This window comes from Sturnus vulgaris, unplaced genomic scaffold, assembly GCF_052056855.1.
Source record: "Sturnus vulgaris isolate bStuVul1 unplaced genomic scaffold, bStuVul1.hap1 Scaffold_198, whole genome shotgun sequence".
Classification (NCBI taxonomy): Eukaryota; Metazoa; Chordata; class Aves; order Passeriformes; family Sturnidae; genus Sturnus; species Sturnus vulgaris.
The window spans coordinates 7,331,033-7,400,969 of record NW_028276185.1 but is presented as its reverse complement, the minus strand read 5'-3'; the positions used below and the strand labels follow the sequence as shown (position 1 = coordinate 7,400,969).

At 53.3% G+C, this 69,937-nt stretch overlaps 2 protein-coding genes across 5 annotated transcripts; both read right to left on the bottom strand.

Moving 5' to 3' along the window:
- Window positions 1-20,173: 20,173 nt before the first annotated feature.
- LOC148217948 (uncharacterized) lies at window positions 20,174-53,085 on the bottom strand. The gene is made up of 3 exons (XM_088158330.1): window positions 53,007-53,085; window positions 49,065-50,236; window positions 20,174-20,522 (listed from the first exon to the last, which is right to left on the bottom strand). Exons 2-3 carry the CDS (start codon window positions 50,207-50,209, stop codon window positions 20,174-20,176), a joined length of 1,494 nt encoding a protein of 497 aa, XP_088014456.1. The 5' UTR covers window positions 50,210-50,236; window positions 53,007-53,085.
- LOC148217949 (class I histocompatibility antigen, F10 alpha chain-like) lies at window positions 27,926-33,896 on the bottom strand. 4 transcript variants are annotated; one of them, XM_088158352.1, is made up of 8 exons: window positions 33,793-33,896; window positions 31,870-32,133; window positions 31,334-31,606; window positions 29,944-30,216; window positions 29,744-29,851; window positions 29,610-29,645; window positions 29,459-29,490; window positions 27,926-28,400 (listed from the first exon to the last, which is right to left on the bottom strand). In XM_088158352.1, the coding sequence occupies exons 1-7, from the start codon at window positions 33,866-33,868 to the stop codon at window positions 29,465-29,467; spliced, it is 1,056 nt and encodes a 351-aa protein (XP_088014478.1). In that variant the 5' UTR covers window positions 33,869-33,896; the 3' UTR covers window positions 27,926-28,400; window positions 29,459-29,464. The 4 variants fall into 4 exon arrangements, with proteins under 4 accessions (XP_088014478.1, XP_088014479.1, XP_088014476.1 ...); XM_088158353.1 differs by having other exon boundaries at window positions 27,926-28,386; XM_088158350.1 differs by having other exon boundaries at window positions 29,610-29,851.
- Window positions 53,086-69,937: the final 16,852 nt, after the last annotated feature.

Below are 69,937 nucleotides of genomic sequence, written 5' to 3'. Positions count from 1 at the left end.
CCTCTATTGTCTAAATCCATTGCGACTTCCCTTATTGCCCCCCTGGGTGTCCATGTCCGTGATTACCTCTGGGAGAATGTGCAAACTCCCTCCACATGCTGCCAAGGGACCCTTCAGAGATATTTTGGGATCATCATCCCTTTAGCCAGGAGCCCTTCCTGGCTTTCCCTTTCTACCCTCCATGGGTGCCCTGCCATGTTTAGTCCCCGAAGATCCCACTGTAGTCACTGCTGAGATTTTCAGTGCTCTCTGGCTGCCGACTCTTCCCAGCCCCCCTGATCTGTCACTCGTCTGTCTCCTGGCCCCAGCGCCCCCCGGCAGGGGAATTTGGGGAGGTGGGAGGGGGGGAGCGCCAAGGCCGGGCCCCCCCGCGCTGTGGTGGCGGCAGCGGCTGCAGTGGGGAGCGAGTGCGGGCGGGAGCGGCCGAGAGCCCAGCGCTGCCCCAGCCCGAGCTGCCCCAGCTCCATCGCTGCCCCTGCGCTGGGATGCTGTGGGTTTGGGGGGAAGAGGGAGCCGGCAGTGGGTGCTGGGCCTGGGGGCAGCAGGAGAAGGAAAGGAGAAGCAGAATTGAAGAACAAAATGGTCAAAGGATGCCTGTGGAAGGAGCAGGTGGGATTGTGCAGGAGAAAGATGAATAATGGGAGGAAGAGGCCTGTGAGGAAGAGTAGGGATACCAGAGGAGGAGCAGAAACGGGAAGCAGCACAATGTTCCACTCCTCCCTGTATCTGCAGCCTCTGCCCCAGCCCCAGGAGCGTTGCTCCCCCCACATGCAGCAGGTGACTGAAGAGGACCATCCATGATTTTCACAGGGCTGAATCTTGGTGTTTGTGAGCTTTATTGGGCTAAATGCTGGTGCTTTGATTTTTTGCTGGGGCTGAATCTTTACATTTTGGAAGGGATTTGGGCTGAAACTTGCTTTTTGGGGAGTTTTTGATCGGTGTCTTGATGTTTGGATAATTTTTGTGCTGAATCGTTGTGTTTTGGAGGTTCTTACAGACACAAGATGCCCAATGACTTCCTGAGTTGCACATTGAAAGGAGGAACCCCCAGCCCCAGGAGCATTGCCCTCGCCACATTCAGCAGGCGACCGGGGAGGGGGATCCACGATTTCCACAGGGGTGCATCTTGGTGTTTCTGGGCATTACTGGGTTAAATGTTGGTGCTTTGGATTTTTTGCAGGGGCTGAATGCTTATATTTTGGAGGAGGTTTTGGGTAAATCTTGCTGTTATGCGGAGTTTCTTATCTGTGTCATGATGTTTTGGAGGATTTTTAGGCTGAATCTTGGTATTTTGTAGGTTCTTGCAGGCATCATATGCCCAATAATTTCCTGGTTTACATTTGGGCAAGGAGGGACCCGCAACTCAAGGCACTCCCCTCTTGTTTTTTTCCCCAAACCAGAATTTTACGTTCCCAAGGTGTGAACAGATGAAGGAGGAAGAAAAGCCCCGGAGATCCCGTGGGACGAGGGGCTGCAAACCCAGCCTAGTGAGCTGTGAGGAGCAAAGACCCTCCTCGAGCCAGGAAGGAGGCTGGAGATGCAGGCGGAGCTCAGAGCTGGTGGAGAAGTCTCCTGGAGGAGAAAAGCCCCACAAGTGCTTGGAATGTGGGAAGGGTTTCAGCTGGAGCTCCGCGCTGATCCGGCACCAGAGGATCCACACTGGGGAACGGCCCTACAAATGTGGGGAATGTGAGAAGGGATTCATGACGATCTTTAATCTGATGCAGCATGTGCTGGTCCACACTGGGGAAAAGCCCTATGAATGTGGGGAATGCGGGAAGAGCTTCCGCCAGCGCTCCAGCCTGATCCGGCACCAGGTGAGCCACACTGGGGAACGGCCCTACACCTGCTTGGAATGTGGGAAGAGTTTTGGGTGGAGGTCCGACTTGAGACAACACCAGCACATCCACACTGGGGAGAGGCCCTACGAGTGTCCCAAGTGTGGGAAGAGGTTTCAGAGAAGCTCCACTCTCCTCAGACATGAGCGGATTCACACAGAGGAGAGGCCCTTCCGCTGCCCCGACTGCGGGAAGGGATTCAACCGCAACTCCCATCTCACTGTCCACCGGCGCATCCACACTGGGGAGAGGCCCTACGAGTGTCCTGAGTGTGGGAAGAGCTTCTCACAGAGCTCAACCTTGACCCATCACCAACGGAGGCTCCACTAAGGGAAGCCCTGTGAGGGCCCCGAGTGTGGGAAGAGCTTCGTGCTCTGCTCCAGCTCCATCCCCCATGGGAGGATCGGTGTTGGATGATCCCCAGTGACCCCCGTTGGGCAGAGCCCTGGTGATCCGTGGTCCTGGTGATCCCCATTGGGTGGGGGCAAGGGGTTGGAGAGATTTTTCTGCTCGGAGAGTGGACAGGGAATGGAATGGCTGTGGACTGAGAGGAAATGGGAGATACTCTGGTGACACGGACTGTAAGGACAGCAGGAGAGACTGGGATGAACTGGGAGAGCAACCGGAGTCACTTGGGGTGAGGGGCAGGAGGCCCGAGGGTGGGAACAAGAAGGGCTGACGTGTCTCAGGTGATTCCCAAGGAGGTTTTGAGGGGCTCCAGGGTCATTCCCAGGGCAGGGCCCGAGGGGACACGCTCTGCCCCACGCTCACCTCTGCGCTCCACGAGGAACGGGCTGGACAACTCGTAGTTGTGCCGGCAGTGCCTGTCCACCGCAGCCCGTCTGTACTCCATCCATTGCGGGTCGCTGTTCCAGTGCCTGGCAGCCTTGTCCCCAAAGGAGGTGTCCCCACGTGCAGCCCCACATCGCTGCCCAAGTGCAGGAACTGCTCCCGGTTGGAGATGTTCCTCTCCACGAACCTCAGCCGGTCGGTGCCGTGAATGAAGTGACACTCGGACTAAACCATCTCCTGGAACAGCGCTGTGTGTGCAGGACACAGGTCCGGGGGTGTCCCCCCAGCAGACCCCCAGCAGCCCACAGTAGCCAAGAGCTCCGGGCCCCCGCCACACGCCCCATGGCCAGCGCCGGGCAGGGTCTGACACCTCCCCCCTGCTGGAACCCTGGAAACTGAGGGGTTTGGGCTTTCTGTGCTGACAGGCACTGACCCCCAGGAAAACACTGCTTTTGACCTGAGGCTGTGAAGAAGGTTTCCAGAATTGTGTGATAGAACTGGGATCACTGGTGTGTAGTTTGAATAGACGTGTGTAATGTCCCATGGTGGAAAATTTAGAATTTGTGGTTTTAGACTATATTAATACATATAAAACAAGATGGAGGTTTTAGGGTGGAGTTTCCTTTCTTTTTCACCTTCTTCACGGGTCTTGCTGGTACTTTTGTAATTGGATAGAAAATTCCACAGTGCAGGTCACAGGTGATTGGTTGTTGGGTTAAACGTAAAAAGAATTTAGCTGTGTGTTCTTAAGTGGACAGATTGGCCCTTAAAAGGCCTTGTAGAGAGAGATACGTGTCCATTTTTGACCTGTTAGCTAGAAGTGCTGTAGAACTCACTGAAATATAGATAAGAATTAATAAATATCTGAGTCCGAACACGAAATTCCGTCTCTCGAGCATTTAATTCTGACTCTGGAACAACAAAAAAGAAGATAAAACGTGATACTCCCCTCCCCAAATTCTCCTAGCAAGAGGCACTGGGAGCGGGGCGCGGGTGGAGTCCAGGTGAGGAGCTCTGGGCGCTCTGGGACTGCCTGAGGAGTCATCAGCGCCGCGCGCTCTGATTGGCTCAATTATTTTGGTGCCTTCTCTGATTGGCTGAGGAGAGGCCCGGGAGTTGAGAGGAGGACCGGGAGAGATCCTGCCCCAGGCTAGCGGTGGAAGAACATCCAATTAACAAGACATGCAGATCATTTCCCAGCGGTGCCCACACTCCTGTAGGAACTAAATGCACCGAGGATCTCACGAGGGTCACCAACTCTCTGGCGGCCAAATCCAGCCCTGCGCTCCCTGCGGGTGCGGGCACTCTGGGAAGGGCTCAGCTGCGGGTCAGATGGCCGGAGAGTGGCTTGGTGGTCACCTCGTGTGTGAGGCAGTGATGGGCTGGGGAGATGCGTGGACACTGCACATAATCACTTCCAAGCAAAAATCATTCCAGGAAGGAGCAACAGCTTCTGACAGAGACCAAGTGTTGCCACCAGGTGCTCCTGCCAACAGCCGCCTGCAGAAAGGAGCACACACACCAATGCACGTGGGCTTTGGCTGTCCTCTGGCAGAGAAGTCCCCAGGGGACACAGGTCTCTGTGGCAGGAGCAGGCACCAGCATTGGCAGGCCTTGGGGGCGGCAGGTTTCCTTTGGCAGGGACTCTGCCACACCTGCTGATTTCACTGCTCCCAGGACTCAGAGCAGCATTCGTGCCCTGGGCCATACGTCCCGTGTCTGTGTCACACTCCTGTGTGTGTGACGGCCACCCAGCACCGGGTCTTGTCCCAAAGAGGCCCTGGCAGCTGCTCGGGAAGGCCCCGATGCCCTTCCTGCTGCAGCTGCATCGGCAACCGTGGGGGCTCCTTCTGCTGCCCTGAGCAGGCAGAGCAGAGGAGCATCTGCTTGTTGTTTGAGCCATTCCTAAAATTCCTGTTGGGCCGTCCTCGAACCTTGGGGGAACGTCTTCCTTGCAAGCTGGTCCACTTCGGGGGGGGGGGGGGGGGGGGGGGCGGGGGTGTCCCCAGGGCACGTGGAGGTGTGTCCTAGGGCTCTTTGTGACACAGTGCACCGTGGTCACCGTGCAATAGGAAAGGGACCGAGCGTACAAGGGTGACCCTTTGTGACACGTCGTGACATAGGTGCTGGCGGTGACACGGCCACACCACAGTGCTCGGTGCACTCGTCGGGACAGGACGGAGAGAGCGGTGCTGTGAGAAGCCCCCACACAGCCAGCTTGTTCCCTACTGACCCGGAGCTTTTCCAAAGCGTTTCCTCTGCAGGTGGCCTCGAGGACAGACTGCAGGACACGGTGTCATGTAGCCTTCCCAAGGCTTCTCTGTTGCAGCTGCCTACAAGGCACAACTGCAGCACCTGCTCATCTGGAGCTTTTCCAAGACATCTCTCCTGCAAGCAGTCCCAACTCCATACACTGACATGGAGCAGACACCACCCAGAGTGCCCAAGCTGGCCTGGGTGAAGGAGGAGGAGGAGGCTGCAGCTCCCTCAGCACAGCAGCCTGAAGAGCTGGAGCAGATCCAGCTGCTGCAGGAGGGTGAGTAGCAGATCTGGGCCACAGAGCTGGTGCCTGCAGCCAGCTTAACCCCATCCCATCCCATCCCATCCCATCCCATCCCATCCCATCCCATCCCATCCCATCCCATCCCATCCCATCCCATCCCATCCAACATGCCCATGGATAGGACAGAAGAGGGGCTGGGGCTGAACCCCCAGGCAGCCACACCCCATCCCTGGAGCATCCCAGGGCTGTCCCTGCCTGGGAATGCAGGGCTGGCCTGTGTTCTCCGGCCTCTCCCACAGCCCCTCAGCCCTGGCTGCGCTCGCTCTTTGCCAGGTGCCGCCATGGACCCGACACAAGAGCAGGACCCTGCCCGTGGCCGCTTCCGCAGAACAGCGCAGGTACTGCAGCCATCCCCACCTGGGCTGGGCCTGCTGTCACTGCTCAGCCCAGCACCGTGCTTGGAGCACTCCATGGATTCTCCCTCTCTTCCTGCCCTTCTCCTGCAGATGATCTATGAATTCATCATGTGCATTTGGCGGGAAGAGACCACCGGTGTGGGCACTGGGCTCTTGGCAAACTTTCCCCTCTTCACTGCTGAGACCGGGGCTGCCATGCTGGATTTGCTTGTGGAGAAGGGTGTCTCCAATCCAAAGCAAGTAAGCAGCCTCTGGCCAGGAATTGTGTGGCGCCTCAAGCCAGCTCTGCTGGGTTCCTTCAGTCTTTGAGGCCCAGACCAATAGGGTAGGAAGGGCAGCACTTCTCAGGGGAAGCTGGGGAACCTGCTGCTCGGGCAGGTGTCCAAGTCTCCCCGGGCCTTCTGCAGGTGCCAGCCATGGTGAGGTACATCCACAAGTGGCTCACGGCCAATGAGTCTGCTGGGCACAGGCTGGACAAGGCCCTTCTGGAGCTGACCAGGGAATACCCCTGAGATGTGCTGATGACTCTCTTGCGCTGGGCCCCATCGGGAGACAGGTACGGCAGCCCCACCTGCCTTGAGGGTTTAGGGTTCCCTGGCCCGTTACCCTGTAGAGCCTGTCCCTGGTGACTGCCAGACAGGGGGACAGTTCCAGGAGCCTCTGGCTCCTCCGTTTGCCAGTGCTGCCATGTCAGCCCCTGAGCGTGCTGCCACGCTCCCTCCCTGCCCCTCAAGATGCCTGCACCCCCGTGGGCTGGCTGGGTGCTGCCAGCGAGGGCCGGTGGGCAGAGGCAGGGCTGACGGCCAGCGCGGGCCCCTGCAGCAGCCCAGGCCACAGTGCTGTGGCCCAGACCCCCCTGACACAGAGCTCTGACCCCACAGAGCTGCTACGGCCATGTGGGGAGTGATCATGTCCTCCACTGGGACTGCGGAGCCGGCGCTGCAGATACTCCTCAATGTGCTGAACGCCTGGCCAGTGGACAGTGTGTACACCTCCGATGGGGACAGCACAGGAGTCTTTGCCCTGGCTGTGAGTTCCTGCAACTGACCTTGGCTTGTCCCTAGGCCACCTCTCCAGCAGCTAGCTCTCTGTCCTCCCCCCAGCTGCATCTCTCTGCCTCAGGCACTGGACTGAAACCTGCCTTAGGGGCAAGGTTCAGGGGCACCAGGCTGGGTCACCCCAAGGTGTCTCCCCCGGCCTCTCCCTGGCATGCTCGGGCCCTGCCACACGGATGTCTTGGCACTGAGTGTTGTCTCTGGGTGGTTCATTTTTTGCAGGCAACCGTGACACTGTGGAAGGTCTTCAACCTGACCTGGTGCCCACCTATAGTGTTGGAATATTTTCCCCGTCTCTTTCTGTGTCTGCTCTTCCAAGTTTACATCAGTGCACTGGATACGCCAGAGGAGGTTGATACCTTCTGGAAGGGATGCCAGGAGCAACTGGGCCTTGCCACCAACCCCCAAAGGTGCTCCATCCCAGTCCTCCCAGTCTCCCCATCCCTTCCAAGGCAGGAGCCAGGGCTGCCAGCATGACCTGGGCTTTGCTCTGCACACAGGTTTGCAGTGCAGACCCTGAAGGTCCTGCTCTGCCGAGTGCACTGTGAGCGTGTTGTGGTAGCCATGGAAGGCAAGGCTGGCTGGGACACGCTGCTCTGTACTGACACCCACCACTATGCAGTGGGACTCCTGGCCAGGTGAGACCCCCTTCTCCCTGCTGCCCCCGGCACTTGTGCCCAGGGTGCCCCACACAGTTCCCATGGGCATGGGTGAGAGGGCTTTGTCACAAAGAGACGGACGAGCAGACTGGAAAAGGCTGGCAGAGGAGGGTGCCCGGGAACAGCCGCCTCCCAAAGCGCCCACGGGGTCTTGGGAAAAGACCAGAGCTCCGTGGGTCACTCCTGGGAGAGCTTTGCCCTCTCGGCTCAGGGGCAATGATGCCTTTTCCCCCCCACCAGGGAGATGCGCTGTGTCTCCATGATCTGGTGTTGCAGCTTCATCTCCTGCCTCTTGGAGCTCCTCAGCCAAGACATTTCAGACTGGCAGCTGCCTGCCATGGCGTTCCTTGTGGAGGTGAGCCCCATGGGCAGCACAGCTGAGCTGCCTCCCACCTCTCTGCCCTCTCACAGCCGCAGCTGCCTGGGACGGTGCCCGTGCCCTGTGCTGCTGCCTTGGCTCAGCCCTGTGCAGTTCTGAGCTCCTGCCAGCTGGGCACCCCGGTCACTGCTTTGTGCCTTTCAGGTCCTGGACCTCCTGGACATCAAAGAATGGGGTGACAGCCTCCTGGAGATCATGGCAAGGCGCCTGCAGAGCACGTCCAGGGAGATGCGTCGCCTGGTGCTCAGAGGCCTCGTGCAGCTCAGCAAGGACCCCTCGATGGTGAGAAGACAGCAGCGGCTGAAGCTGTGCGGGCAGCGTGGGGCTGGGGAAAGCAGCCCCTTGGGCTTGGCTGGCCTTTGGGAGCTGTGGCAGCTGCTCCCAGCTCTCCTGCGTTGCTGTTCAGCTGCCCGAGTGCTTCAGGACAGCCCTTCGGCCCCTGGGCTCCACGGCAGCAGCAGCAGCGTGGGCTTGCCCTGCCTTGTCTTCCATGCAGCGCATTAGAATGTACAGCCTGACAGAAAGCCTTGTGGACCTGTTGCGGGATGCAGATGAAGACATCGTTGAGATGACCGTCGCGGTGCTCAGCTTTCTGCTCTCGCACAGACACCTCGCAATACCCAGCCCCATCGCCCTGCAGCTGGCTGGCGCGCTCTGGCCACTGCTGGACAACGTAAGGCTCTGTGCCCCCAGCCACGGCCACTGGGTGCTGCCCCCAAGTGTGGCGCCCCGTGGATTTTTGGGTCTGTGCACAGAGGGGTCTGGAGCAGCTGATGAGGAGGGCTTTTGCTTCCTTTCCAACAGGACAACCGCCATGTGCAGCTGCTCTCCATTCGCCTCTTCCAAGAGGTGATGAGGTTGGTAGCGGCCAAGGGTAAAAAGCCCCTCAAGATGCTTGTGAGCAAGAGCCTGCTGCCACTCTTCTTCAACTGCCACGATGAGAACATGCGTGTGGCAGAGGTGAGGACTCCTGGGCGCTGCTGTCCTCCTGGCAGGGGGCTCAGCTGTCTCCCTGCACCCGGGCACCTCATGGGCTCCAGCCTCCTCCTGGCCTTGGCACAGGGAGGCAGCTCCTGTGCCCTGGGCTGCGGTGCCATCTCTGGGTCTCTGCTGCTCTGCAGGCCTCTTGTGAAACGCTGCTTTCTGCACTAAGCTTCCTGAAGAGGAGAGATCTTGAGCACCTGCTGATGGCGGATCAGATGTGGAGGTTTGGCGAGTGCTTGGTAAGAACGCTGCTCCCTTCCCTGGGCTGCCCACGCGGGCTCTTCTCCAGGCTCCTCTGGCGCCAGGGCCGGAGCTGATGGAGCCCCGAGCTCCATCAAGCCCGCGCCTTGCCGGGCCCTCTGCCCCGCTCAGGGCTGTGCGGGCAGGGCAGGCCGGGGCCAAGGGACAGAGCCCGCGCCAACCCTTCCCTCCGTGCCCTGCCGCTCTCTCCAGCTGGCACAGGACAGGAGCCGAGCGGCCGAGCTGCTGCGCCAGGCGCTGCCGTACCTGCGGAGCCCACAGGAGCCCCTGCGAGAGGCGGCCCTCAGGTTTCTTGGTGAGCCACAAGCCCGGCTCCCTCCCCGCCCCGCCGCAGCTCGGCCCCAGCCCCGCCTGCTGCCCCGGCAGCGCCATCCGGGCCGGGGCTCTGGAGCCCCGCCTGCCCTCGGCGCCGCTGCCGCCCTCTCGCAGCCGTGTCCTTGGGCGTCAGGATGCGGCGAGGGCCGGGCCTGAGCCCTGCAGGGGAAGGCGCTGCTGTGGCCGCAGGGCTGGCAGCGCCGCTGCGGGGCAGCTGTGCGGCTGGGGCCGTGACAGGCTCTGTGTTGGCAGGGATGGCCGGGCGGTTCCTGAGAGAGCAGCAGCGAGAGTTGCAGCTCATGTGCAGGGGTGAGTGAGGCCAGCGGGCTGTCAGCGGGGGCTGGCGCTGGCAGCTGCGTTCCCTGCCCCGGCTGGGAGGGCTCTGCTCCCTGCGCGCACGAGGGGCGGCGTGGGCAGAGCACAGAGACCTTCCAGGGGCCTGCGGGAGGGACATTCGTGGCCAGCGCCTTCCAGCTGATCCTTGCTGTCTCCTGCTTCCTCCAGGCCATGGCAAGAGCTGCCGTGTGGGAGGGATGGGGCAGGAGGGTCTCCCCAGGTCCCTGCAGATTCAGGCTCTGACTGTGGCTCTGTTCCTCTCTCTTCCAGCCCTTCAGGACATGACAGATGACACCAGCCCTGCCATCTCATGCCTGGCTCTTCAGACTCTGTACATCAACAGAGTTGTACAGAGCATTCCCTCCTCCCGACTCCAGCAGATGCGAGATGGATTCCGCCGCCTCTGGAAGTCACGGCCTTCCCTGTGTCGCGGGGGCTGGTTGTCCTGCATGAGCACCATGGAGAACTGATCTGGGAGGCTGCGTCTGCTGGGGCCACCTGAGCCTGCAGGGAACACCTCTGCTCTGCAAGCACTTTGTTTCACCCCACTGTAGGATTAGTAAATTGCTGTTGTCATACACAGAGGTCCAGGAGCTTTCTTTTGGTGCCCAGAGTCTTCAGGCCAATGCGGAAGAGGGCAAAAAGGGTGCTTGTGCTCGGCAAGTTGGCCAAGCGTGCGGTGTGGAAGGGAAAGTGACCAAAAGGCCCTTGGCCTTTGGTGGTTCTGTGGAAGCCTTAAGGCTTCTGACAGAGCGGGCGGGCAGAGGCCGGAGCTGCGGCGGGGATCCCTGAGAGACCGGTCCCTGGAGATGGCCAGCACCCCTCTGCCAGCCTGGAAGCGCCATCTGTGTCCTGCCCGTGTGTTGCTGGCTGGATTGCTGAGGGCTCTGAGGTGCCTCTTGATGCGGCTCCTCTGGAGCTCCTTCAGCAGCCAGGCAGGCCTGGGGGAGGCGTGGAGGGCACGGGACAGTGGGAGGCCATGAAGGGCTGCGGTGCTGCCAAGGCCTGCCCGGAGAAGGCAGACCCCACTAAAAATTCTGTCCCTTCTTTTTTACAAGTCCCCTTAAGGTACTGAAAGGCAGCAATCAGAACTCCCTGGAGCCTTCTCTCTTCCAGCATGAACACCCCCAGCTTCCCAGCCTGTTTCCAAAGCAGAGAGGCTCCAGCCCTCAGATCATTTTGTCCCTCCTCTGGACTAGCTCCAACGGGACCATGTCCTTCCTGTGTTGGGACCCAGAGCTGGATGCAGTAGTCCAGGTGGGGTCTCATCAGACCAGAGGGGTGGAATCACCTCCTTCAACATTCACTCCTTTGGATGTGGCAGTGCTGGCTCATGTCCAGCCTCTCATCTAGCAGCACCCACAAGCCCTTCCCGGCAGAGCTGCTCTCCATCCCTTCATCCCCCAGGCTGTGAGATCAGCTGGGCTGGGACTGTGTCACAGCCCTTGGACAGAGCTGCTGGGCAGGATGAGCTCCCTCCCAAAGAACATAGATCCCACTCCCCACAAAATTCCACCCTGGCCGTGAGGTCACAGCAGGCTCTGAGGTCCCAGAGGTGCCAGAGCCCCGTGGTTGCACAGCACCACAGGCACCGAGCAGTCAGGCCTTGAGCACAACTGCTGCGGCAGCAGCGGCGGCGGCGGCAGTGGTGCTGACATTGGGACAGCGGTGTCAGGACAGCGGGGGCAGCAAGAGCTGCGGGACTGGCACAGGGCAAGGCACCATGGCCCTGGCTCTGCGCCTCTTCCTCCTGCTCCTCCTGGCACTGGCCCTGCCTGCCAGGGCTGCCCAGGCAGCTCCGTGGAGAGCACAGGGAGCAGGTGAGCTGGGGGCCTGGCTCCCCTTTCCTGGGACAGCGCTCCCTTCTCCCCAGGGAGCGTTGGGGATGGTTTTCCATAGGGCTTTAGGGAGGTTTTCCTCTGTGGGAGGCAGAGAGCCCAGACGGGCCCTCGGCTGGCCTGGTTTCCCCTCCAGGGATGTTGAACAGGGCATGGAAAGAGTGTGCAGAGTGACCAGAGCCACCATAGAGCTCCCCAGGCCCCTCTGCAGCTTTGGCCATGTCCATTCACATCTGGCTCCCACAGCCTCACCCTATGCATACACTTGAAGTGCAATATTTTGCTCTAAGGTCGTCCAAAAGCCAAGAGCCAAGACACAGGAGACCAGAAATCTCTGGAGGCAGCCAAACATCTGGACCAGATGCTAAGTGATCTGGAGAGACACCGTGGTGGGTGCATTTCCCTTCCTTGCACTGCCCAGTTCCCTAAGGCAGAAGGGGATCCCAGCACACCATGGAAAGGCTTCTGATCTGTGCACCCTTCTAGGTGAGGTTCCTGGGAAGGCTTCTCAAGGAAGTTGGGTGGAAGATGATTTGGAACTCGTGGGAGCTTCTGCAGGTAAGTTCTTAACTTCCCCTCACAGCATAATCATTGACAACCTGGCAGAAACCAGGTGACAGAAGCTTCTGTGGCTGTTGAGTTACAGGTGTGTCTGCAGGGAGCACTTTGGCAGCTCCAGGGCTGGTTGCTGTGTCCAAATCCAATTCCCATAGCAGGAGTGAGTAGTGTGTACCTGCTGACCCCACAAGCTGAGCACTGCTTTTGTGGAATCCATCCACATGAAGTTGAATTACTTTGCTCTAAGATCTACCAACAGGCAAGGCCCAAGAAACAGGAAACAAGAAATCCCTGGAGGCAGCCAAACTGCTGGACCAGATGCTGAGTGATCTGCAGAGACGCCGTGGTGGGTGCATTTCCCTCAGCCTTCTCCTGACACTCAGCAGCCGGGGGCTTTCTCTGCACATCTGGACACGCCGTGCCCGGCACAGCGGGAAGGGATCCATGGCAGCCTCGCTGTCCCACTGCTGCTGTCACAGCCTGCAGGGCTGTTTCCCAGCCTGGCCTGGCTGCAGCTTCTCCCCAGTCTCTGCAGGAAGGCAAGGGAGCCCAAAGTGTCCCACAGGCCATGCACACCCTGAGGATCCCTGAAATTTCCTCGTCTCAGGGTAGATCAGGAGGGGTGGCTGTTTGGAGGAGGGAGGGCCCCGTGGCAACCCCAAGAGCCTGGGCCTTTTCCTGATCCTTATCCATGTCTTGGACAAATATTACTTACTGAAGATGCCCCCTCCCCAATGGGGAATGGTTCCATCTGATCCAGCTGCGCCTCTTCCTTTCTCCAGAGGTGGACCAAAAGGCCTTGGTGAAGGCAGCGCTGCCTGGAGGAAGCAATGGCTCCGTGCCACCCCCTGGTACACAAAGGGAGGAGATGCCAGGCAGAGCCACAGAAGGTGATTGCTGTGCCAGGCTCAGCCAGGCTGAGCAATCCTGCTGGGATCCCTCCGTGGGAGACACCGCCCAAAACCTGGGAGGGGCTGCAAGGGGTGACCATGGTGGGGAAAGGGCAGAGGGGGAGAGCAGGGCTCCAGTGTGTCCTGACAGGGCCTGGCTCTGTCCCCTTGGGCTGGGGGAGCTGTCACGGGGCAGGGAGGGTCGGGGCTGGCAGTGGCTGCTCAGGGATGGGTTGGGCGCGGCTCCCTGGAAGCAGCGACTGCCCAAGCAGCTGCGCTGGCCCTGGGCTCTCCTCCCGGCCTCCTGGGCTTTGTTGGGTGGCACAGCCTGTGCCAAGGGGTGCCAAGGTGCCTGCAGGCCCCAGCTCTGGGGCAAACAGAGAACGTCCTGGCCGTATGCAGCGAGCTGCCAGCTCAGCAGTGGAGCCCAGCACGGGCTCACGCTCCCCATTGCTCCCACAGATGTTATCCCTGAAACAGGAATAGATGCTCAGGATCCAGAGCGCCTTCCAAGAATTGTCTGCCCCCAGGATGTGCGCTGGTCCTGCATGATCGGCACAGCAGTGACAATGTTCACTGTGCCACTTGTCCTGCTCTGCTGCTATTTTGGCATTCGGAAGCTCTATCAGATAGGACGGTAAGTTGCTGATTTTTCTCTGCAGTTTTATTAAAACTCTGCTCATTGCATTGGTAGCCTGGCTCATGGTCATGCTGCTGTGGAGCTGTGGCAAGTCCCTGTTGTCCCAATAACTCTGATAAGGGTTCTGCTGCTGCCCAGTGCTTTAATTGGCCTCTTAATTGCTGGGCCTTGTCCTGGGGAGCCCGCTGGGGCTGCAGCCAGTGCTGGCTCCCACTGAGGCTGCGTGGCCAAGAGCAGCCCCAGGAGCAGCGGCAGAGGCAGAGCAAGTTCACAACAATATTTGGGAATGCATTTCAGGATGGGAATGTGGTTATTTAGCAGCTCATGTAAAGTTTCATGGTAATAATGATATTACAGGATGAGCAAATTTTCTACAATTCAGTGTTTAAACAAATCCAACCCGATGGAGGTTTGGCTTTGGTCTTGAGACTTTGCTCTGTGTGTGAGCCCTGTTCTCGACTGATTTTGGATTCACTTTTGGGTGAAGGCTCATCCCAGCCCTGATCCTTGGCAGCTCTGGGCTCAAAGGGACAGCTGAGGCTGCACTGCACATGACTGGGGTGCAGGGCTCCATTATCAAAGGGCTTTGAGAAGTTTAAATTACTGTATTTTTACTACATGGTTTTGTTTATGAAATTAATCCACTTTTTTTAAACCTAGCTTTAAAAAAATTTCTTTTCTATTGCTTTTACCAGTTATTTGATCTAGTGAATTATGGCATAATTATCCCAAGGTTGAATTAGAAGACTGTAAGTACTAGAAAATGAACTAATTTTTACACTCTTCTGTCTTTCACAGACTTATGCTGGTTTGATGTGACCAACAGAAGAGGTTTTTGCTTGCTTTGAATTCAAACAAGGAGCAAAGCTGGAACCTGTTGAAATGAGTCTCTTGACTTCACAGCTAAAGCAAACTGTCAGGGTTCTTTTTTTTTCAGCTTTGGGTGGGGATATAAAAATATACCAGCAGCATATACTATAAATAAATATATACTAAATATATAGCAACAAATAGTCCAGTAAAGTAACTGATCTAAATGAGGGGTTTGGTGTGTTTGCTCACCAAGCCCTGAGTTCCTCAGAGCTGCAGCTCCCTGCTCTCTGTGCAGACAGAGGCTGGCTATGGGTGACAGTGCTGTGTCTGGCCTGGTGCACACCAGCTCCACACAGGAGCTAAGGGATTATCCTTGCACACTCCATCCTGGAAGAACCGAGTTCATTGATGAATCTGATACAATTTTATGGCATGGCAGCAAAAAAAAAAAAAAAGATTAGAATTGATTCAATTCCAAACACTTTACATTTTGGTGTGTGTAATGCAGGTAGGAACTACAAGTTTCCTATTCATGCACAATTTACTGTCTGAGAGCCCACAGTCCTCAAAGTCACAGGGCCTTGCAGAGCTGTGTGTGAGATGACTTTAAAAACAAAAACAACCTTTATGTGCAACACCTGTCTTCAAAACTTTACAATCCAAATCACAAGCTGATTCCTACTGCTAACTGGAAAAAACCCCAACCAAATAACAAAACCAAAACTGTGACCCAACAAAACAGGCAAACAAAACAACCACCAAGAAAAAATCAAAACCCATATAAAAATCCCCAAAAATCCAGATAAAAAATAAAAATCAGATAATTAGAAAGTACAGATAATTAGAAAGGACAGTTAATCAGTGGCTATGGCACCAAACTAGCCAGGGGATCTGAGATACAGTTCTCACCCTTCTGAATACAAAATGAACAGAAAATAAATGATGATGATTGTGAAATGGGACTCTGCATGTTTAGCTTTAATATATCCATTGTGTGTAAGTTCTGTTTGCCTTGTTAAGTCACATCCTCTGGCAAGGAAGTTTTTCTGTTCAAAGAACACTGCAGTGGAAGAGGAGGCCAGCGTGGAAAATATTATAATCAAGAGCTAAAAATAAAGTACTTGTTTTTAATATCTTGTTTGGTTGGTTGCTGTTTGTTCATGGGGTTTTTGTCGGCCTTTGAAAGCGACCCCTTGGATAATAATGCATGCAACAAGTCCTTTTTAAAGGGCAAAACACCTGCCAATTTTGTGATGCAAGACAGAAACAGCTGGAAGGGCTTGAAAATGTGTTCCAGGAACTCGTGATATGACAGCACTGGTGTTGCTTGGGAACTGTTCTTCCTCACCTCCTCCCTCATCTCCCTCATCTCCTCTTGGAGGCTCACAATTACAGCAGAGACATGAGCCTGCATCGGGCCATTGATCATACTCTCAAAATTTCTAAGCTTGTTGCTTGTTGGCAACAGAACCCACTGTCTCTGTTATTATCAGCATTAATTGTTGCAATGAAGGTGGTGTATTGAGATGGCCCCAGGTTTGCCAGATTCCACAACATCTGCCCTGTGCACCTGACCTTGTCAGGGTCATTGTCATGCTGTCCATCCCTCCCAAGGAGCACCTCCAGCACTGCCACTTCTCTCAGCTCTTGGATCCCTTCCTCAAGGGTCTTCCAGCACATTCTATGGTGGTGCTCCTGCATTCTCTCTCTGTGGACAAACCTCTCTCTCACACTCATTAAAAGCCACTTCCAGAGGGAAAGGAGGCCTGGCTCCCTTACAAATACCTGGTCCACACCTGAGTCCTGGGTCAAGGATCCCAAATTCCTGGCCTCAGGACCATCCAGTTGCACACCTGTACCCATAAGGTCTCACACCTGCAGTAACCAGGTGGTAAAAGCCTCACAGCCTCGTCACTCACTGTCTTTTTGCAGAGTATGGAGACTTTTGTACGACAGGGACTTGGTGATGATCTCAACCTCTGGCTCCCCTGCTGATTGTGAGGGCCCTCCTTTCTTATCCTTATTTTCTAGGTGCCTTGTTTTCATCTTAGACTTCTTTGTTTCCACAGGGGTGACTATTGCTCTCTGTGAGTGTCCTTGCAGTTCAGCTGGAACCTGGACAGATGTAATGTCTGTGGGTTCCACTGCTGCACCATCAGACTCTCCCTCTTTAAGGCAGGGGGAGTTTCTCACCAGCTGGGGCAAGGTACTCCTTCAGCATCTCACACATCTCACACATCTCCTTCACTAAAACACCCACCCAATCCAGGTGTTTAATTTCTGAAGTGGGCTGTGGGGCAGGGTCAGTCTCTGCAGCAGCATCCCAATTTCCTGGGGTAGGTATCAGGGTTGTTATCCAAATCAATCTCCCCTTATCTCTGAATGTTAAATAGAACAGGTTTAACAGGCATATCAGCAACACCAGCCACTGTAAATGCATTAGCATTTAGAGAAGATTTGAAGCCTTTGAAACCTTTGAAAACTGGTGGGGTGGACCTAAACGGTGGACTGGATGAAGGGAAGGGAGAAAATTTCCCCTGCTGTCACTTCCTCACAGTAAGTACCATTATTGAAGTAACCCCAAAAACACACAGTTAGAGTTCAATAGCTCTGAATCCATGTACTTACCTTCCAGAGAGACTTAAAAATCCATGAATTCCTCATCTTATCAACCCACAAAATGAACTGGATAATGGCCACAGTAGCATTTGTTATAGGACCCATTTTTAGATAAAGGGCTGCAAATGGGAGAGATGTAGCAGTGACCACGTGCAGCACAAACCATATGGTGCCACCTAAAACACAAAATCAGGTCACTCAAGAACTGTTATTGCTTTTCCAGCCTTTCCACTCAATGCCCACAGGTGGCACCATGGGTGCCAAAATCTGTCCTGGTTTGAATAAAAGACAGGTGTGTGCTAGGGAAAGCAGGGCCTTCCCTTGAAATGGAGAAAGCAAATCCCTCCCTCTGAATTAGTATAATTTTGAAATTAAGGGGCTCTCAGGCCAAGATATGGGGATAGGAATTACAGTTCTTTACTAGTATATCTAAGAAGGCAAACAGAAGAACAACTCTGGAATTAACAAGAAGCAGAACAGGAACCCAGTTCCAGTCCTTCTCGCCCTCAGGCACTTTTCCCCTGTGCTGCAGTCACCGTCACCGCTGGCAGTGAGCGCTGGCAGATTCCCGGTGGACGGGGCAGATGTGACGATCCCAGCACCTGCAGGGGCTGGGGGTGATGGCAGCTGTGTCCCAGATGGGAAGGGATGGAGGAGAGGCAGGATGCTGGGAAAACAGCAAGCTGAAGCAGGAGGGCGTCCAAGCAGGGCTGCGGGGTCCAAAACAGAGAGGCAGCTCCCGGCGTTGGGATGGTGGGGGGGTAGCAATGACCTTTCTGCTCCGAGAGCCAAAAGCGAGCGAGAGCCAGCAACTGCCCCCCACCCTCCTTTACCTGCTTCCAATCTCACCGTGTTCCCCCTTTCCCTCCCCCCACCCTCCGAGAGAAACTCCCAAAAAAACAGGGATGCTCTCCCTGGTGCTGGGACCTAACCATCAGTGCTTCTTAGCATGTCAATGGGAAAAAAATTCCACAGGCAGAGAGGAAAGGAAAAACCAACCCCCAACAGACGCTCATCCAGTTCTTCACTGATTTGAGGTTTATCAGCTGTTGCAGACACTGAGATGATGGTACAATGTTGTAGTGACTGGTAATCATCTAATTTCACATGTGTTATTAATTATATCTGTTATCGGAAATGATTTGGATTGTTGTATCAGAATTATTCCCAATTACTGTAAGTTTTTGGTTTTACTACATGTATGGTTTTGAACTTCCCTTCATGTTCATGGCAAGAGTAATGCATGCTGTTTTTAAATCAAAGAAGGAGGAATTAGCTCCTAAATATTTACATATTTATAAAAAAATTTTTTGCAATATTTATACCAAAAAAAAGTAAAATATTTTAATGTAAGGCTCTTGAATTGGATGTACAGTGACAGAGCCTAATTAATTCATTAATTTAAGGAGAAGGTATGCATGTGTTTTTATCATCAACAAGTTCAAAGTAGTCACCTGTTCATTCAGCCAAACATCAATTGCCTCCAAGAAAATGAAGTCCATTGAGAAAAAAAAGAACCTAATCACCATGCAGCCTTCGTGGCCAGAACAAAACCAGAAGTAGGACTGCCAAGACATGGCTGTGTCTGGAAATTTACAGGCAAATTGCCAACAAAAGCCTTGTGTCATCATCATGGTATATATAGTGTTCCTACTAACCTTCTTCAGTTATTCCCTGTTCCAGGATCCAAGAGCACATTCAGTGATGTCAAAGATCAACATTTCCAGCTAATGGACTATTTGGACTTTAAAACAATGGTCATTTATTCCCATTTGCCTAGGAGACATTGGACATTATTCTTTTGTTTTCTCATGCTCTGAAATTTGAATTTGCTAAATTTTGTTGATTGTAATCGGTCTTTTATGTATCTTGTCCCATATCTAACAGATAACCAGTGATAACCTTAATGAGATAACACCCTCACAAGAGAGAGCTATTTTATCATCAGAACATATGAACCTTCTTTGAATTAATGAAAAAGGGTGAGATGTTGCAGTCAGGTAGACAAATTATAAAAGAAAGGCCTCATAAAATCAGGTCTTGCTCTCTGCTAAATTAATAGCTAGCCTGTCACTTCTTCTATGTGCAGCTAAGTTACTTGCTTGTTCCCAGGTGAAAACAATCTTAAACCTGAAAACAATTAACACAACAAGCTATTCTGGTAAGAGAACCATTTGCACCTGCAAGAAATAAGAAATCTGTCCTGCTGGGGACAAGGACGTTCATTCCCTTCCAGGAGCCCAATGCCCGGCTGGGGCTCCAGGGCAGGGGGTCCTTGAGCAGCTGCCCCAGAACCTCCGCCAGGGTCTCCCAGCGCAGCCGGAGCCGCTCGGCCTGGGGTCCCCAAAGGCCTCAGCGAGCCCCAAGTCCCTGCCAGGAACCCTCAACTCCCTCCAAGCCAGCATCCCCCACAGCCCCTGCAAGTTCCCCCCATGGCACCGGCCGTGGCCGTGTCCCCACATGTCACTGGCCATGTCCCACCATGTCCTCACCCATGGCTGTGTCCCCACCATGTTTCCATCCCTGTCACTGTCCCCCACATCTCCATCCATGCCTGTGTCCCCCCATGTCCCCACGAATGGCCACATCCCCCTCCATGTCCATGTGTCCCCACCATGTCATTGTCCCCCTGTCCCCACCCATGTCTCAGTTCAGTGTCTTTATTTTCAAGCCAGTGTTGGATGTTTTAAAGGGATGAAGAGAAATGAAAAGCAAATCAAGGCCAAAAGAAAATTATTTCTGTGTCCATGCTGGCTGAGGATCCATGTGCTTGGGTGGGAGGGAAGAACCTTTTCTGGAGGTGTTTCCACTGCACTGTCTCCAAAATCTTGGTCTTTGCCCCAGTTCATCATGATTTGGCTGCAGAAGACACGCTTTAGTAATAAAAAATCAAAATTGCAAGATCATTTAGGTTGGAAAGGACCACCAAGACCATTCAGTATTCCTGAATGCCACCAGAAGATAGGATTGAACAAAGAAGATTTCCTAGGGTTGAAAGTCAACAAGTTCACTCTCCCCAAGAAATTCCCAATCTCAGTTTGGATCCTGATGGACGTTCCTGCCCCTGTGTTCATCCAGGTACCCACAGGAAGACAGGATGAGGCAGAGTCCCCTCAGCCAGGTGTCTTCCCAACAGGGATCACCAGGATCACGGATCACCAGGGCTCTGCCCAACGGGGGTCACTGGGGATCATCCAACACCGATCCTCCCATGGGGGATGGAGCTGGAGCAGAGCACGAAGCTCTTCCCACACTCGGGACACTCACAGGGCTTCCCTTAGTGGAGCCTCCGTTGGTGTTGGGTCAAGGCTGAGCTGTGTGAGAAGCTCTTCCCACACTCAGGACACTCGTAGGGCCTCTCCCCAGTGTGGATGCGCCGGTGCACAGTGAGTTTGTCGTTGCGGTTGAATCCCTTCCCGCAGTCGGGGCAGCGGAAGGGCCTCTCCTCTGTGTGAATCCGCTCATGTTTGAGGAGATTGGAGCTGGTCTGAAACCTCTTCCCACACTTGGGACACTCGTAGGGCCTCTCCCCAGTGTGGATGCGCTGGTGGTATCTCAGGTTGGTGCTCCACCCAAAGCTCTTCCCACATTGCAAGCAGGTGTAGGGCCGTTCCCCTGTGTGGATCACCTGGTGCTCCATCAGATGAGAAATAGTTCTGAAGCTCGTCCTGCATTTCCCACACTCATAGGGCCGTTCTCCAGTGTGCATCATCTGGTGCCGGATCAGCCTGGAGCTCCACCTGAAACCCTTCCCACATTCCAAGCACTCGTGAGGCTTCTCCCCTCCAGAAGGTTTCTCCACCAGCTCTGAGCTCTGCCTGCATCTCCGGCCGCCTTCCCGGCTCAGGGAGGGTCTTTCCTCCTCGCAGCTCCCTGGGCTGGGTTTGCAGCCCCTCCTCCTGAGGGATCTCTGGGGCTTTTCCTCCTCCTCCTCCATCTACCCACGGCATGGGAATGACAAATCCTGGTTTGAGGGGAAAAAAAAAAGAGCACCTTGAGCTGGGAGTTCCTCCTTCCAAAGTTCATCTCACGAAGTCATTTGGCATCTTGTGTCTTTAAGAACCTTGAAAACACCACGATTCAGCACAAAAATTATCCAAACATCAAGACATAGATCAAACACTCCCCAAAAAGTAAGTTTCAGCCCAAATCCCCTCCAAAATATAAAGATTCAGCCCCTGCAAAAAAACAAAGCACCAACATTTAGCCCTATAAAGCTCACAAACAGCAAGATTCAACCCTGTGAAAATCATGGATCATCCTCTTCGGTCACTTGCTGCATGTGGGGGGAGCAACGCTCCTGGGGCTGTGGGAGAGGCTACAGATACAGGGAGGAGTGGAACATTGTGCTGCTTCTCATTTCTGACCCTCCTGCGGTGTCCCTACTCTTCCTCACACTCCCGCCCATTATTCTTCTTTCTCCTGCACAATCCCACCTGCTCCTCCCACGTGCAGCGTTTGACCATTTTGTTCTCCAACCCTGCTTCTCCTTCCCTTCTCCTGCTGCCCCCAGGCCCAGCACCCACTGCCGGCTCCCTCTTCCCCCCAAACCCACAGCATCCCAGCGCAGGGGCAGCGATGGAGCTGGGGCAGCTCGGGCTGGGGCAGCGCTGGGCTCTCGGCCGCTCCCGCCCGCACTCGCTCCCCACTGCAGCCGCTGCCGCCACCACAGCGCGGGGGGGCCCGGCCTTGGCGCTCCCCCCCTCCCACCTCCCCAAATTCCCCTGCCGGGGGGCGCTGGGGCCAGGAGACAGACGAGTGACAGATCAGGGGGGCTGGGAAGAGTCGGCAGCCAGAGAGCACTGAAAATCTCAGCAGTGACTACAGTGGCATCTTCGGGGACTAAACATGGCAGGGCACCCATGGAGGGTAGAAAGGGAAAGCCAGGAAGGGCTCCTGGCTAAAGGGATGATGATCCCAAAATATCTCTGAAGGGTCCCAGGGGAGCATCTTGAGGAAGTTTGAACATTCTCCCAGAGGTAATCAAGGACAGGGACACCCAGGGGGGCAATAAGGGAATTCGAGAAGGGATTTAGACAACAAGGGATGGAGGTGTTGGTGTGCTGGGAAGGGATTGGGTGAAGGGGAGTGTGCAGGAATATGGTTCAGGCAAGAAGAAGCAGCAGGAGCAATCTATGTGGGAAGAGAAAGGATGATGGAAAAGAGGAGGAAGAGAAAAATACTGAGGATGGGGATGTGTTTCAGCAGGCTCTCATCCTCAAAAGTTGCCAGCTGCTGCAGATCCTTTGTATCCCCGGTTGCCAAGACAGGCACACAAGGAGGTCAGGATTGCAGGGGGTTTCTCTGTGCTGGGCAGCGGCAGGAGCGGGCGCAGAGGGGCGGCACCGGGAGCACGGGCTGGGGGCCTGTGGGGAGCTGCGGGGCCGGGCCGGGGCTGTGGGGCAGCCGGGGCTCAGCGCCGGGCGCTGCCTGAGCCCAGCACCCCCCGGCAATTGCAGGCCCGGCAGTGGCCCCCGGCCCCCAGGAGGCTGCGGGACGCCCCGGCCGCTGCCCGGCCCCGTGGAGCTGCCGGCCCTGCCCGCCGGGGGGGCCGCGTTTGGACACTGCGGCAGGACAGGCACCGGCTCTGGGATACGGGCTGGCCACGGCAGCCACAGCACAAGGAGCAGCACGAAGGAACAGCTGGGAAATGGGCATTGGACGGGCAAGGATCGAGATTAGCTTTTAAGCATTTTCCTTGGGTCACTGCAGAAAGGAATGATTTAGCAGAAAGCTCAGCAGCTGTCAGAGGATGAGCACCCCCAGGCACTGAGGGGGCTGCAGGAGGGGCAGAAGAAGCCCCTGGAGCACTTGGTCACAAAGGCACAGCAGGGGAATGCAAGAAGGGAGGAGGAAAAGGCCAAGGGGAAGGCAAAGGCCATGGCAGAGTTTCTACAGCCCCTGAGGGATGAACCCCAGGGCCCAAGGGGGCCCCAGCACCCAGGGGCTCTCACATCCTTACACCATCTTGAACCAGGTGCCCTCCTCACACTGCCACCATTCAGTCCTTGATGGCAAAGATGCTTTCTGGGGATGCCCACTGACACAGGATGGTAAACTGGATTTTGCCTTTGAGTGGGAACAAAAGTTAGAAGGGAAAATGGAAAAGACATGGACGGTCCTTCTGCAGGGATGCAGGGAAGCACCAGCCTTATTGGGGCAAGCCTTGCAGAAAATATCAGAAGAATTTACCCCACCCCCAGGGATTGGATTAATGCAGGATGTGGATGACTTGCTGCAATCAGGAGGACAAGAAGAGGTAGAAGAAGCCTCTGTGAAATGGCTGAATGTTCAGGATAAAAAGCATCTTTGAGTACTTGAAATAAAAGAGGAAATGGTGGAGAAAAGTGTTAAATATTCGGGATGTATTTTGAATGAAGGTTTGTGGTGTACTGGCCTAGAGAGGATCTGGAGAAGCTCAGAAATAATCCAGGATTGAAAAGGAGTTGCAAGAATTCTGAGGATTAATTGGAAATTGCAGGGCCTGGATTGAGGATTCCCTGTTCTACCCATAATATTGTATGACTTTTTAAACCCCAATAGCTTCAATGTTGTGCTATGGACAAGAGAAAAGAAAGAAAAGCTGAGAAAATGAAAAATAACAAAACAACTGGCGCCCTAGCTATGGTTCTTGAAGTCTCAGAAATGAAATTTGGATTGTATGTGTGTTTTAAGTTAGTATTATATTATATTATTGGCTTTTTGCAAATATTAAAAATAATGTTGTATGTTGGAAAACTTTGCTGTATGAATATAGTTTTAGTTCTGCGATTAACAGAACTTATAAGTAGTAGTGATAAATATTTTTTTTTTTACTATAACATTTTGATTTAAAAGGCTTTTGTTCATATAAATAACGCAGAGAATTGTAAAAACGATAATCAGGAAATTCTTCACATTCCTGGATTATGGGCCACCAAAACCCCAGGGAAGGAAAAATAATGATTTACAGATTGAGGGAGAATGATTGTGAATAATGCACGAGGGTCTATGAATATGCAACATGTTGCTGCATTTAGGAAGTGTTTTCTGAGTCAGTGTGTGCCCTTGGCTGAAGGCCAAGCATCCGGCCATTATAACCTTTGGCCAGAGCCAGGGCAGATATTCAATTATCTCCCTTGGAATTGATCTTTGCAATTCCTTACCCTGGGAATTCTCCACCTAGTGCGGGCTGGAGATAAGGGATGTATATTTCAAGCAGTCTGTGGCCAGAATCCTGTCTCTTGTGAAATCTCTGCCACAGGAAGCTGGGCTGGCACAGAGCCTGCCTTGGCACTTTGCTGTTCACAGCATCCACCCAGGACTCTGCCTCTCAATTACACTCACACACTGGGCTGCCTGCGATTCCATTGCTGGAAAGTACACCAACTCTAAATTTATTTAATATTCCATTTTACTAGTCAGGTTCGGTTTGCCTTTGTCTTAGGAAAGAAATTTTAAAAGGTATTTTTATGGACTGTCAGACCACTCAAGAGAGATGAGTTTAACATCTCAACAGACTGGGAAGAGCCCAAAAGATACCCACAAAGATAATAAACATCAAGAAAACATCAATGAAACATCAGCAACCATCAAGGAACACCCAGACACTGCCCCTGGCCCAGATGGAGACACCTGGTCTGGAAAAGGCTGAGAAGGAAATCCAGGAATGCGGATCTAATTAACGTCAGAAGAGGAGAAATCCGTGTGCAATAGGAAACCAAACACTAAGAACTACACAACTTGGAAGCAATGAACACAAAACCAATGGATTTCATTGGGTTCGGACAGTAAAAAGTTAAGGGAAAATCTAGTAAAATTCACATCTCATGGAATGATTTTCTCTGCACACCTGGGCTATGTGTGGATGAAATGATTTCTGTTGCTCATCCTGACCAGAATCAAGTAATGCTTTGACTCTAACACTAAAGACATTATTGAAGAGTTTTTGTTTTTCCTGCAGTTTCAGTGACAAGATTACACAATTAGAAAATTTTTTCATATTTATCCTACTTTTATTTTATCAGTTAGGTTTGGACCAGGGGTGTGACAAGCAATTTTTACTCCTAGGAGAAGATGTAGAAAAGACTTGCTTGCACTGGAATATTTTTCTATATATTTGTGGCTGACTCTTAATGATGGCAGAATTTCGGAATGGGTTTTTCAATGCTCACCTTTAAGTTGCATTTTGCAAACTTAGAAGAGTATTAATCGTAAGGCTTTAACACATAAATAGTTAATAAAAAATCGTTAAAATAAAAAAAAAAAGGAAAATAAAGCAGATTGTGAGGGTGGACGTATGAATCACCTAAAGGCTGCTCTGGAAGAAAATCCTAGTTCCAGGCAGCCAGGAGAGGAGTTTTAGAAATGCAAATTAACATTGCTCTGGAGAAATGTGGACAATGCCCCAGGGCCTTCTTGCCAGGGGGAGGAATTTCCCTGAGTCCATCTGCCCCTCACCCCCAGCTCTGCCTGCTTGTACAGATGGAATTTGCACAACTAAAGGCAGAGCCCATAGTGAGGATATCTGACTGCAACAGAAACTGGTTAAGCTGCAAAGGGAAACAGCAAATGGAGAATATTGAGCAAATTTCATGAAAAAAAAAAGTGTGTGTGCGGGGATCATCCCTCTCCCCAAAGCAATGAGGTGTTTTTGCTAGTCCAGAGAAATCACTTGAGAATCCAAACATTTTATCATTTCATAAGATAAAAGTGGTCAATTGATGCAGTCGTGGCAGGAGGAGCACCCCAAAAAGGGAAAAAGATGAACGGCCACCAGAACAAATGCTACAACACCATGGACCAGCCCCTGGGATCCCTAACGAATTCATATCAGGACACAGAAAACCCATCCATAATTTGAGTGGCATAATTAGGTTTAAAAGTATCCTTGAAATAATAACCAAGCAGACAGCTCCAGCTCCTGACCTTCCTGCTGACCAAGCTGCTGAAATGAGGAACGAGACATTTCACCATGGGATGGGATCAGATTATCTACTTACAGAAGAAGGAGGAGTTTGTGGAAAATTAAGTGCCGCAAACGGCTGTTTGCAAACAGATGATAACCGAAAAGTGGTTAAACAGATAGCAAAGGAAATATGAAAATAGCTCGTATTCCGGAGAAAGGATGGGAATGGGACACGTTTCCGTGGTTCTCTGGCAGACCACGGCTTAAACGAATGCTGCTCCTCCTCTGACGTGCTGCAGCAACTCTCATCTTTTTACCATGCACGACACCTTGCTCCAAAGAGGACGCAGGAAAAGAGACTGAGTCAATGGAAATTAAAAATTTGTAAAGGCAATTCTTGAGAAAATGAGAGAAGGAGGAATTGAAAGCAGTAAGATTAATATCGTAGTAGGAGTGCATATTAACGAGGACATGCAGTAGGTGGATCGGGAAGTCTGAACCTTCCAAGTACCTCAGCCAATGGAGAAAGGGAGAGGGAGATGCAGACGGGAAAATGAGGATAAAAAGGAGGCGGCGTCTTAGAGACCGCATGGCAAATGCCGCATGGCGTCGCCCTTTGTTCATAAATAAAATCACTTTTACAGGACTCCTCTGTCTCCTTCGGGCACACAAACCTCTGGCCACGGGAATTTTCCCGCACAGCCCCGGGCACAGGGCAGACACCTCTGTGCCACCCACAGCAACCGGGACGAACCAGCGCTGCTCCGGCACCGGCTCCTGCCGAGGCCCCAGCGGGAAGGAGACCGCGGGCAGCCGCTCCCGCAGCGCCCTCAGCCCAGCGCCAACACGGGCCGGCACCGGCACAACCAACCCGCCAGAGCCCCCTGCCGCCCCCTCGGCCCGCAGCGAGCCCCGAGCCCCCGCACAACCGAGCGCGGCTCCCACCTGCGCTGGGGCCGCCTCCGAGCTCCGCCGCCGCCGCCTCCCCGGGCTCCGGCCGCTGCCGCCGCTGCCGGGCCCGCACAGACGCTGCCACAATGGCGCCTTTGCTGCTCTGCCCAATCAGCGCGCGACAACCAGGAGTGACATTGGCACAATCAGCCAATGGCAGCGAGGGCCGGGCTCTGCACACGGCCCAGCCTCGGCCCGCGCTCTCAGGGCCCCCCGGGCTGTGGGAGGGCAAAGGCGGAGATGAGGAACAGCCCTGGAACGGGCCCGGGCCCGAGCCGCCATTGGCCTGGAAACACAAACAAAGTTCTCCGCAGAGAATGTTGGGCACCAAAATTTCTTTCAGTTTGAAAGACATGTGTTTGCTAGGGAAGGCAGGACTCTCCCTCGGACTGGAGAATGTAAACCCCCTCCCTCTGAAAAGGGGGTTTTAATCGAAGATATGAGATAAGAATAACAGTTTCTTACTGGTATGTATAACAAGGCAAGAAAACAACAACTGTGAAATTAATAACAAACAGAACCAGGGAGCCTGTGACAGCATTTCTGGCCGAGATGGGAAAGGATGGAGGAGAGGATTTGCTTCTCAAAGCCCTGGGGCAGTCAATCCCAGTGCCCCTGCAGGACTCTGAAAAGCACTAAGCTAGGACAGCAGGAATGAACAAAAAGATGTTATGCTGGTGGACGAGATGTATCAGAGAATTTTTCGGCAGTAGTTCGAACTGCAGGACGTCCCAGCAGGGCAGGGCAGGGCGGGGCTTCAGCGCCGAGAAACTCAGAGCAGCGCTGAAGGAGCAGCGGGCAGCGGCAGCTGGGTGTGAGCAGAGGGTGATCGGTGCCTCTTTTAGTGAGGAAGGGGTTAATAAGGCCTTAGGTCAGTGGCTGCTCTTACGAGCAGAGGCTCACCCCAGAGGAGAAGGAGCAGCAGCTCTGTGCTGGGTCATGGGGACTTCCTCTCCTTAAGCAAGAGCAGCTCCAAACGTGTCTTCCAAACCCAAAGCCTTGAGTAGCTGCCCACCCCCGCCCTCCTTTTTACCTGGGCCAGGCCAACCTTTTGTTTTCTAAAGCACTAACCAGTAGCTGCAGTTAGAATTTTCTAGCAATTCATGGGAAAAATTCTATAGGTAAGAAGGAACAAAAGAAAAGAAACCTAACCCCCAATAAATAGATAAATATGTAACAACAGTAAATATCTAACAGTAAATAAATATCTAATAGATAAATATCAAACAACAGTAAACATCTAACAACAGATAAATATCTAATAATATATAAATATCTAACAGTAAATATCTAACAGTAGTAATGTCTTGCACAGTTGGCTATCATGCAAAGACGAATCCTGATTATTACAAACAGTTCTTTAGGCACAGAAGAGGAATAATTTAAAACATATTTTTATCTGCATCAGTCTCTGTATTTTCAGTTGTTTCAGGAGCAGAACCCTTAACTCTGGAGCAGTGAATCCAGGGTCCTTTGCCAGCAACTTTGACTGAGGTGAGGGTGGTCGGCAGGACTTGGAATGGTCCTCTCCACTTGGCTTGTAGAGGATCACTGTCCCTCCACTTCACATAGACCCAGTGTCCAGGCTGGAAGGGATGTGCAGGTGTGTCCAGTCCTATGGGTCTGGATAGCAGGATGTAATTCTGGAGCTTCTGCAATATGGAACCTAAAGCCATTAGATATCTCTGTAAATCCAGTTTCCCCTTCATGTGAATTTAACCTGGAACAGGTGGAATCTGATATGGCTGCCTGTTGTAATGCAATGGGGGTTCTTCCCTTTGTGGCAACTTCACCAGCCTGACCGGGTTACAGCGTGGCTAATAATAATAATAATAATAATAATAAGCGGGATGGGAATGATGGTGCCTGTGATATCCTTTTAATCCATCTGTGAACATGTGATCTGAGAGGCTGCATCCAAAGACCGGGGGAGGGATATACACAGGGATACCCGAGGGCAAAGGTCCAAAGACAAATGAGAATTAGGGACGTGTCTAGGCATGCCTGACATGTCCTTACAAATCCCATGGTTTTAGGCTAAAGCCTCTGCATCTGCAGGGCAGGGGCCAGACCTAATGTCTAAGGCCTTGCTTTTTAACAGCCTGCCTCCCAAGGTCTTAAATTTGTGCTTTCTTTATAGGGAATTTGGGCTAAATCCCAGTCCATCTCAGCCAAATCGACTACCACAGGAAGGGGCTGGATCCAGCTCTGGGAATTGCTCAGGCAGTGATTCCTGCCGGGATGAGAGAGGGTCATGGTGTCACCCTGTCCCTGTCCCCATCCCACAGGATGGACCTTGCTGGAGCCCATGGTGAGCGGGAGCTGCTCCGGAATTCCACCTGATCCTGCCTCAAACTTGCTCCATCCATCCAACTGATCCTGCTCTGGAACACCTCCCTGATCCCACTTCATCCATCCCACACCAATCCTGTTCCATCCACTCCACGTAATCCCGCCCCACCCATCCTGTCCCAATCCCTCTCTGGAATTCCAACCAATCCTGCCCCATCCATCTCACACAAATCCTGCCCCATCCACCCTGCACCAATCCTACCCCATCCATCCCACCTGATCCCGCTCCAGAATCCAGCTGTGATCCCACTCCACAATTCCATCTGATCCTGCCCTGGACCCCTGCTCTGATCTAGAATCCCTCCCTGATCCCAATCAGTCCAATCCTGCCCCGATCCCTCTCTGGAATCCCACCCTCATCCCGCTCCATACCTGTGGTCAAGCTGTTGTTCCCACATCATTTCCTGCAGAAAGAGAAGATCCATGAGATTCTAGCACTGATCACACACCAGGATTAACCCCAGGATCCATCCTGAGATCTGCACAGAGGGGATCCAGAGCTGGATCCACCACTGGTACTCACTGGCTGCCATGCTGTATTCATTCCTGTCCCTCCTCCCTGTGGAGAAACAGAAGGATCAGCGTTGGTGGCACAGGATTCCCAGAACAGTGCCAGGTGGATCCGTGCCCCTTCCCGGCCCCCATCCCGTGCGTTACCGGATTGGTGCTTCCAGACAACGAATCCAATGAGGACAATGAGGATGATGATGGCAGCGATGATGGACACAGCGACCACCACAGTGAGATTCCTGCCAGCTGTCGGCTCTGAGAAATGTGGGATGGTGAGGAGGGGGAGGGGAATCCCCATTTGGGCATTCCAAATTCCCAATTCCCACATTCCACATTCCCAGCCTCACCCCAAGCGTAGATCCCAGGCTCCAACATTCCGGGATGCTCCACCCGGCACCGGTACTGCTCCCGCTCCTCCGGCTGCGCCTCGATCCTGGCCCAGGTGTGGAAGGTGCCGTCGCTGTTGGGAACGATCCCGCCCCACTCTGTCTCCTGATCCCAGATTTCATCCCCCTTCATCCAGTTGACTGCAATGGAGCTGGGGTAGAATCCGTACGCATGGCAGGACAAGATCAGCGTCCCGTGTTCCTCTTTTCCAGACACATGGACATCAGGGGGCTCTGGAATGGGATAACAGTGAGAGACATCCATGGAATTCCATGGGAATGGGATGAGGGTGAGATCTGCCCATGGAATTCCATGGGAATGGGATGGGGGTGAGATCTGCCCCTGGAATTCCCACTGGAATGGGATGGGGGCGAGATCTGCCCATGGAATTCCCCCTAGAATGGGATGAGGGAGAGATCTGCCAATGGAATTCAATGGGAACGTGATGGGGGTGAGACCTGCCCATGGAATTGTCATAGTGCCTGGTTTTATATTGTGTTAATTGGTTTGTACTTAGTTCTACAATGGCTCACTCCTATGTTACACCCCTAGTTTGATATGTTTTGGATTCTCCCCTTCCTGCCTCTACCCATGTCCATCATCCCCGAACCCCTCCTATATTCCAGATTCTTCCCTGCTCGTCACCCTAGCCCCAACCCACATGGCTGTCAATCCCCCTTGGCCCCTCCTATCTTTCCAGCATGTTCTGTATCAGTCATCCCCTTCTTGGTACATGATTCGATGTTGCATTATAGTCTCCGCCTATGTTTCCCTCTATTGGTTGTATGTAAACTTAGTCCCTCCTTATGTTACACCCCTAAGCTGTAGCGATTGGTTGCTGTATTGTACCCTCCCATGGGGGAGGGCCCCTATTTAAGTTGCTGCAAGTCTGTGTTCCCTGCCTTCTGTGGTTCCTCCTCCGTGACTGTGGTTGGTTCTCTATCCCTCTCCAATAAATCCTATCCTGGAATTACAAAAGGACTCTCCTGCGCTCTTTTCCTTCCCTTGGACCGGTATCATCGCAGCAAGAGCTTGGAGCTCTACCTTTATCTCGGGTTCCCAGGATCCTGGGAAAAGGCCACTCTCGGCACAGGCTCGTCTTGGAGCTAGCAGGGTGACCCTAGCTTGAGTGGGCAAAGGGGAACTGTGTCAGAATTCTATGGGAATGGGATGAGGATGAGACCTGCCCATGGAATTCCATGCGAATGGGACAGGGGTGAGACCTGCCCATGCAATTCCCACTAGAATAGAACGGGGGCAAGATCTGCACATGGAATTCTCACAGGAATTACCATGTTCCCAAGTTCTCCATTCCCAAATCCCACATTCCCACAGGAATTCTGCTCCCACCTTTGTGGTCCAGCTCCTTCTGCCCATATCCGACATATTTCTGCAGCCATTCTGGACATTCGTGCTCCAGGGTATTCGTCAAACTCTTAGCATAATTTTCATGTTCCCAGTACCTCCTGGTGACCTCAGCAGCGCTGTTGGCCGTCACAAATCTCCCAGATCCCAGGTCAAAGGAGATGAAATCTTGCCCATCGTAGCCACTCCGGTAGGATCCCCGGACGCTCCCGTCGGACAGGAGATCACAGCCGGTAACTCGCAACAATGTGTGGAGACCTGCGGGGATTGTACCCACAGAGAACCATGGAATTGTCTCCTATCCCCACAGAGCCCCATTCCAACCCTATGGAGCCCCAGAGTCTGATGGAGACCCACAGAGCCTCATCCCAGCCCCATGGATCCACATCCCAACCCATGGATCACAAGATATCCCATACCAGCTTAATGGATGTATCCCCATCTCAGCCCCTTTGGCACCCTGTGAATCCACAGCCAAATCCCATAAATCTCATCCCAGCCTCACAGATCCCCCCACTCACCCCTGCTCTGGTTGTATCGGTCCTGCAGTGTCTCCAGGTTCCCAGCAGTCACGTGCTGGCCCCTCTCATAGAACTCGGTCTGGCTATCCCAATATTCCGGATCGGCTCCATCCTTCATCCACTGTGTCAGCGGCTCCATCCAGCCCCGCTCGCTGTCATAGCGTGTGAAGGGGATCCCATCCAGGTACCCCATGGACATGAACTGGGGGATCCCCGGGCTGGGCTCCGACACCCCCACAGACAGGAAGCGCAGGGAGTGGAGAACTGGAGGGACACGGAGATTTGGGGGGGTTGAGGGGGTCATGGATGAATGAAAGAGAAACTGGGAGAGCCGGGAATGGGGTGCATGGGGCCCCAGTGTCCAGCAATGGGGGCTCAGGGGACTCCCTGTGCCAAGGAAAGGGGGATACAAGAACTGGGAGAGGTGGGATGGGGTTCCAGGGAATCCCTGTGCCCAGGAAAGGGGGATACAAAGTTTAGGAGAGATGGGATGGGGGTTGCAGGAGATCCCTGTGCCCAGGAAAGGGGGTCCAGGGGTCCCCAGCCAAGGAAAAAGGGGTCACAAGGTGGGGAGACCTGGGACAGCTGGAATGGGGAGCTCAGGGGTCCTTGATGCAGAGGGAAAGGAGGCCTGGGGGGCGGAGAAAAGCAGGAATCAATGTCCAGGGGGTCTCAGGGTCAAGGAAAGGGGGAGTCTGGAAATAGGAAAGGCAGGATGGATGGGAAAGGGGGTGCAGGGGGGATTGGTACTGGATAAGGAAAGGCAGGGGGCACCAGTGCTCAAGATTAAAAATTCAGGGGGTGCCCAGAGCCCAGAATCCCCCCGGGACCCTCCACGACCCCCCAGGGCCCCCCCCGACTCCCTGGGACCTACCACAGGACAAGCAGGGCGTGGAAAACTGAGGGGACGCAGAGACTGGGGGGGCAGGAAGCGGAATGTAGAGAGCCTTGGAAGGGTCCAAGGTCAAGGAAGGGACTGGGAGAGTAGGGATCGGGGATCCAGGATGTCCCTGTGCCCAGGAAAGTGGTCCAGGGGTCCCGGGTGTTGCGGGAAAGCGGGGTCTGGGAGCTGGGAAAGGCAGGAATGGGGGTTCAGGGGGTCCCTGGGTCACGGGAAAGGGGGGGTCTGGGGATGGGAGAGGCGAGCGGATCCCGGAGGCGCAGCCTGGGAGACGGGAAAGAGACCGAGGGAGAGCGGTGGGGGAGGGGATGCGGGAAAGGGGGAATTCCAGGGAGTTCATCTGGATCCCATTGGATCCCCGCTGCGACCCCCCTGAGACCCCTGGGACGCCGGGGACCTCTTGGACTCCGTTTCGGGAAGTAGCGGGAGTGGAAAACGGGGAGGACACGGAAAGCTGGGAGATCCGGGGGGTCCAAAGGTCAAGGAAAAAAGCGGATCTGCGGTCTGGGAAAAGCAGGATGCCGGAAAAGGAGGAGCAGGGGGGGTCCCAAGGCCGGAAATGGAGATTCAGGGGTGTCTCTGTGCCCAGGAATGGGGGTTCAGGGTGGTCCCCGTGCCAGATAAGGGACTACAGGGGGGTCTCGGTGCCCGGAAATTGGTGCTCAACGGAGTCCCCGTGCCCAGAAATGGGGGTACAGGGGATCCTAGCGCCGGGGAAGGGCTTGGCGGGGGGTCACAGGACCCAAAATGGGCTATGGAGGGGTTTCCCGTACCCGGGAATGAAGGTTTGGGGAGTCCCGGTGCCCGATATGGGAAGTTCAGGGGGGTTCCCGGTCCGCGATTCGGGGTTCAAAGGGATCCTGATCCTCAGGAATGGGGTTTCAGGGGGTCCCGGTGCCAGATGAGGGGGTACAGGGAGGTCCTGGTGCTAGGGAATGGGATGGGGGGGTCACAGGACCCAAAATGGGGATACCGGTGGGAGGGGTGTACAGAGTGGTCGCGATTTCAGGGGTCCCTCTCACCTCTCGTCGCGCCCCCCGGATCCCAGAGGAGCCCCAGGAGCCCCAAGAGCAGCCCCAGACCCAGCGCTGGAGCCATCGCGCTGCTCCGCTGCGGGCCCGCCCCCAGCACTGGCCCCGCCCCCAGAGCCGCCTCCGGCCACGCCATTGGCGCCGATATTTCCTGTCCGCCAATGGCAGTTCGCTATCTCAGTGACGTCATCCGTCGCCGGGTAGATCCCGGTCTCTCCGGTTGGGACGCGGAAGCGAAAGAGACCGAGGGAGCGCGCGCGGGGGGAGGGGACGTCGGAATTCCACAGAATCCCTCTGGGTCCCTCTGGATCCCCGCTGCGATCCCCCGGAGCCCTCTGAGAACCACCTGGGACCCCCTTAAGAAAGCGCCGGGTAAGCCGTTTCGGATCCTTGTTATTAAAAATGTATAAATTGAGACCCAAATCAAAATTAGATTAAATGATCTGCTGTTACTGCCAGAGGCAGAAAAGAATTTATTGGGGAGGGATTTAATAATAGCATAGGATTTGAAAACTAAAGTATCCCAAGGGCAGTTTAAAATTTTTGCTTTAACCTAAAACGACGAGTTGCAAATATGTCCTGAGGTGTGGTACACCCCTGGAGAAATAGGGAAGTTAAAAATGAAACCTATCAAAGTGAAAATCACTGATCCCGATTTACCTATCCGAGTTCATCAATATCCAATATCTCTGGAAGGGAGACGGGGCCTTAAGCCTCTCATAGAAAACCTTTTGCAACAGGGGGCTTTAGAACCATGTATGTCCCCACATAATACTCCTATTCTGCCTGTCAAAAAGACAGATGGGAATTACAGATTGGTACAGGATTTGAGGGCTATAAATCAGCGAACTGTTACCAAATTTCCTGTAGTAGCAAACCCTTACACACTCTTAAAGGATTTGTCCCCTGACTACACTTGGTATAGTGTAATAGATCTAAAAGATGCCTTCTGGGCATGCCCATTAGAGGAAAGTAGCAGAGATTGCTTTGCCTTTGAATGGGAAGATCCTGATAAGGGCAGGAAACAACAACTGCATTGGACACTATTGCCTCAGGGCTTTACAGAATCCCCTAATCTCTTTGGACAAGCCCTAGAAGAATTAATGCAATCTTTTGAGTCACCAGAAGGGCTGTAATTGTAGCCTGTTCATTAAAAAAAAAAAAAGGTGTCCATCTTGGGTATCGCCCATTCGCATTATGTGTTCAATGTAAAAAAAAATAAATGTAAGGAAACTATTAAGGTACTTAATACCCTATCAGCACACGGAGAAATCGAAATTTATGATCATAACTAGTAGGAGTTATTCGAGAATGGAACAAGAGGAAAAAAGAAAGCCAGAGCAGGAGTATTGGTAAAAGAGTGTCAGAAGGGTTGTGTATACTGAGCTGTTACTGCTGTACCTCGTACTGGAATGTGGGCCCCACAGCCCACTTCAGAAATGAAACACCCGTATTGGGTGGGAGTTTTAGTGAAGGAGATGTGTGAGATGAGCCAGATGCTGAAGGAGTACCTTTCCCCAGCTGGTGAGAAACCCTCCCCCTGCCTTAAAGAGTTAGAGTCTGATGGTGCAGCAGTGGAACCCACAGACATTACATCTGTCCAGGTCCCAGCTGAACTGCAAGGGCACTCACAGACAGCAGCAGTTGCCCCTGTGGAAACTAAGAAATCTAAGATGAAAACAAAGCACCTAGTCAATAAATATAAGAAAGGAGGGTCCTCACAACCAGCAGGGGAGCCAGAGGCTGAGATCATCAACGAGTCCGTGTCGTATGAGAGTCTCCGTAATCTATGAAAAGACCTTGTGTGACAGTGCCGTGAGACTTTTACAACCTGGTTACTGCGGATCTGGGACATTATGGGAACAGGTGTGTGACTGGATGGTACCGAGGCAAGGAATTTGGGATCCTTGACCCAGGACTCAGGTGTGGACCAGGTATTTGTAAGGGAGCCAGGGCCCCTTTCCCTCTGGGAGCGACTTTTAATGAGTGTAAGAGAGAGGTTTCTCCACAGAAAATGCAGGAGCACCACCATAGAATGTGCTGGAAGACCCTTGAGGAAAGGATCCAACAGCTGAGAGAAGTGGCAGTGCTGGAGGTGCTCTTTGGGAGGGATGGACAGCATGACAATGACCCTGACAAGGTCAGGTGCACAGGGCAGATGTTGTGGAATCTGGCAAACCTGGGGCCATCTCAATACACCACCTTCATTGCAACAATTAATGCTGCTAATAACCGAGAGACAGTGGGTTCTGTTGCCAACGAGTTTAGAAATTAGGAGAGTGTGATCAATGGCCTGATGCAGGCTCGTGTCTCTGCTGTGATTAAGGAACTCAAAGAGGATTTTAGAGAGGAGATAAGGGAGGAGATGAGGAAGATCAGTGCAGCACCAGTGCGAGTCACAGGCCCCAAAGTCAGAGCTCAATGTCCCCCAGCTAGATAGAGGGTACAACTCATGAGCTGACCTGTGGTTCTTTCTGCGTGGCCATGGGGAAGACACGAGAAGGTGGGATGGGAAACCCACTTCTGTCCTGGCAGCACGGGTGTGTCAGCTCAGGGGGGGAAACACAAACCGAGGGAGCTCCACTAAAGTGAAGGTAGCCTCAGCCTCCCATGACCGAACTGCCAGGTACTACAGAGGGGATGCTCTGTTGGATCCCCTTGAAGGAACCTCTGGTATGTATGCCCAGGAAGGAAATAATAAACAGGGCTAGAGGGGCATTGCCTCTAACCAGAGAGAGGCACAGGAAAACCGGGTCTTTTGGATGGTGTGTCCTGGCACATCAGAGCCACAGAAATATAGAATGTTAGTTGATCCTGGTTCACAGTGTACCCTAATGCCATTGGGACATGTGGGGACAGATCCTGTTTCCATTGCTGGGGTGACAGGAGAATTGCAGGAATTGACTCTGCTGGAGGCTGAGGTGAGCCTGACTGGGAAGGAGTGGCAGAAACATCCAGTTATGACTGGCCACTTCCCTGGTGGGCGTTGCCCATGGTGTCTCTGTTGCAGCTCTTGCAGCTGTGTCCAGTCCATGGCTCTGAGCCCCTTCTCTTTCTTCTCTGGAAAATCACATTCCTGTATCTCCATCTCTTTCTTCTTTTTGTAAGAATCTTCTATTTACAAGGGTCCCCAGCAGGTTCTTCTATTTACAAGGTCTGGACCTCCACAGCTCTCGACTGCTGGCAGCTCTTCCCAGTCACCTTCCCCCACTGGGGTTCCAACTCCACCACTATCCCCACAGCTGGGCTATTGCCTATCACATCGGGGTCACCACTCATTGCAGTTGAGACAGAAGTGATGACAAAAAACTCTGTGTTCGTGCAACAAAAAACAACTTTTATTGAGGGCTGTTCTCCCTATATAGCCTTTGAAGTCTGCATGGTTAGCTCTGCTTGGCTAAATTAGTTGCCACCTGGCTAACTGGCCAATGGCTGCCCATGTCCCAGATGGCCTAGACCTGCTCCCGAACAGCCCAGACTGCTCAAGTTATATCATTACGGTAGTTATAGAATTATTTACATTATAAAATTACAATTGGGATTAGTTATAACTGGAAGGCCTCCAGGCCAGCTGTTAGCTACTACAGGTTTAGTGCTGGCCAAATCTTCCACTAGAATTATTTACTCATTTCCTGCTGTGAGATGGGATTAGGAGGAAGGCAAAGCAGACTCAAACCTTAAAGGGTATAAAGAAAGAACTTTATTAACAGAACTAAAAGAATTATAAGAATCAGAATAAAACCTTCAGAACACTTCTCCTCCCTCCACATCCTCTTTTCTTTACACTGACAACATGCAGGAACAATTCAGCCAGTTTACCACCTCTAAAATAGTCTTCCCAGTTCACTTAGGGAGAGGAGTCTCTCTTGTCATGCTATGGAGACTTCTCCACAAGAGACAATTCTCTCGTGGCTTCAAAGTCACAGTGCATCAGCTGCCCAGGAGAATGGAAATCTCATCACTTTGTAAAAGTCACTCCCCTCGACCTACAGCTTTCCCCACAATTGTTTTTGAGGGCTCAATCTTTGGCTAGTGGGGTACACTTTTAAGGATGAGCTGTTCAGAAGCAAAGGTTCTCTTCATCTGTCTCTGAGATCATCTTCATCCCTGGGAACAGAGGTTCTCTTCTTCTTCCCTGGGGTAAAGGGTCTTCATCACTCTCATCTCTCTCTATTCATGCCACTTCAATATCTGCTTGTTCAGCATGGATGCTTTTGCTCACAATTGAAACATTTCATCCTTCATGTGCTTTTCAACAAGTTACAGGGAAATAGAGTCTGACATATCAACTTTATCTTTCCCATAGACTTACAAGAGGATTTCAGCCCAAGAGTCAGGCATGTCCTCAATCCCTCCCATCTGGGACCTGAATTCTACTTCTCTAACCTTGGGGTCCACATGTTGTTCCTCTACGTGTCTTCACTCTGTCCTGTTCTCTCACTCAAGAGAGAATTGAAGGTCTGCAAGTCTCATCTGTACAGTGAAAGAGATAATATCTTGTTCCAAGGCCTGCAGATAATCATATGATCCCTGCTAGGTGGTGCCCAGGGCTGTTTACAGTGGAGAATTCTGAGGGGCTGTGCCAGGATTTTTAAGGGGCCCAGCCAGGACAGTGTGGCCGCTGTGGCTGCACAGCTTTTTCAGTGGTTTGACAGGTTGTCAGTTGTCAAAACTAATCACTGATTAGATTTTGTCAGACATGGAGGAAGCTCTCAGCAGCTCCTGTCAAAAAAAATCATTTCCGGGGGTGGCTTCTTCCCTCCTCACCAAATGTCAAATGTGCAAAACCAGTACAGAGGGTCTCCCCTTTCTGTTGTGAGGTCTCATGTTGTCACCTTTGGCTCCATGAGGCCCTGTAAAGTCAAAATGGATCCTTCATTCCAGGAGACCCCACAATGTCACAATGATCTGTGGACACCATAAGGCCCTGAGGCATCACAATGGCCCCTTGGTTCCAAAAATCCCCGCAGAACCATAGGGGCCTCTGGATTCCATGAGACCCCACAGTGTCACAGAATCCCTTTCTTTCCCTGAAGCCCCAAAATATCACAAAGGATTCCTGGTCCCATGAGGCCCCGCAGAACTATAAGGGCCTCTGGATTCCACAAGACTCCAAAGTGTCAGAGTCACTTTATTTCCCCAAATCCTGAAAGTGTCACAATGGATTCTTGGATTCAAGAGACTCCACAGTGTCACAGCGTCCCCTCAGTTCCATGAAGTCACAGAGAATGTCAAGGCCTTGTGGGATCACAATGGATCCTTGGTTCCATGAGGACCCGCAGAATCACAGGGGCCTCTGGATTCCACAAGACACTGGAGTGTCACAGTGTCCACACAGTTCCATGTGTCTCCTGAGTGTCACAATGGCCCCAGGGTTCCATGTGTCCCCTCAGTGTCACAATGGTCCCACAGTTCCAAGAGGCCCTGAGGTGTCACAATGTCTCACGGTTCCGTGTGTACCCTGAATGTCACAATGTCCCCACAGTTCCATGTGTCCCCTCAGTGTCACAATGGTCCCACAGTTCCAAGAGGCCCTGAGGTGTCACAATGTCTCACGGTTCCGTGTGTACCCTGAATGTCACAATGTCCCCACAGTTCCATGTGTCCCCTCAGTGTCACAATGGCCCCACAGTTCCATGTGTCCCCTCAAAGTTACAATATCCCCAAAGTTCCACATGTCCCATTAGTGTCACAATGGCCCAGGGTTCCATGTGTCCCTTCGGTATCACCATGGTCCCAAAGTTCCAAGAGACCCTGCCATGTCACAATGGCCCAATGGTTCCATGTGTCCCCTCATGTCACAATGGCCTCAGGGTTCCATTCGTCTCCTCAGTATGACACTGGCCTCAGGATTCCATGTTTCCCCTCAGTGACACAATGGTCGCAGGCGTTCATGTGCCCACCAATGTCACAATGGCTCCACAGTTCCATGTGTCCCCTCAGTGTCACCATGGTCCCACAGTTCCAAGAGCCCCTCCTGTATCACAATGGCCAAATGGTTCCGTGTGTCCCCTCATGTCACAATGACCTCAGGGTTCCACGCTTCTCCTCAGTGACACAATGTCCCCAGGCTTTCATGTGTCCCCTCAGTGTCACTTTGGGCCAGGGTTCCATGTGTGCCCTCAATATCACAATGGTCCCACGGTTCCATGTGTCTCCTGAGTGTCACAATGACCCCACGGTTCCAGGAGGCGCTGCAGTGTCACAGTGACCCCACGGTTCCATTTGTCCCCTCTGTGTCACAATGGCCCCAGAGTTCTCTGTGTCCTCCCAATGTCACAATGTCCCTACAGTTCCATGTGTCTCCTCAACATCACAATGGCCCCAGGGTTCCATGAGTCCCCTCAGAATCACAGTGTCCCCATGGTTCCATGTGTCCCATCAGTGTCACCATGGTCCCAAGGCACCAAGAGACCCTGCTGTGTCACAATGGCCCAATGGTTCCATGTATCCCCTCATTTCACAATGGCCTCAGGTTTCCATGTGACCCCTCAGTGTCACAATGGCATCATGGTTCCACGTTTTCCCTCAGTGACACAATGGCCCCAGGCTTTCATGTGTCCCCACAGTGACACAATATCCGCACAGTTCCACGTGTCCCCTCAGTGTCGCAATGCCCCCACTCTTCCAGGAGGCTCTGCAGTGGCACAATGGCCCCAGTGTTCCATGTGTCCCCTCAGTGAGACAATGGCCTCAGGGTTCCATATGTCCCCTCAATGTCACAATGGCCCCAAAGTGTCATGTGTGCCCTCAGTGACACAATGGCCCCACAGTTCCACCTGTCCCCTCATTGTCACAGACGAGCAGCACTGGAGTGGGAGCAGCACCACTGGAGGGGTTGCAGCTGCACTGGAACAGGAGCAGTGGCTGTGGAACAACAGGGGAGAAGCTGTGGAACACAAGTCCTGTGAGGAGCAGCTGAGGGAGCTGGGAATGTTTATCCTGGGGAAGAGGAGGCTCAGGGGAGACCTCATCACTCTCTACAACTCCCTGACAGGAGGGTGCAGCCTGGTGGGGGTCGAGCTCTTCTCTTAGGGAACAGGGACAGGACAAGAGGACACAGCCTTAACTGCACCAAAGGAAGGTTTATCCTGAACATTAGAAAGAATTTATTCACAGGGTGATTGGGCATTGGAATGGGCTGCCCAGGGAAGTGTTGGATTCACTTGTAAATGGGGTAACTGCACCACCTAATTAGTGCCTTGTCTTCATTTTCTTTTGCTTTTAGTCAGAGACAGGATTAAAAACACAAAGGAGGTGAATTTTCTTGAATTTGGGCTTGGTTGTTTAATGAATCTTAATGTACAGAGAGTTCTGCAACAAGTCTAGCCACCAGCTAAAAGCCAGCACAATGGAGGCGTATCAAGCTAGATACAAGGATTTTAAAGTTAAAAAGTTCAATTAAGAACTAACACCTATATTATTTATACTTTTCACTAAATAACCAAACTGCTGTGACCTACTGTGCAGCAATAACTGTCCAACCAGAATCTACTACCTGAAACCATGAAGAAAGAAGAAGAAGACAGAAAGAGACAACAATTAAAGCCTTCCGTCTTGTTCCATACTGTCCTAGGGTGATGTTATGGTGCTTGTATCTCCAGTCATGTGTTCTATTTATGCTCGGTATTATGTCCTGTGCTTTCAGGACTGAATCTGAAAGTGAAGGTTTATTTTGTCTTGTTATCAGCCGGCTCATCTCCCCCATGGTCTGTGTTTAGGAGAGGCTTGCTCGCTTGCTCACTTTTGCTCCTACTTTTTTTGCTTTTGCCCTTGCTTTTGCTTATTAGTTAGCTCAGCTAGGCAGTCCAATTTTTTCTCTGGACTGTTTTTTTTCTCTCCCTTTCCTGAATACCATCTGAACCTGTTCTGGACGGGGACCTGGGAAACACCAAGGAACACCGGCAGTCTGCATTCTGTCACCTGCAGCAGTCATTCCCCAGCGCCAGAGACTGATAACTGAGCGACCACTCGCAGGAGAGACTCTCTGAGTTTGTCATCCATTCAGAGGGGTGAAAGAGTTTTTTATCATCATGTCTTTTTTTGTGCTGGGGAGTGTTTTGCTTGTTAAATAAACAGGTTTTTTCCCACACCTCTCTGAGGAAATTTTTCCGGTGGTGGGGGGAGGAGTCGTGGGTGTTTGCTTTCTGGGGGCTCCTTCCAAAGGTTTTCCCCCCAAATTTGCCCTAAACCAGGACATATAAATTTTACTATATTCTAAAAACCCCAAATTCCAAACCCTTCACCATGTGAAATCACATATTTTATTCCAATAATACACCTGTGACTCCAACTCTATTATTCAAATTTGGAAGCCTTCTCCAAGGCCTCAAATCAAAAGCAGTGTTCTCCTGGGGGTCAGTATCAGAAAGCACAGAAAGTTCAAAAGTACCAGGTTTCTGGGATCCAACAGTCACCATCCCTGGAAGTGTTTAAGGAAAGACTGGATGTGGCACTCAGTGCCATGGGCTGGTGACAAGGTGCTGTTGGGTCATTGGTTGGACTGGATGATCTCAAAGGTCTTTTCCAACCTCAGTTCTGTGATTCCGTGATTCAATGGAGCATCAATGGCAAATGGGTGGATAAAGAGTGGAACAGGCCTGGCAGCTGTTCTGGGAGCAGTGCTGGAGATGCCGAAGGGAACGGCGGCGGAGCGGGAATGGAGCGGCGCCGGAGATGCCGAAGCTGCGGGACACAGAGCGGCTCCGAGCGCTGTGTCCTGCAGGAGCCAGCCCTGCACACCAGAGCCGAGCCCGTCAGGCTGACCCAGAGCAGGGGGCAGGGGCAGGAATTGCTGCTGGGCCATGGGAGCTGTGGATCGAGTGCATTTAATGGTGACTTGGGGCTTTGATTCTTGTCACTGCAGCCACATTCTGTGGTGCCAGGACCCTTCCAGTTCATCTGAAGTCATGAACTCAGGACAAAAGGAGAACAAAAGGAATCAAACGGCCTTCTCAGCTGCAGGGGAACACATCTTGGTTTAATGATTTCTGATATAGGAGACAAACTGGGTCAGTTATTGGCCTGTGGTTTGTTCTAATCCAGGAACAATTTGCAAAGTATTGACATTTGGCATTAAAAATGAGCAACATGCCTCATCATCTGAATATTGCATATGGGGTACAGAGCTATTTGTGGTTGTTATTATTGTGATTTTTCTTCTTTTTTCTCCTCTGCCAGAGTCAGGATTAAAAGCTTGAGAGACAGTATTTCGTGTTTTGACTCCAATGTTTATTCTTATCTATATTACAGTGACTTCTACAGCACGTCTAGCTAACAAGCTAAAAATGGTGATGTATCTCTGTCGTTACAAGGCCTTTTAAGACCTAACTGTCCAATTAAGAACAAACATCTAAATTATTTTTACTTTTAACCCAATAACCAATCACCTGTGACCTGCAATGTGGAATTTCCTATCCAATTAAACAAGATCTCACCTAGACCCATGAAGATGAAGAAGAAAGAAACCTCCTCCCTAAAACTTCCAATTTGCCTCCTACATATTACTATATTCTAAAACCCTAAATTCCAAAATTTCCACCATGTGATATTACACACTTCTATTCAAACTACACACCAGTGATCCCAGTTCTATAATTCAATTTTGGAAGCCTTCTCCACAGCCTCAGGTCAAAAACTGTATTTTCTTGTGGGTCAGTATCTGTCAGCACAGAAAAGTCTAAAACTCTTGGTGTCCAGGGTTCCAACAGTTATGATGAAGAAAACAACTGGAATTATTTTCTTTCCTGCTTTCACTCTTTCTTCCTCTCTATGGATTTAAGCCTCCACCACTCCCTGCAGGTCTGCTTTCCATAATCTGCTCCTCTGGAGTTGGGATGTGACAAATGAGCAGTGGAAAGAGGGAGGATAATGGATAATGGACCATTCCTACTGCAAACTCTGCTTTAGTAGCCTCTGGATTTCCAGTGTTTAGAAATTCTCATGTTTTAAACTACCTGACCAAATCCCACGTTTCTCGCTTTTGCCCTGGCTGAAATCCTTCCTTTGGCCTTGTTTATGAACCAACCTTCAGAAACACCTCATTGCAGACGCTTTTCTGTTGGGTTTGATAAGAGATGACAAGGAAATCAACACGAGGGGGAGGGATGAGGGAGAGGGAAGAAACAATTCCTTCCTTCTGTCTTCCTTGTGGAAAGTCTCCTCTAGAGGTTGTGCTGCAGCTGGAGACTTGGCCAGAGGGAAGTGATTGAGCTGAGGCAGCAGAGGCATCTCCTCCCTGGTTTGTAGCCCTGGGGCTGGGAGGGGACACAGGTGCCCCCCTTGCACCCCACAACCCCCTGGAATGGGGGATTCTCCCTGCCTCTGCCAGGTGCTCCTTATCCATGCCTGGCCTGGGTGCTCCTGGTCTGAGCTCCCTCCCATGGTCATTCCTGGTGGTGGGGAGTGGGAGGGAGGAGTTCAGTGCCAATCTGGGAGGTGCCAGCAGGGTCAGAGATGTGGGGAGGTGACAGTGACAGAGTGACAGGATGTGCAGATGGACACAGGGACAAGACAACACCTCTGGGGGAAACCTCTTGGAGATTTGGGGGGAGTTTGTTTGTAAGATACACACGGACACAGAGCAAAGCTTTGCTCAAAGGGTTTATTGATTATTCAGGGGAAATGGCCCAGGGCTCAAAGGGTTCAGGAGGTTCCTCCAGGGATGATCATCTCCTCATGCCACCAGAGGGGATCAGGACAATGGTGTCCCCACAGCTTGCAATCCTAAAAATCAAAACCCAGAAGGTGACCTCTGGTGCCCACTGGGAAATGAGAGGGGCCCTGTCCCCACCCCTCTCCCTGCAGGCACGGCTCACCTAGACACCCAGAGAGGCAGCCAGGCGCTTCTGCCGCAGAACAGCCTCCAGCTTCTCAACAAGAGGGGGCTGGGGACAAACACAGCATTAGAGACACACTGGGGGCACTGGGCTGCACTGGGAGGTGGGGAAAGAACAGGGGTCATTGGGGAAGGGACCTGTGCGGGGAAATAGGGGGCAGGAGCTGCTGTGCTCCTGGCCAGAAGCCCTGGGGTCCTGCCAAGAGGCACAGCTGGGGCAGGGGCTGCGTCCTGGGTCACCCAGGGGGGTGCTGGGGGAACAGGGATGGGAATGCAATGGGGGCCTGGGAAAGGGGCGCTCTGGGGAGGATCTGTGGGGCAGGGGAGTTGTCTGGGGTGTCAGTAGGGGTGCACTGGGCTATTCTGGGACAAACTGGGATGGTCTGGGGTGTGGTGGCCATGCAAGGGGAGGGTCTGACACTGCCAGAACTCGTGGTACCCACCAGAGGCGTCTCCAGGATCACGACATCGTCTACATCAATCTGCAGAGAGACCAGGAGACCTCGCTGGGAACTGGGATGGACCCGGTGCCAGCAAAGGATGGGGGGACACAACTGCCCCCAAATTCCCAGAGGGAATGCCCTCCAATCCCAGCACCCCACTCACCTCCCGCAGATCATCTTGGGTTCCTTCCAGGAGCGCCTGGGAATCAAGAACAAAAGTTTGGCCTGGATTAGATCCAGTGGGGCTGTGGGGGGACAGGGAGCAGGGTGGAGGTGATGGGGTGGGAATTCAGGGCCTCCAAGGAGATCTGTTTGAGGTGGGGGGAGACCCAAAGACACTGAACTGGGGTCAATGGAGGGATCAAGGGACTGGGCTGGGTCTGGGGAAGGGGCTCGGTGTGAGGTACAGGGGAGGAGAAAGGAATTGCAGGGTAGGGACATGGGAATGCAAGGGAGGGGCTGGGTGGGGACAGAAGAACGAGGATGGGTGGGGACAAAAGCGACAGGACCGAGTGAGGATTTGGGAAGGGTGGGGGGTGACTCGGGGAACTGTTGAAGGGGAACCCGCTGCAGTGACCAGGAAGAAAGGCAAAGGATTCACGGGAGGAGACATGGAAGGAAAGGCCTCGGGAATGGTCAGTGGGAGGCGTTTGGGGACCCTGGAGAGGACACAGAGGAGGAAGCAGGGACGGAATTCCTGAAGAAACCGAAAGGGTGGGATGGGAGGGGACAAAGGGCAGGGTGTGGGGACAGCGTTTGGCTGGTGCCTCACCTTGGCCTGTGCCGGGGGGCACAGCAGGATGGAGAAGAGCAGGGCCACGCTGAGCACAGCCACCTTCATCTTCCTCTCGCACTGGGCAGTGCTGGCTGAGGCTGCAGCAGGGCAGGAGCACCTTTATCCCTGCCGGGACTCCTCCCTGCGCCCTCCCTGACAGACCCCAGGCCAAAGCCCGGCTTGGCACAGCCCCCAGCCCTGGCCACAAGCCCTGGCACAGAGTCCATCCCGGCTGTGGCACGGATCCAGCCCCGCTCCCCGCATCCCTGCAGCTTCCTGCACGGGGCAGCTGCCCCTGGAGGGGACCGGGCACCCGGGGGGCCGAGGGGGGCAGGCAGGGATCCAAAGGCAGCTGGGGACCCTGTGGGGACACCCCCACTCCAACACAATCCATCCTCCAACAGCCCCCAGCCCCACACCCCCCATCTCCCGGTACCCCTCCTCTCCAAGGGTTTTTCCTTCCAGACACCCCAGAGCTGAGCCCAGCCACTCACCCAGTGGGTCTGAGCAGAATTGCCACTGTTCATCCTCCTGCCCCACGGAGAAACAGGAGATGGACTGACCCCCTCTTCCTGGGACAATGAGACTCCAGAACCTCAGAAAATTGGGATATGAGAGGACAGAGGTGTCATGAACCTGGGAAATAGCCAGGTGATTTGAATCTCCAGGCACTGGAGACACTGGAGAGAACTGGGAAATGATCACCTCAAGACAAGGCTGAAGCTTGAGGAATTGCTCAGGTGTGGCACTTCCCACATCCACACCACCCATTATTTCCACAGCTCTGGGCTGTCCCACGGGGAAAGCTCTGGGAGGGAACGGGCAGCGGGGGAATCACAGCCATGGACAGCTCTCAGGAACCACTTCTCAGGGGATTTTCACTTCTTGGATGCCCAAGATGTCTGAATGTCTTCCTGGTGCTTCAGGCCCTGGGTAAACAGGGCTTATCAGAGATTCTGACAGGACCAACATCCCTCCCCTGACTGGGCACCTCTGTTTGTCCAATTAGATCCCAATGGCTGCTCTAGGAGAAGTGCCAACTTCCCCATATTCCTTGGGATGGGCACATCCTGCTCAGGGCCAGTGCTGGCTTGGGCAAAGGCCAGGGCATTGCAGAGACCCTGTATGGGGACAAGGGCCTTGGGGAGCTGTGGGCAAGTCCCAGGCAGGGACAGAGCTGGAGTGGGAGCTTTGTTGGGGATGGGGTCGCTGGCCCCGGCTGCCTGCTCTGCCCCCTGATGGGTTTCTACCCTGCCGACATCCAGCTGAGCTGGTTCCAGGGCCAGCAGGAGCTCTCGGGACACGTGGTGGCCACCGACCTGGTCCCCAACAGAGACTGGATTTCTACCAGCTCCTGGTGCTGCTGGAAAACCCCCCCGGCACGGGGTCAGCTCCAGCTCCAGGTGGAGCACGTCAGCCTGGAGCACCCCCTGAGCCGGCACTGGGGCACGGCCCGGACCCCACAGCGGGGGGGAGTGAGGGAGGTATTGGGGGGACTGGTAGGGGAATTGAGGTGTGCTGGGAGTAACAGGGAGAGAGTTTAAGATAGCCTGGTTTAAACTGGGAGTAAGGCTGGGGGTTTTAGAATGGCTGAGGTGTCTGAAGGATGTTGGGGAGGGTGGGATGGGGTTCCGGGGGTCCTGGTGGGCACTGGGAGGGAGTCTGGGGATGCTGGGTGTAACTGGGAGGGATTTGAGTGAGCCTGGAGGGGATGGAAGATCAGGAATGGAAAAGCAGGGGTTGGAATGAGGTTGGTCGTGCTGGAAAGAGACTGGGAGGAGATTTTAAGGGGTCCTACGTGGGCTGGAGGCAATTGGGAGGGTGCTTAGAGGGGTTTCGGGTATCTGTGACAGGTCTGGGGGGGTTCTGACCCTTGTGAACCCCCAGAGATGTTGCCAGACACCGTCGACACCAAGGTGCTGATGGGGATTGGGGACTCCGTGGTGGGCTTCATCTTCCTGGCACTGGAGTTCGGCTTCTACCTGTGCAAGAAGGTGAGAGGGGGTCCTAACGAGTCGTGGGCCCCCTCCTCCAGAGCCTGTGTGCTCCCCCTGGGGAACCCTGGCTCAGTGTTACCCCCTTTTCTCTGCCCACAAAGCTCCTGTCCCAGCAGCCGCTGCAGACCCTGCTGTCACCATCCGCTATTAATGCAGAGTGGGGGTCGTGATGGTTCTTTTGATCTCAAAGGTGCAAACAGGCAAAATGCAGGGGACAAAATCAGTTTATTCAACAGCAGAAAATCAGTTTATTCAACAACAGCAATGCATTTCATCAAATGCCAACAATTCAGTTACGGTAAAGGGGAGAGGTATAGGAAACAAAGTATAGGGAAAGGGGAAGGAAAGGAAGGGATGGGAGAATAGCTACCAACAGACGAGACGGGCGTCCTCACGGGTCATCCGATAGACGAGTCTTCGTCCGTGGGGAGATCTCAGGGGTCTTCATCAGTGGAGAGATCTCAAAGGGTCTTTCCCAGAGGGTCGCTCTTTTATAGTCCTTCTCCAAAGCGAGTGGCCTCTGGCCAAGAGGTGGGAAGATTTATGGACCATTGTGTGGTGCTGCAGGAGACAAGTACGGACAAGCAGTCCTCAGTTGGTACAACACAACCTTTGGTTGGTGCCACGACAGCACAGTCCAGTGAACACAATACACCAGCACACAGTCACGAGCATCCACCTGGCCCGGCCAGTAAACCATTGTCCAGAGTCAGCCTGGGTGGGGTCCTCGAGGTCTCCTTGCGACGGTCGGGAGGCAAAATCGAGGGGAATTTCGGACCGACCCTTACACCTGCCCAGGTGGGGAACACTGGGTGCTGTGAGTCTGCCCGGCAACCGGTGAGTCATCACAGCTGCTCTCTCTCATTGGCTGAATCTTCTTCATCGCATTCTCTGATTGGCTGAGGACAGCCCCGGGAGTTGAGAGAAGGAACAGGAGAGATCCCGCCCCGAGCACCGGCACGGGAACAACAGAGCCAGCCTGGGCACAGCGAGGGAATTTATTACCAACCAAATCACAGCAGCACAAGGAGAAGGGAAAGAAATCTCTCCAACCCCTTTCCCCTATCCAACAGGGATCACCAGAGCTCTGCCCAACGGGGGTCACTGGGGATCATCCAACACCGATCCTCCCATGGGGGATGGAGCTGGAGCAGAGCACGAAGCTCTTCCCACACTCGGGGCACTCACAGGGCTTCCCTTAGTGGTGACTCCGTTGGTGTTGGGTCAAGGTTGAGCTCCTGGAGAAGCTCTTCCCACACTCAGGACACTCGTAGGGCCTCTCCCCAGTGTGGATGCGCCGGTGGACAGTGAGGGTGGAGTTCTGCTTGAATCCCTTCCCGCAGTCAGGGCAGGAGAATGGCCTCTCCTCTGTGTGAATCCGCTCATGTACGAGGAGATTAAAGGTGGTCTGAAACCTCTTCCCACACTTGGGACACTTGTAGGGCCTCTCCCCAGTGTGGATGCGCCGGTGGAGAGTGAGGGTGGAGTTGCGGTTGAATCTCTTCCCGCAGTCGGGGCAGCGGAAGGGCCTCTCATCTGTGTGAATCCGCTCATGTCTGACGAGAGTGGAGCTTCTCTGAAACCTCTTCCCACACTTGAGACACTCGTAGGGCCTCTCCCCAGTGTGGGTGCGCCGGTGGTTTATCAGGCCGGAGCTCCACCCAAAGCTCTTCCCACATTGCAAGCAGCTGTAGGGCCCTTCCCCTGTGTGGATCACCTGGTGCCGGATCAGGCTGGAGCTGTAGTTGAAACTCTTCCCACATTGCCCACACTGGTAGGGCTTTTCCCCAGTGTGGATCACCTGGTGCCGGATCAGGCTGGAGCTGTCGGTGAAGCTCTTCCCACATTCCCCACACTCGTAGGGCCCTTCCTCTGTGTGGATCATCTGGTGCCGGATCAGGCAGAAGCTGTCTCTGAATCCCTTCCCACATTCCCCACACTCGTAAGGCTTTTCCCCAGTGTGGATCATCTGGTGCTGGCGCAGGTTGGAGCTGTTCCTGAAGCTCTTCCCACAATCCCCACACTCATAGGGCTTTTCCCCAGTGTGGACTCTCTGGTGCCGGATCAGGCTGGAGGTGTTGATGAATCCCTTCCCACATTCCCCACACTCATAGGGCTTTTCGCCAGTGTGGATCCTCTGGTGCCGGATCAGCTGGGAGCTGTACCTGAAACCCTTCCCACATTCCGAGCACTCGTGGGGCTTCTCCCCTCCAGGAGGCTTCTCCACCAGCTCTGAGCTCTGCCTGGATCTCCGGCCGCCTTCCTGGCTCAGGGAGGGTCTTTCCTCCTCGCAGCTCCCTGGGCTGGGTTTGCAGCCCCTCCTCAAGAGGGATCTCCGGGGCTTTTCCTCCTCCATCTGCCAATGCCTTGGGAATGAAAAATCCTGGTTTGGGGAAAAAACAAGAGAAGAGTGTGTTGGGCTGGGTGTTCCTCCTTGTCCAAGTGCAACTCAGGAACTCATTGGGCATCTTGTGTCTGTAAGAACCTCCAAAACACCAAGATTCAAACCAAAAATCCTCCAAACATCATGACGCAGATCAAAATCCCCACAAACACCAAGATTTAGCCAAAACCCTCTCCAAAATAGAAAGCTTCAACTGCTGCAAAAAACCAAAGCACCAACATTTAGCCAAATAAAGCTCAGAAATACCAAGATTAACCCATGTGAAAATCATGGATCCCCCTCTCCGGTCACCTGCTGCATGCGATGGGGACAATGCTCCTGAGGCCTGGGGAGAGGCTGCAGATACAGGGAGGGGGGAACCTTGTGCTCCTTCCTGTTTCTTCTCTTCCTACTCCTGTGTCCCTACTCTTCCTCCTATTATTCCTCTTTCTCCTGCACAATCCCACCTGCTCCTCCCACGTGCATCCATGGCTGCTTTAGGAATACAATGGGACCTTCACAAGCCCTTGCACCCCCAGAGCTCAGGTCAGGTTGAAAGAACAAACAGGAAATAAAGAAACACCTTTGGAAGCTGGTGATAGAAGCCAAGATGCCATGGCTATGGCTTTTGCCATTGGCTTTGGCCAGAAAAAGTGCCAGATCCAGGGCAGATATTCCATTATCTCCCTTGGAATTGGTGTGTGAAATTTTTTACCCTGGTAATTCTCCATCTAGTGGAGAATAATCCTACTTTTGTGTTGTCAGTTAGGTTTGGGCCAAGGATGTGACAAGCAATTTTTACTCCTTGGAGAAGAAGTAGGAAAATCTTGATTGCATTGGAAATTTTTGTGTATATTTTTGAATGGCTCTTAATGATGGCAACATTTCCATATGGGTTTTTCCATGTTCACGTTTAGGGTAGATTTTGCAATACCAGAAAAGCTTTAAAGGTGATGCTTCAATGCATAAACATTTAAGAAATATTGTTAAAAAGGAAAAAAAAATGGCAAAAAATAATGCAGATTGTGGGGGTGCACTTGTGGATCACCCAATGACTGCTCTGGAATAGAAGCATTGGACCCAGGCACAGCCAGGATAGGAGCTTTAGAAATGCAAATTAACACAGCTAGGGCAAAGTGTGCACAATGTACCAGGGTCTTGTTCCCTGGGAGAGGAATTTCCCTGAGTCCATCTGCCCCTCACCCCCAGCTCTGCCTGCTTGCACAGATGGAATTTGCACAACTAAAGGCAGAGCCCATAGTGAGGATATCTAACTGCAACAGAAATTGGTTAAGCTGCAAAGAGAAACAGCAAAGGAAAACGTTGTGAAAACTTCATGAAAAATGTGGGAGGGGGGAATAATCCCTCTCCCCAGTCCAACATGTGCTGTCACTGTTCAGAGAAATCAGTTGGGAATCCAAGTATTTGATGATTATTTAGAGAAAATTGGTCAATTGATGCAGCCCTGGCTGGAGGGAGCACCCAAAAATGGGAAAAAGATGAACGGCCACCAGAACAAATCCTACAACACCACGGACCAGCCCCTGGAAGCCCTAATGATTTCGTACCAGGAGACAAAAAAAATCCATCCATAATTTGAGTGGCATAATTAGGTTAAAAACTGTCCTCGAAATAATAACTAAACAGACAGCTCCAGCTCCTGACTTTACTGCCCACCAATCCAAGGAAATGATGAATGACACATGTCACCATGGGATAGAATCAGATTATCTATTAAAAGAAGGAGAGGAGTTTGTGGAAAATTAAATGATTGAAACTGCTATTTGCAAACAGATGATAACCAAAAAGTGGTGAAACAGATAACAAAGGAAAGAAGAAAACAGCTCATATTCCAATCCAAATGTAGAAAGGATGAGAATGGGTCACGTTTCTGTGGTTCCCTGGCACACCATGGGTTAAACGAATGCTGTTCCTCCTCTGATGTGCTGCAGCAACTCTCATCTTTTTACCATGCACTGAGTGCAGCTCATTCAGCAGGTGAGCAAGGGGACGCAGGTGGCAGCCAGGCCTCCTGATCCAGAAACGGCTACAAAAGGACAGGGAATGAGGTCACTGAGAATAATCCCAAAATCAAAGAGGATCCAGGAAAAGAGACTAAGTCAATGGTAATAAAGTTAGTAAAGATAATTATTGAGAAAATGAGAAGAGGGTTTGAACAGAGTAAGATGAATGTGCCTGGAGACAGGGCCAGGAATTTGTACAAAAGGAAGTAACAAGACAAACCATCATTTTCAGAAAATTAATTGGTACGGACAACTGCTCAGCCAAGATCCTTCTCAATTCCTGAACTTCGAGAAGGAGAAACACTTAACAGAGCCGGGAATATCGGATGTTATACAAAAGGAGGGGTGCATATTAACGAGGGCATGAAGTAGGCGGATCGCGAAGTCTGAACCCTCCAAGTACCTCAGGCAGTGGGGAAAGGGAGAGGGAGATCCGGCCGGGAAAATGAGGATAAAAAGGCGGCTGCGTTTTAGAGACCGCATGGCAAATGCCGCATGGCCTCTCCCCTTGTTCATGAATAAAGTGACTTTTACAGGACTCCTCTGTCTCTTTTGTGCACACAAACCTCTCGCCACGTGAATTATCCCGTAGAGCCCCAGAGACAAGGGCAGCTACCTCTGTGCTACCCACAGGAACCGGGACGAGCCAGCGCTGCTCCGGCATCGGCTCCTGCCGAGGCTGCAGGTGGGTCTGGGCTCCATCCCGGACTCACCCCCAGCTCCCAGTGCCCTCAGCTCCCGCTCACCCCGAGCTCCCGGCGGTTCAGGGCAGCAGCGGTTCCTTGGCCTCCTGCCCGCTCCTCAGGCGAGGTTTCCGAGAAATGGCGGAGCTCGGGCAAAGGGAGCAGAGTCCGTGCCGCGTGCAGAGCCCGCCCCTCGCGGCGATTGGCTGGTTCCGCTGTCACTCCTCGAATTCGCGCGCTGATTGGGCAGAGCCGGGGAGAGCCCGGCCCCGGGGCCGCCGCCACCAGGAGACAAAGAGCGAGCGAGGGGGACGGGGCTTGTGTGACTTAGAGCAAAGGATAAATCCATCTCAAACAAAAGATGTTCTTAACAAGCAAAAAGATTTTCACAGACAAACAAGAAAGCTGGTGTGGCAAGTAGAGAAAAGATCTCAGAATTTTCCAATGCAAGAAAACTGAAAAAGTACTTCTAGCTTAAAGTGTGTCATACTAACCTTTGGTGATTGGACAATAGTAACACGAATATGGTAATGTTAGTAGTAAGGACAGGCTATAGGTAACAGTAAAGGATGCTCTGTAATGGAAAGTATAGAATGCACTGTAACCAGAACTAGAGAAGCTTCAGACCAACCTACAGCTGTGGCTGAAAAGGCTCCACGACCTGTGAATTGCGGTATCATCTGGATACAAAAAACAGCATCTTAAAGAGCCGTCTGGAGACCCACATAGCTGGTTTTGGCTCTTACAGACGGGCACACACAGACACACAGACACACACACAGACACACAGACACACAGACACACACCCACCTAGGCACAGTCTCCACTAATGCTCACCTGCCCACAGGCACAAGACCTGTTGTCCTTAGAGAGCTCGTGCACACGAATACGTGCAGTGTCATTGACACACGGATGTCCCACACAGAGCCGTGCTCACCCTTGCGGAGCTGTGCACACCTACAAGCACAGAGCTGTGCACAGACTCCACACACGTGTACACAGCAGTGCACAGATGTGAACAGTGCTGTGCACACCCGCACACATGGACACTGTGCAAAGCAGGACGGGCACTCTTACATCTGGACACGCTAGAAAATATCCGTGTGTGCAGCTGTGCACACTGACACACGTGTGCACTTCGGTGTCTGTGTGTGCACACAGAGCTCTGCACAGTGGCACACCTGTGCACTGCACTTTTCTAGAGCCCTCCTGGCCCCGACCCCCCTGTGGGTCTCTCTGTGGGGTCATGACACGGTGGGGATGGGGACAGGAGAGGGGAGTATGGGTGGGACATGGTGGCACAGTTCATGCCTACAATTAGTTAAAATATGTCACTAGAAGTTCTTCTTACTTCACAACCCTCCCCCACACACATACTCGAATATAGGTGCTGCATTCCTGCAGGCAGCACAAGGCTACACAAAACCCTGTCTTTGGGGACAATTTCTTGGTTATTTCCCTCTGGCGAGGCTCAGGGGGGGACAATGGGACTGTTCATCTCCTCTCATGTTTTAGGGGCAACCAACCCTTTTCCTTTCTTCATCTCACTCTCTGCAGAGCTCTGCCCACCATCATTCGCCTTTAATGAAGAAACAAAAGACAACCTAGAAATCTCCCTCCCAGTGCTGGAAAGAGAACACCCGCGGTGAACAGTGAGCTCACTGTACAAACAGGAAAGGCCAGGCCAGTGCCCACATGAGTCGAGTCACATCCAGTGCCTGCCACCCTCCCAGGCAATATTCAACCTCTCAGCCTCACAGACCTCTGTTCTAGTACTCCCCGTGGGTTCCTGGAAAGAGAATGGTGGCACATCTACTGCCTGCTACCCCCCTCTAGGCAATATTCAACTGTTTCGTTCACAGACTCATCTTCCAGCACTCTTAGTGGGCTCAGCAGAGCCACTTCCCACTGGTGGGGGCAAAGAGCACCCTCTGTGCCTTTGTGGTGGGAGCAGACAGTGTTGACTCAAAGGAAAGGTCAGAGAGAGACCAAGCTGGACCTCTGCCTCCTGCCCCTCACCCCACAAGGGCAGGAGGGCACAAAACTGAACACTTTTTTTTTGGACCCATCTTTTCCAGGAGCTTGACTAGTTTGAAAGAGAGGACTCATAGGATTTCTTGAGGATCACTGCCAGTGCACAGCACACACGGCATCCCTCACCCCTTGCATCATCCTGGGATGGAGGGGTAGGGACCAACAACAGCCCTACCCCACTGCTCCAGAAGCCAAAACCCCCATGCAAGCATTTAGTTATGGCCTTCTTAGAGAACCACATTCCCACGTGAGAGCCCTCCCGCACAGCCGGGCTGGTTCTCCACCCTCGGCCGCGCTGTCCGCGCCACCTCTGGGCTGGCGAACGCCGGGAGTTGCTGGGCTGGGTTTGATGGCCCCGCTCAGCGCTTTCGGCCGCTGCTCACGCCGCACCCTCGCGATTTTCGCTGGCAATCAATGCAGATTGGCCAGGAAAATCCAGAAAGCAAAAAATGGAGACCAAGGGCATTCCAGAAGGGGTTTCCTACAGCCAGACACACAGCAGAAGTTTCCAGGAGCTGTCACTTGCTAGTCCACAGCTTTAAGGATGCTGTGGTGGTGCCACAGGAGAAGACCCTTGGTGTTGTGCTGGAACAGGTTCCTGCAGAAGAAAAGGTGATGTTCCCATGTGCAGGGAACTCTGTGGCATCAGCAGTGGAGGAGCAGGGTGAGGAAGATCTCCAGCCTTGGGATATTTCTGCAAGAGCCTTCACCCCTGCCAGAGCCTGGGTGAGAGCAGCCAGAGTGCAGAGGGAGGCAGCCCTTTGGACAGGCGTCCCTGCTCCCTCAGAGCCACGGCTGTGAGACAAACAGCCTCATCGCTGAGGATGCAGATGGGCAGGAAATGCCTGGAAGTAAAAAGGGGAGCCCAGCCATCTCCAAGAAGCTGTTCCCAGAGGCAAGTGTCCCAGCAGGAAGTGTCTTGGAGCCACTTGTGTTCAGCCTACAGTCAGTTCCCAGAACGCTGTCCCTGTTCCAGTGGGGAACCCCCCACGCTTTGCAGCAGGAAAGATTCACATGAAACCAAGGAGGCTCTTGCATCTGCAGGAAGCTTCTCCCCTCTACTAGTGAGATGGCCTCTGACTACCAGGAATGTGTTTACAGATTAAGATCTGATCTTCTTCGGAGCATTAGTGTTAAATACGTTAGGATTTTCTAGGAGACTTGTCAGAATGTTCCCACTGTTTTGGATTTGACTGATGTGATAATTGATAAAAGATTCGTGTTAATCACAAAAGCATTGGGGTTTGTATAAACCAGTATACTAAGCTCTGAAGTGAAGCATGGACACTAGATATTGGAAATTATATGATAAAATAATTCTGTTTAAAATCACCTTGTTATGTTATATTATGTTGTATTATGTTACATTATATAATATGTTATGTTATGTTTTCCAAATGAGTTTTATCAGCTACCACCTTGCAAAATCAGACTTCTCAAAAAGCCCTTCCTGCCTTTGTCTGATCAATACTGCTTATCTCAAGAACCAGACTCCCAGAACTTCTCTGGTGGTTATCTACAAGGACCAGATGGCTATCTGTGACTGATTATCACCCAAAGGCTTTGTGAATTTGTGTAAGGATGTTTATTCAACCACCACTGCTTATGACAACAAAAATTCAAAAAATTGTTGACTACAATGAGAAACCACAGTATAGGAAGAGGCTGCAAACCAAGGTTGGGTGGAGCGTGGAGTGGGCGGTGACCCCTCACGTTCCCCAGCGCTGCTTGCTCTTTCTATATCAAATAAAGCAACCTAAATTTTGCTGAATATCGAGACTTTTGTCTCTCATTTATAACAGGGTTCACCTTTTCCTCCTCCATGTGTAACGTCGTCTAGAGCACAGAGGTCCCAGGAGCTGCTTCCTCCTGAGCCAGTGGCACTCCTGGCCCTGGGCAGCGCAGGGCCCTGTGCCCCGTATATACCCCTGCAGGGCGGGGCTGTGCCATGTCACCAGGACAACAGAATGGCCAACAGCACCCAGGAACCCGATAGAACGGCCCTGTGTCACAAAGGGCCCAGCCCAGCAGCCCTTCAGCAGCCCAAGCCCCTGGAAGTGGCATGGAGCAGGTGCCCAGCAGGTGCTGGCTTTGCAGGCTGGGCTGTGCGGGGCCAGAGGAATTGGCCGGATGGACGCAGGCAGGGAGTTGTGGTCAGCGGCTCCATGGGCGGCTGCAGGCCGGGGATGAGGGGTGTCCCTCAGGGAGGGCTCTGCCTCGGCCCCGGGGGGGCCCAATGCGAGGGCGAGGGGCTGGGGGGGCCATGGGGGCGTTCGATCAATGGGGAGGGCCCGGGGAGTGCTGAGAAGGGGGTGGTGAGTGGGGGGGAGGGAGGGGTCCCATGGATTTGGGGGGAGTCTTGATGAGTGTGGGGGGAGTCCCATGGATTTTGGGGTCCTGGTGACGGGGGGAGAGCGGTGAGTGAGGGGGTCCCATGGATGGGGGAGGGGCGGTGAGTGAGGGGGGGGTCCTGGCGCCCTGGGGTGGTCCCAAGTATCCGGGGGGTCCCAGCGCTTTGGGGCGGTCGGGGAACGGGGGTGCAGTGAATAGGGGGAGCCCCGGTAAATTAGGGGGGGTCCCTGGTGATAACTGGAGGAGGAGAGGGGGGAAAGGAGCGAACCCCAAGGGACTCCCCCCGGTGCTGGGGACACCCCGGTGCCCCCCCCAGCGCACGGCCCCCCCCCCCATTCCCGCTCCTGTTCCCGGGAGAAGTCAAAGGGGAGGGGCGGAATCCCCGGGATGGGCAGGGGGGGCACAAAGGGGGGTCCGGGCCCTCTGCACCGGAGCGTGGTCGGTACACGAGGGGGGGTCCAGTCCCGGTGCCCGAGGGGGCGTCCCGGTGCCCGGTGATTCGTGAGGGGGTGTCCGGTGATTCCTGGGGAGGTCTCCGCTGGTCCTGGTGCATGACGGGGGGGTCCCGGTGACTCATGGAGGGGTCTCCGGTGATCTCGGTGCCCGAGGCTGGCGATGTTTGAGGGGTGGTCCGGCGGTCCCGATGCACGATGAGGGGGTGTCACTGCTCGATGGTGGGGGGGAGTCCCGGTGCACGGTGACGGTGCTGATTGATGGGGGAGGTCCTCTGGTGGTCCCGGTGCCCGGTGATTGATGGAGGGGGTCTCCGGCGATTCCTCGGGAAAGGGGGGGCGGTCCGGTGATGCCGGTGCACGAGGAGGGGAGAGAGGAAACTCGAGGGTCCTAAGGGGGTCCCGGTGCACGAGGACGGTTAAATTCGGGGGTCCTGGTGCTCGGAGGGGGGGTCTGGTGTGTGACACAGAGAGAGACCCCGGTGACACTGGGGACCGTGGCACGGGGCTGGTGACACTCAGGGGCTCCGGGTGGCACAGAGACTCTCCCCAAATTCTCTGGCACGAGGTCCTGGTGGCACGAGGGGCTCTCGGTGATACGAGGAGCTGGTGGCACTCCAGGGGCTCCTGGTGGCACAAAGAGCTGAGGGCACTTGAGGAGCTCTTGGTGACACAGGGCTCTCGGTGTCACTCGCAGGGCCCTCGGTGACACGAGGAACCCCCCGTTCCTGCTGGTGGCACTCGAGGAGCTCTTGGTGACACTCGCGGGGGTCTCGGTGGCACCAGGAGCCCCAAAATTCCTCTCAGTGACACGAGGCCCCCCCTAAATTCCTCTGGGTGACACAAAGAGCTCCCCAGATTGGTCTGGGTGACACGAGGAGACGGTGGCACGAGTGGAGCCCTATGCACGAGGATCCGTCGCACGAGGACCCCCAAAATTCCTCGAGCGAACCCCCCCGAAATCCTCGCGCGGGACCCCCCACTCAGCAGGAGCCCAACCCCCCCCCCTCCTGCTCCTCACCCCGGGGGTCTCCGGGTGATCCCGCCCCAGATCCCTCCCCTTTCCCCATTTTCCCCAGGACTGGGAAGGTCGGAGGGACTGAAGGGGGGGTGCAGGTGCGGGTTTTTTCGGGGGGGTCCCGGCGGCCCCCGGGGCGGGGTCAGTGCTCAGCAGCGGGGCCGCGCCGCTCGCACCGGTTGGCCGAGATCGGGGGGGGGCGGGGGCGGCCCGGGGACCCCGCTGGGCCCCCAAATCACACCCGGGTCTGCTGCTTTAGTCCTGTGCTCCCAGCGCTGATTTTTCTCCTTATTCAGTCTTTTGGCGTATTTTTATGCTAAAGTTTAATAAACCTATGAGACTTTAAAAAGCCCCAAAACCAACAGCGTCGTTTGTCATAATGCTTTATTATATTTTGTTAAGGTTTCAGAAACCATGAAAAATTTAAAAAGTGAGCGTCGTTTCTGCACTGCCGGGATAGGAGGGGCAGAGGGAAGGAGGGAGGGGTAGCGGAAAGCTGGTTTAAAGGGTCTTCATTTATTCTCATTACACTGCTCTGAGTTTATCGAGTTTTCTGCCAGAAATCTCTCCCCTCCCCCACTCATCCACAGGGGTTGGGAGAAGTTTTCCCACTCTGGAGGAAATCAAACATATGCACTGATATTCCTAATTAGGGGTAGGAGAAGTGAGGCTCCAGGGCTTCCCGCAGAGCCGGAGCCAGCAAACACGCAGGGCTGGGAAAGGCGTGCCGGGAGCTGCGGAGAACTTTGTTTGTTTCCAGGCCAATGGCGGCTCGGGCCCGGGCCCGTTCCAGGGCTGTTCCTCATCTCCGCCTTTGCCCTCCCACAGCCCGGGGGGCCCTGAGAGCGCGGGCCGAGGCTGGGCCGTGTGCAGAGCCCGGCCCTCGCTGCCATTGGCTGATTGTGCCAATGTCACTCCTGGTTGTCGCGCGCTGATTGGGCAGAGCAGCAAAGGCGCCATTGTGGCAGCGTCTGTGCGGGCCCGGCAGCGGCCGGAGCCCGGGGAGGCGGCGGCGGAGCTCGGAGGCGGCCCCAGCGCAGGTGGGAGCCGCGCTCGGTTGTGCGGGGGCTCGGGGCTCGCTGCGGGCCTCGGGGGCGGCAGGGGGCTCTGGCGGGTTGGTTGTGCCGGTGCCGGCCCGTGTTGGCGCTGGGCTGAGGGCGCTGCGGGAGCGGCTGCCCGCGGTCTCCTTCCCGCTGGGGCCTCGGCAGGAGCCGGTGCCGGAGCAGCGCTGGCTCGTCCCGGTTGCTGTGGGTGGCACAGAGGTGTCTGCCCTGTGCCCGGGGCTGTGCGGGAAAATTCCCGTGGCCAGAGGTTTGTGTGCCCGCAGGAGACAGAGGAGTCCTGTAAAAGTGACTTTATTGGTGAACAAAGAGAGAGGCCATGCGGCATTTGCCATGCGGTGTCTAAAATGCAGCCTCCTTTTTTATCCTCATTTTCCCGTCTGCATCTCCCTCTCCCATTCCCCTCTGGCTGAGATACTTGGAAGGTTCAGACTTCCCGATCTGCCTACTGCATGTCCTCGTTAATATGCACCCCTACTACGATATTAATCTTAATGCTTTCAATCCCTCCTTCTCTCATTTTCTCAAGAATAGCGCTTACAAACTTTTAATTTCCATCGACTCAATCTCTTTTCCTGCATCCTCTTTGGCGCAAGGTGTCTTCCATGGTAAAAAGCTGAGAATTGCTGCTGCACGTCAGAGGAGGAGCAGCATTCGTTTAAGCCATGGTCTGCCAGGGAACCACGAAAACGTGTCCCATTCCAATCTTTTCCCTGTTTGGACTGGTACATGAGCTACTTTCTTATTTCCTTTGTTATCTGTTTCACCACTTTTCGCTTATCAACTATTTGCAAACAGCAATTTGAATGATTTAATTTTCCACAAACTCCTCCTCTTTCTGTTAATAGATAATCTGATCCCATGCCATGGTGAAATGTCTCGTTCCTCATTTCGGTAGATTGGTCGTCAGGAAGTTCAGGAGCTGGAGCTGTCTGGTTGGTTATTATTTCAAGGACACTTTTAAGCCTAATTATGCCACTCAAATTACGGATGGGTTTTCTGTCTTCTGATAAGAATTCGTTAGGGATCCCAGGGGCTGGTCCATGGTGTTGTAGGATTTGTTCTGGTGGCCGTTCATATTTTTCTCTTTTTTGGGTACTCCTTCCAGCCAGGGCTGCATCAATTGACCCCTTTTCTCTGATTAAATCATCAAATGTTTGGATTCCCAACTGATTTCTCTGGACTAGCAAAAACACCTCAGTGCTCTGGGGAGAGGGATAATTTCTCCCCCACACTTTTTTTAGTGAAGTTTTCCCAACATTCATCCTTTGCTGTTTCCCTTTGCATCTTAACCAATTTCTGTTGCAGTCAGATATCCTCACTATGGGCTCTGCCTTTAGTTGTGCAAATTCCATCTGTGCAAGCAGGCAGAGCTTGGGGTGAGGGGCAGAGAGAATCAGCCAAATTCCTCCCCCAGGCCAGAAGATCCTGGGGCATTGTCCACACTTTTCTTCAGGTAATTTGCATTTCTAAAGCTCCCCTCCTGGCTGCCTGGAACCGATTCTTCTCTTCCAGAGCTGCCGTTTGCTGATTCACATGTGCACCCCCACAACCTGCTTGTTTTGTTTTGTTTTGCTTTGCTTTTTTTCTAAACGATTTTGTATTAACTGGTTATGCATTAAAGTCTCACCATTAATACTTTTCTAGTTTTGCCAAATGCAACCTAAAGATGTGCATCCAAAAATCCATTCTGACATTCTGCCATCATTAAGAGCCTCCTGCAAATATGTACAAAAATATTCCAATGCAATCAAGTTTTTTCTGCTTTTCCTGGGAGTAAAAACTGTCACAACCCTGGCCCAATCCTAACTGATAATATAAATGTAGGATTATTATGAAATGTTTTTCTAATGGAGTAATCTTGTCAGTTAAACTGCAGGAAAAACAAAACTCTCCAATAATATCTTTAGTGTTAGAGAGTCAAGGTTTTACTTGATTCTGGTCGGGGTGTGCAACAGAAATCATTTCATCCACACATAGCCCGGATGTGCCAAGAAAATCATACCATGACACGTGAGTTTTACTAGATTTTCATAAAGTTTTTACAGCCTGAACCCATAGATATCCACTCGTCTATTCCTCATTGCTTCAAAGTTGTGTGGTTCTTAGTATTTTGTTTCTTAGCAGACCCGGATTTCTCCTCTTGTGATGTTAATTAGGTCCGAACTCCTGGATTTCTTTCTCAGCCTTTTCCAGACCAGGTGTCTCCATCTGTGCTCGATGCCGGGGGCAGTGTCTGGGTGGTGTTCTTTGATATTTGCTGATGTTTCGTTGAGGTTTTGTTGATGGGCATTCTCTTTGTGGGTATCTTTTGGGCTCTTCCCAGTCTGTTGACATGTTAAACTCATCCCTATTGACTGGTGTAACACCCTTTAAAAAGTTCTTTAAAATTTCTTTCCCCAGTGCAAAGGCAAAACAAGCCTGAGTTGAGAAATAACTTTTAAAAATTTAAACAAGGTATATTTTCCAACAATGGAATCTCGGGCAGGCCAGTGTGTGAGTGTAACTGAGAGGCAGAGTGGAATTCTGCCATTGTCTTCCCCAGCAGCTGTGGGAGTGCAGGCACTCTTTTGGTTATCAAAACTTTAATTTGATGCAAGACTTGACCAACAGGAGATCCTCCTTCTAGCACTTTTTGGGCCTCAGGTCCCATTAAAGCTGTGGCTGCACAATTCTGCAGACAATGAGGCCACTCTGGCCACTGGGTTAAATATTTTAGCATGAGAATTCCTTTGGCATGGCCCTGTTTAGCATTCTCATACAATTCAAATTCTTTTTCCCTTTGTGGTAGGGCCAGGACAGGAGGCTCAGTTAATCTGCTTTTTAACACTTGAAAATTCTGCTTTCCTCCTGGTGTCCATCCCTCCAGTTTCTTGACTGGCAAGATAGGAATGTCTTAGGAAGAAATCCCTGGCTCCAAGAGCCCTGCCTTTAGCAGGGACTCAATAAGAGGCTCTAAGCCCTTGCTTCCCTCCCTTGGAATAGGGTATTGCTTTCAGACTCCAGTTGTCCTTGTTACTTCAAAGAGCTTTGGAGAGGCTCCATATCTAATTTCCCTATTTTCCTGGAGCTGCCCACACTTCTGGTTTCACTTCAGCATAGGCCTTGCCAGACATTGGACACAAAGGCAAAACAGAACTAGCCTCTGTATCACCTTTTACAATATCAATTTGCATTCCCAATTTAGCCATCAATCCCTTCCCAGCAAATTACAATCACAATTAGGAGGAAATAAAAATTCCTAAATTACAAACCCATCCCCCACAGCTGCTAACAGCGGTTGAATAAAACACACCAGCTCACCTTTCCCATTTATCCCCTGAATAATTTTTGGCGATTTGTCGCCTTAAATCTAAGATTGGGAGTGGATGGAGAGGTCTCTGTGTCCATCAGGAAAGGCCTCCTCTCGATCCAGATCCACCCTGAATGTTCTCAAGGGCCCCAATGCTCTGTGTCCCTGGTGTAATGGGAGCTGTGACACCCCTGACAATGAATGTCCATCAAGGGCTGGACTTGCTCCTCCTGAGGGTGCTCCTGTATCTGCTTCCAGTGTCCTTCTGCCCTGCAAATGGAACCCTGATTCCTTCCCAGGGATTCTTTGGGTTGGCTCTCCCCTGCCGAGGAGGGCAATGCCTGTGCCAGGTCCTTGTGGCCGACCCCGTCCCCTGGGTGCTGGGGCCCCCTTGGGCCCTGGGGTTCATCCCTCAGGGGCTGTAGAAACTCTGCCATGGCCTTTGCCTTCCCCTTGGCCTTTTCCTCCTCCCTTCTTGCATTCCCCTGCTGTGCCTTTGTGACCAAGTGCTCCAGGGGCTTCTTCTGCCCCTCCTGCAGCCCCCTCAGTGCCTGGGGGTGCTCATCCTCTGACAGCTGCTGAGCTTTCTGCTAAATCATTCCTTTCTGCACTGACCCAAGGAAAATGCTTAAAAGCTAATCTGGATGCTTGCACGTCCAATGCCCATTTCCCAGCTGTTCCTTTGTGCTGCTGCTCCTTGTGCTGTGGCTGCCGTGGCCAGCCCGTATCCCAGAGCCGGTGCCTGTCCTGCCGCAGTGTCCAAACGCGGCCCCCCCGGCGGGCAGGGCCGGCAGCTCCACGGGGCCGGGCAGCGGCCGGGGCGTCCCGCAGCCTCCTGGGGGCCGGGGGCCACTGCCGGGCCTGCAATTGCCGGGGGGTGCTGGGCTCAGGCAGCGCCCGGCGCTGAGCCCCGGCTGCCCCACAGCCCCGGCCCGGCCCCGCAGCTCCCCACAGGCCCCCAGCCCGTGCTCCCGGTGCCGCCCCTCTGCGCCCGCTCCTGCCGCTGCCCAGCACAGAGAAACCCCCTGCAATCCTGACCTCCTTGTGTGCCTGTCCTGGCAACCGGGGATACAAAGGATCTGCAGCAGCTGGCAACTTTGGAGGATAAGAGCCTGCTAAAAAACATCCCCATCCTCAGTATTTTTCTCTTCGTCGTCTTTGTCATCATCCTTTTTCTTCCCACATAGATTCCTGCTGCTTCTTCTTTCCTGAACCATATTCCTGCCCACTGCCCTTCACCCAATCTCTTCCCAGCACACCAACACCATCCATCCCCTGTTGTCTAAATCCCTTCTGGACTTCCCTTATTGCCCCCCTGGGTGTCCATGTCCTTGATTACCTCTGGGGGAATGTGCAAACTCCCTCAACATGCTCCCAAGGGCCCCTTCAGAGATATTGTGGGATCGTCATGTCTTTTGCCAGGATCCCTTCCTGGCTTTCCATTTGTCCCCGAAGATCTAACTGTAGTCCCTGATGAGATTTTCAGTGCTCTCTGGCTGCCGACTCTTCCCAGCCCCCCTGATCTGTCACTCGTCTGTCTCCTGGTCACTCTCGGGTACCCAATCCATGCCCGGTGCCGCAGCCACCCAAGGGAGCCGATCACCCAAACTGGGTGAGGCACCTTCAGCTCCACTCACTGCTCCCGCCCCGGACGGGGGAAGGAATTCGTGCCGAGCCCCAAGGTGTGTGGAAAAATTCACATCAGCAGAGGTTTCTGTCTGCTAGGAAGACAGAGGAGTCTTGTAAAAGTAATTTAATTCATAAAAAATGGAAGAGAGCACTGGCCATTTCCCATGGGGCTTCTGAAATTGTTGGAGGACACAGCCTCCTTTTCACCCTAATTTTACCAGCCTCATCTCCCTCTCCCTTTCCATATTGGCTGAAGTACTTAAGGGGTAGAGACTTCCCAAGGCACTCACTGCATCCACCTCTTTATATGCACCACACATAGCTAACGATGTCCAGGACTCTATTAAGTCTTTGTTCTTCCTCTGGGAGTTCATGAATTGAGCAGGAGCTTGGCTGAGCAGCAGTCTGTGTGGTCAATTAATAACATTTTCTGACCCTGATGGCTTCTGCTGTCACTTCCTTATGTCCACGTCCCCGGCCCTGTGTCCAAGCGGATTCGCAGCATGTGTTTGTAGAGACCCTTTGCTGTTGTTCCTTGCATGGGGGTCCCCCGTTTTGGGGCCATCCCCCCTGGAGCAGGGTGTCCCGGCTTGGTGCAGCCCCGCCCCTCGGGCAGCGCTGAGCCAATGAGAGCGCGCGGCGGTGATGACGCAGCAGTGTCCAGGCAGAGCCGCAGCTCCCAGCGTTGCCCACCTGGAGCCACCTGCGCCCGGCCCGGGCCCCAGCGCCCCCCTGGAGGGGAATTTGGGGAGGTGGGAGGGGGGGAGCGCCAAGGCCGGGCCCCCCCGCGCTGTGGTGGCGGCAGCGGCTGCAGTGGGGAGCGAGTGCGGGCGGCAGCGGCCGAGAGCCCAGCGCTGCCCCAGCCCGAGCTGCCCCAGCTCCATCGCTGCCCCTGCGCTGGGATGCTGTGGGTTTGGGGGGAAGAGGGAGCCGGCAGTGGGTGCTGGGCCTGGGGGCAGCAGGAGAAGGGAAGGAGAAGCAGGGTTGAAGAACAAAATGGTCAAATGATGCATGTGGGAGGAGCAGGTGGGATTGTGCAGGAGAAGGAGGAAGAGGAGTGTAAGGGGCAGTAGGGACACAGGATGAGGACGAGGAGTAGCAGAAACAGGAAACACCACAAGGTTCCACCCCTCCCTGTATCTGTAGCCTCTCCCACAGCCCCAGGAGCGTTGCTCCCCCCACATGCAGCAAGTGTCCGAAGAGGATGATCCATGATTTTCACAGGGGTGAATCTTCGTGTTTGTGAGCTTTATAGGGCTAAATGTTGGGGCTGAGGTTTTTTGCAGGGGCTGAATCTTTATATTTTGGAGGGGATTTGGGCTGAAGCTTGCTTTTTGGGGAGTTTTTGATCTGTGTCTTGATGTTTGGATAATTTTTGTGCTGAATCATTGTGTTTTGGAGGTTCTTATGACACAAGATGCCCAATGACTTCCTGAGTTGCACTTGGGAAGGAGGAACCCTCAGCCCAAGGTGCTCTCTTGTGTTTTCCTCCAAACCAGGATTTGTCATTCCCAAGGCGTAGATGGATGGAGGAGGAGGACAAGTCCCAGGGATCCCACAGGAAGCGGGGCTACAAATCCAGCGCAGGGAGCTGCGAGGAGGAAAGACCCTCCCTGAGCCGGGAAGGCGGCCAGAGATCCAGGCAGAGCTCAGAGCTGGTGGAGAAGCCTCGTGGAGGGGAGAAGCCCCACAAGTGCTTGGAATGTGGGAAGGGTTTCAGGTGGAGTTCCGAGCTAATCCAACACCAGATGATCCACGCTGGGGAAAAGCCCTACGAGTGTGGGAAATGCAGGAAGAGCTTCAGCACTATTTCATATCTGATGCAGCACCAGGTGATCCACACAGGGGAACGGCCCTACACCTGCTTGGAATGTGGGAAGAGCTTTGGATGGAGCTCTGCCCTGAAATACCACCAGCGCATCCACACCGGGGAGAGGCCCTACGAGTGTCCCAAGTGTGGGAAGAGGTTTCAGAGAAGCTCCACTCTGATCAGACATGAGCGGATTCACACAGAGGAGAGGCCCTTCCGCTGCCCTGACTGCGGGAAGGGATTCAAGCACAACTCCATCCTCACTGTCCACCGGCGCATCCACACTGGGGAGAGGCCCTACGAGTGTCCTGAGTGTGGGAAGAGCTTCTCAGACAACTCAGTCTTGACCCGACACCAACGGAGTCACCACTAAGGGAAGCCCTGTGAGTGCCCTGAGTGTGGGAAGAGCTTCGTGCTCTGCTCCAGCTCCATCCCCCATGGGAGGATCGGTGTTGGATGATCCCCAGTGACCCCATTGGGCACAGCCCTGGTGATCCGTGATCCTGGTGATCCGTGTTGGGAAGACACCTGGCTGGGGGGGGTCTCTGCATCATCCTGTCTCCCTGTGGGCACCTGGATGAACACAGGGGCAGGAACGCCCATCAGGGCTCAAACTGGCATTGGGAATTCCTTGTGGAGAGCAGATTTGTTGACTTTGATCCCCAGAAAATCTTCTGCGTTCAATCCTATCTCCTGTTCGCATCCAGGAATACTGAACAGTCTTGGAGATCTTTTCCAACCTCACTGATTCCAGGATTTTCATTTCCTATTGCCTAAGATTGTCTTCGGCAGCCAAATGGTGATGAACTAAGCAATGACCAAGCTTTTGGAGACAGTGGGGTAGAAAGTCCTCCAAAAAATATTTTTCCCTCTCACTCAAGCACACAGTATCCCCCATCCTGTCCCAGTGTCCCTGTCCCAGTGCACCCAGTTGTGTCACAGTGTCACCAGTTCCATCCCAGTGCCACCAACTCATTGTCCCCAAAACAATGTCACCATCTCAATATCTAGACTACTAATACATCTAACCTGTCACACAGCTCTAAAAATGGATTGCATGTAAGGTTGTCACCCTTTTTTGGTGGGGAGGCAGCACAGTTGGTAATTAGATTCGGCTCCTTGTCCTTTTATTTTGATCTTGTGTATTAATTTAAAACAAATGGGTACTGTTGTATATAGTTGCTTTTTCTAAAAGAACTCATTAAGGAATACGTCACACAAACAATATTTGACTACATTCCCTACATATTTAATTTCTAAGTACATAAGCTTCATTTGGATTCCAAAATGCCTTGGAAAGTGTGAAACACCAAAGAGTAAATGCCAGTGCATCATCCACCACCTTTTGTGCAAAAGGATTCATCAACAGCTGTGTGAGAAACCAGACACTGCATCCGGATCATAACTCAATAATGTACCTGGAAAGTGACACAAAGGGAATAAATATATGCCAGCAGCCACGGAGGTCAGCATGGGAGTCCTGTTCCAGATGTCAAACAGATGCAAGTACAGATGTGGATCAGTCAGAGAGCGCTGGTACTGGGCACAGGACGCGAGACCACGCCGCGAGGGGCACTCGTTAAGGGCCACTCACCGGGGCTCACTCCTTCGTCAGAGGCCACTCAGTTCCTCACCGGGGGCCAGTCCCTCTCTCGCCGGGGGTCGGTCCCTCTCTCGCCGGGGGTCGGTTTCTCTCCCACCGGGGGTCGGTCCCTTCCCCACCGCACTCCGCTCCCCCACGCCGCCCCGGCCGCCGCCGCTCCCACTCTGCCGCACCAACGGCCCCTCAGCCGGGCCCGGCCCCTCCGGGCCCCGCCCCCGCCCCCGCCCACCGGCCCCAGCCAATCCCCGCCCGTCCCGCCCGTCCCACGGCTTCCCATTGGTGGCCGAGCAGCGCGAGGGGCGCAGGCCCCGCCCCCGTGGCGGTGCTCGCGCCCAGGGTTCGGCCGTCACCGGGGCAGCGGCGGAGCGGGGCCCGCGCGCAGCGGCCGTTCCTGCAGGGCTGCGCTGCGAGCTCCGACAGCAACAACAGCGGGGGCAGGAGGCGCTTCGGCCAGCGGGCACGAGGGATCCATAAATAAACCCCAACGTTCTGCAAGAGTGGGAACGGGTGTCCAAAGAAATAGCTTACACCTGCACTTGGGTTACAACATCCCCCTGCAGGGCTACGGGCTGGTTACTTCAGGCGGCCACAGAGCCCTTAAGGGGAACTGGGCTGACTTGACTTGTTACCAAAGCGGCCAAAGAGTCCCGAAATCAGACTGGGCCCCTTGGAGTTGTTACTAAACTGTCCACATTCCACTGATCGTTCCCTGCAGTTTCCAATGGCCTCACAGAAAAAGACCTCGAGGTGCTGGCCCAGAGCTGCCGAACACGAGCCCAGGTGTGCCCAGGTGGCCAAGAAGGACAATGGCATCCTGGCCAGTGTCAGCAATAGTGTGGCCAGCATGACCAGGACAGTGACTGCCCCCCTGTTCTGGGCACTGCTGAGGTGTCAGCTTAATCCTGGGGTCAGTTTTGGGTTCCTCATTACAAGAAAGACTTTGAGGTGCTCGAGTGTGTGCAGAGAATTGAGCTGGGGCGGGCTCTGGAGCACAAGTCAGATGAGAAGCGGCTGAGGGAGATGGGGGCTCAGCCTGCAGGAAAGGAGGCTCAGGGAGGACCTTCTCTCTTTCTCTACAACTCTCTGGAAGGATGCTGGCTTAGGAGGGATTCCTAGTGATAAAGTATCTGTCCCATGACCCTTTGTGCCAAAAAGATGGTCACTGTGTCTTTAGGATTTGAGAACCAGGAAACCTTGAGGAGGACAGAGGGGTTTGCTTTAGGGTATGTGTTTTTAAAGGCTGCCTAGGCAGTTTCACATTGTGCTAAAGGTGTACGCTCTGAACGAGACTTTGTGGGGGGTGGGTCCTGCCTGTCAGAGTCTGGAAAAGGTAATCTTTTTTGAGACATCCTGAGGGGCTGGGAATGTGTGCTAGGAGTAGATCAGATCTCTGGGAAAGTAGTGCTCTGCTCCACAATGTCTGTCAGTCATGGCACACTGGAGGCACCCAAGTGGCCAAGAGACCAGAAATCCCTCTGGGGAGGAAGGCCCAGGATGGGCTGAAAAGGTTTGGGGCCACCATAAGGAAAGAAGGGTCACCATAAGGCAAGGACATGATCCTTTAGCCCTACCTTCATCTTGGAGTTTTACATCACTGGAACCCAGGACTCCATAGACAGATGTCTGGTTTTTTTATCTTTCCTGTCTTTCTGGTTTCCTCTTTCTTCTCTCTCACGGAAGGTAACATCAAATGAGTGTAAAGATTTTCTATGATCATTAGGCGAAGTCTATGCTGTGATAAGT

Excerpts from the sequence above, each read along its gene's own strand:
- LOC148217948 (XM_088158330.1), bottom strand. The coding sequence starts at position 50,209 with ATGGAGGAGGAAAAGCCCCGGAGATCCCTCTTGAGGAGGGGCTGCAAA. Across the intron at positions 20,523-49,064 it reads ACCTTGACCCAACACCAACG|GATCCACACAGGGGAACGGC; the intron begins GAGTCACCACTA and ends GGAGCACCAGGT.
- LOC148217949 (XM_088158350.1), bottom strand. The coding sequence starts at position 33,868 with ATGGCTCCAGCGCTGGGTCTGGGGCTGCTCTTGGGGCTCCTGGGGCTC. Across the intron at positions 29,491-29,609 it reads TGAATACAGCATGGCAGCCA|GAAATGATGTGGGAACAACA; the intron begins GTGAGTACCAGT and ends CTCTTTCTGCAG. Across the intron at positions 28,401-29,458 it reads GAACAACAGCTTGACCACAG|GTTCCATATTGCAGAAGCTC; the intron begins GTATGGAGCGGG and ends TAATGGCTTTAG.